The sequence below is a fragment of the Sturnira hondurensis genome, unplaced genomic scaffold (assembly GCF_014824575.4).
Source record: "Sturnira hondurensis isolate 20B ecotype Veracruz unplaced genomic scaffold, ASM1482457v3 Scaffold0013063, whole genome shotgun sequence".
In the NCBI taxonomy this organism is placed as follows: domain Eukaryota; kingdom Metazoa; phylum Chordata; class Mammalia; order Chiroptera; family Phyllostomidae; genus Sturnira; species Sturnira hondurensis.
In genome coordinates this window covers 5,527,288-5,599,376 of record NW_028085694.1, presented here as the reverse complement: position 1 = coordinate 5,599,376, position 72,089 = coordinate 5,527,288, and positions in this window count along the sequence as shown.

The following is a 72,089-nucleotide window of genomic DNA, read 5'->3' as shown; positions in this document are numbered from 1 at the left end:
GAGAGTATGGTGTCTCCAGCTTTGATCTTCTTCGAGACTGCTCGGCTACCTGGGGATTATCTGGAGTTCTATACACATTTTGGAATTGTTTGCTCTAATTCTGTGAAAAATGTTAAGGATTGCATTAAATCTGTGCTCTGAAGTTTTAAAAATATATTATTTATTTATTTTTAGAGAAAGGGGAAGTTAAGGAGAAAGAGAGTGAGAGAAACATCAGTGTGTGGTTGCTTCTCATACATCCCCAACTAGGAACCTGGCCCACAACTGAGGTGACTGGGAATTGAACTAGTGACCTTTTGGCTCACAGGTCAGTGCTCAAACAACTGAGCCACACTAGCCAGGGTGTTATGAATATTTTAACGCTATTAATTCTACCAATCAATGATCACAGAATATGATTTCATTTATTTGTATCTTCTTCGATTTCTTTTTATCAATGACTTATAGCTTTTAGTGCTTGGTTAAATTTATTTACTTGTTTAAATGATTATATGGTTTTTATCCTTTATTAATGTTGTAAATCACATTAATTTGTGGATGTTGAACCATTCTTGCATACCTTGAATAAATCTTACTTATTCATGGTGTATGGTACTTCTAATGTATTCTGGAATTCAGTTTGTTAATATTTTATTGGGAATTTTTGCTTCTATGTTTATCAGGGATATTGGTTTGATGACTTTCTTAGGTGGTATGTTTAGATTCTTTTCTCATTATCTTTTGTGTATGCACTGTAGATTTTTGTTTTGTGATTACTATGAGGCTTACATATAACAAATTATATTTCTAATAGCCTATTTCAAGTTGATAAGGACTTAAGTTTGGATGCATTCTAAAGCCTTACATTTTTATTCTCCCCCCAACCTCCCTATGTTTTATATTTTTGATGTCAAAGTTTTACATCTTAAGTATCCTTTAACTGATTATTATAGTTGTAGTTATTTGTACCAATTTTGTCTCTTAACCTTTATACTAACTTTATAAGTAATTAACCCACTATCTTGACTATAGCTTTATCTTTACCAGAGATTTATACTTTTATGTTTTTATTAATAATTAACACCCATTTTCTCAACTTAAAGAAGCCATTTTTACATTTTTTTTACAGTTCATTTCAGTGATGATGAATTCCTTTAGCTTTTGGGTTTTTTTATAGGAAACTATCTCTTCAATTCTGAATGATAACTTTGCTGGGAAAAGTATTCTTGGTTGGAAATATTTCATTTCAACATTTTGAATATATCAAGTTAATTCTTCTGACCTGTAAAATCTCTGCTGAAAAATCTTCTAATAATATTAAGGGGATTTCCTTTTACGTAACAAGTTGATTTTCTCTTGTGGGGTTTAAGATTATTTTCTTGTCTTTAATTTTTGACATTTAATTACAATGTGTCTTATTATGGGTCTCTTTGGATTTATCATTTTTGGTACTTTCTGTATCTGGTTGGTAAAGTTTACAGTTATGATTTTTTTTCAATCTGTTCTCTTTCTGGGACTCCTATAATGCGAATGTTAGTTCACTTCTTGTTATTCCACAAGTTCCTTAAGGTTTTGGTGGGGGGTTCCTCCCCTTTTTTAGCTGCTCTCTTTGATTAAGTTCCTCTGACCTGTCTTTGAATTCACTGATTCGCTTCATTTAGTCTGCTGTTCACCCCTGTCATGTCATTTTCAACTCAGTTTTTGTATTCTTAACTTCTGTGAACTCTGCTTGAAACTTTCTTGTACAGTGTGTGTAAAAGTAAGTGTACAGTTGTGAGTATGTGAAACAAACTCTCTCCTTATATTGTTATTTATTATTGTATTATATTCCATACAAACAACTGTAAACCTACTTTTGCCTGAATTTGTAACTTTCCCTTTGTTGAAGTTCCCATTGTGCTTATCCATTTTTCTTCCAAGTTTGGTGAGCATCTTTATGACTATTACTGAACCTGTTTTGAGGTAAACTATTCATCTTTGTTTTATTATCATTATTTTCTGAGGTTTTATCTTTGTTGTTGTTTGGATAATATTTCTTTGTTTCTTAATTTTGCTTTACTCTGTTGGTTTCTACACATCAGATGAAAGAGCCACCTCTACCAGTCTTGAAAGGTTTGCTTTGTGTGGGAGATGAACCTTATTGTTCAATCCTGCCCTAGCTTTTGATCGTCTTTCACAGCTTTCTGATAGTCTAAGCAGCATTTTCTATTTTTAATAGCTCCCAGGAGTTGAGGGTGTACTAAGACCAGACCATGTCTCAAAACAGCACATCTCAGTCAGTACCTAGAATCAGGCTGATTGGAAGCCAGATCCTTAGGTAGGAGATTAAAAAAATAAAAATATATATAATTCTGTGAGACCTCAAGCATAAGACCTACTGGCCCCTAGATCCAGGTGATCTGGAGGTGTTCCCTTGTCAGGAGTTAAAAAAATCAGGGCTCTAGACCCACGTTCAAGTAAGTTCCTTTTGGAAACAACTGGTGAGCTGCAAAGAGGGGCCTCGAGAGCACAAAAATGGCATTCCCCGGCCTATGTTTCCTGAGAGCACCACCAAATGTGTGCCAAACTTGAGGTCTTCACCTACAACCAAAGCTCCAAGACTAGCAAGCAGGCCTCTCTCACAGAGAGATTAAACGTGTGTTTCACTCTGCTGTCTGTGCCGTGCCTAGGGGATGGTTACCTGCCAAACTCTCTTTTCAACAATTGCCATCCTGTGGGGCCCAGGAATGAAAGCCCCCCTGGCTACCAGAGAGAGGTGATCAAGGTGTAGACCTTGAATTGCAAGTGTAAAAAATGGACACTAGACATGAAAACTGGAGTCCCACCACATCTAAGAGGCCTCCTCTGAGGGATGCTGGTGCCCTGAAGCTCGGCAGAGGGAATGTGAAGATAGCGCCATACTCCTAGGTCTCAGGAAAGGTTCACAGTCGCCCATAGATGACTATTTAATTGGAAGCCTGCCCCTTAGGCTGCCTCTACAATGATGAGCAAATAAGCCTCTTTTACAGAAAGATTGAACCCTTGCACTGGTTGCTCCTTGCTGTGCTCTTGGGATGCTAGCTGTTTAAGAACTTTTCTCCATTGCTCACAGTCCTGAAGGACCACAAGCAGAAGCCTCACTGGTCACTAGAGCCAGGAGGTATAAGGTCTGCCCTGGCAGCAGCCACAAATTCCAGGGCATCAGACAAGGTATTAGTTCCTTTCTGGAAGATACCAGCAAGCTGAAACAACACAGGAGAAGAGCACAAAGAGTGTGCCCAATGGCCTCTGTTCCCTGTGAGCATCGCCATGGGCTTGTATAAGCAAGTGTGACAAACCAGAAGCCTGTCCTTCAGGCTGAACCTCCTAGATGAGCAAATAGACCTTTTTCTCAGAAGGCTGAGAGGTGTGTTCCAGTCTGCTACTCGTGTAGTGCCTTGGGAGTGGTAGACTGCCCAAAACTGTCTCTGGTTTTTACAGTGCCATGGCACCCAGAATGCAAGTGCCCCTGCCTACTTCCCAGTGGCTTCCTGAGCCAGGAGATTAAGGGGCATCCACCTGGAAAATAGAGGCCCGGCATCCCATTTCCAGATTAGCTGATTAGTAACTTTAATCCCATCTACAATTTTGAGTTCCCCTTTGCCTGACTGAATGAATATATTCACAGAATCAAGGTATTAGGAAATGGGTATCTCTGTGGGAGGAAGGGAAGAGTTGTTATTCTGCCTCCCACACACACTATCTGTGTTAAACACATATGCCTATTAAATATATTTATTCCTTAAAACCTACCATCATTTCATTCTTTTTAACAAAATATCATCCCACCTTTTGCATGGTACGTGTATCCCCTCCCATACTCTCAACTCCATAGCCTTGTCACTCATTTCTGCACATGGAGGCTGCAGTTTCATGGCTTCGTCTTTTGCCCTTGCAAAGCCTGCCCTTACCCTTCAGGCCTCAGAGGAAGTCTGAATACTGTCCATTCCACTCTCATTCATATGTGTCCCTTTCGATCATGTGAGTGCCAACATGTGGCCACTAATTATATGACTATCTCCTCCTTACGTGGGATCTGCCAGAGGACAGGAGCCTCCTACACTTCATGTCATTTCTCTAGCACACAGCGATCCGATCTGTGTTTCTTGTGCGTGGACCAGGCCCATACTGCATAATGTGATTCACCCACGGGCCATCTTTTAAATGCATTTTATACACTTTCTCACAAAAGGGAAGCCAAACTACACAGTCAGGTGTCACATCGTCTCAGCGCTCCCCTCACTCCACTGCAGTAAAGAAGTAAATAAAGACTGAACAGTTCATGAAATGAAAACATTGATGTGAGGCTCACAGATAGCCCAGAGGCGGTGAGGGCTGGGGGAATGAGCTGATTGAGGGGAGTGGGCAGAAGCGTGAAAAGAGCATGAGTGAAGTGAAGCTCCAGAAATTACACCGTTGGAAGAAGGAAACATACTAATCCACATGTTTTGGTCCGCAGGAAGCAGGGAAATTCTGAACTAAAGCAGGATGAAAAAACTGAGGCAAATACAAGGGTATTTCATCTGTCTGCCAGATGGACGTATTAATATTAACTTTTATTCAGGAAATTCTGTTGCTTTCATGTAAAAGAGATCTTCAGCTATTTTAAGATCCTGATTTCATGCCTTTTGAGGCCTGTTTGAAAGAAAGGGAAGTGAGAGTGTAAGGAATAAACCTTTAATGTTTGGTTTAACATACTAAAAAAATTATATTTGTCCCCAAAACATTGAATCTGGACTAGCTATATAATTTGTGGAGCCCAATAAAAAAAAAGAAAATCTGGAGCACTTGTTCAAAAGTTGTTAAGAACCTCAAGATGCACAAACCAAGTGTGGGGGCCTTTTGAACCCGAGGCCCATGCAGCTGCACGGGTCAGACACCCAGGAAGCCAGTCGTGCACCACTGCTTGGTTTTTAACTAAACGTACCCAGAATGACAAAAGATTTTACTGAAGTTTAAGAATATTCCCTTACTTTTTTTTAATCATACTTAAGGACTGAAGCAAAGGGTGATATCTATCAAATATTCATATTTTTTTAGATTGAAGTAAAAAGGATACTTATTTCTTCCAGTACCTCATGACCGTGACTACATCAATTTTGGAGCCAAAATGAGTGGGTTCAAATCTTGTCTCTCATCACCTAAATCGATGTGGACTTGGGAAACTCAACTGGCTTCTATTTTGTAAAAGGGTGATAACAGGTATTGGTGAGGGTTAAAGGAAGGAATATGCATAGAGTGTTACAATGATTTCTGGCTGACAAGAACTATTCAAATGTTCATTATTATTTAGATGAACGAGATTCCCACCGTCCCTACCTAAATGTTCATTATTATTTGTAGTCTCTAGTTATGAAAGGAATAGCAGAGATTTAAGTGACTTACCCATTGTCTCACAACTAGAAGTAACAGAGATTGTCTCACCAGGACACTAATATAATCAAGTGGTTCACTTCAGGAAATTATTTTAAAAAGAAAACAGGAGAAAAAAGGAAGTCTTCCATAGGGGTCAATAACTTAAACTTAAATGTAGGGGGCATAAAACTTAGCTTTATTTCTTTGCTCATTCATTATATGTGTTTACTGAGTGTCTCCTTTCTGAACACATTGTGCTAGACTTTCTTTAACACTACGAGCTAGAAAGCTTATGGTGCAGTCAGTGTCTAATTTAGTAGGTAGAATTTGGTTACCTGCAATCCCAGACTATATGAGCGATCATATGACGGCTCTGCCGAGTTCAAGGACGAGAGGGAGAGAGTCTGACTTGATTGATTAGAAAATTCTTCTACCAGGAAATAACTTACGGGCTGGACCTCCATGAAGCATGGATAACATTTAAGTAGCAAATGCCAGGTGGAAGAGTACTCCAGAGGGGACAGCATGAATGAAAATAATGAGCTAAGAAATAAAATATTTCAAAGTTCCAGTAGTTTTAATTTTTTATTCTACTTTGTACTAGATGAGACAAAGTATCCCTTGAGGACATATAAATTACAAGAAGGTATTATGGCTAACAATTATATTTAAAAATTACTTCAGGTATTTCTTGGTTGGGTTTAGATTGCTAACAGTAAAAAGCAAAGTCAGAAAAGTGAACTGGGATCGGAGTTTAGGGGGTTTAAAATGCTGAAATAAGAAAATGTTATTTTATTCATAAGCAGTCAGGAGTCACAGAAATTTTGTGAGCAAGAGTTAAGTGGATATTAATCAGGCACTTGAAAGAGCACCCAAGACAGCAGGTGTGCTGAAATGTAGAGTGAAAATACGAAGGAGAGGAGTAATTGCAGGAAGGAAATCTAGACAGAGAGAGAAAATGTTTTTGTGATAAGATTGTAGAAGGAGAAGTGGGAAGGAAGAGAAAGATGTGAGAGAATAGTAGCATTCAGGAGAAAATGTTTTTTAATTAAAGTAGAAACAGAAAGGCAATGTATGTAGAATAAGTAAGATTCACTTCATTTTTGTTTGTTTGTTTTAAGATAGATTTAAATCATCAGGGTTCTTGGTTCTAGTTATAACTGCACCTCTCCAGCATGGATCCAGGGGACCAGGGGGAGGCAGGCAAGCAATCAGACTTCCTCTTTACGCTGCAGGAATGAAGGATTTTGGGGGGAATGCAGATGTGTACACATAATAAATCTTGGCAGAGCTCTCCCGGTGAGATTCACAATCCAGGATTTGACTAGGGAGGTGAAAATAATTCAGTTTGGCACTTTGTAGTTGTAGAGAACCTTTCAACTGAGAATGCCTAAATTCAGTCACCTTTCAACTGACTAGGCTAATCAGCCATCCGCATTGTATAAAGAGCAAATAACATAAAATAGCAGAAAACTCACCTTACTTTAATGTGTGATTTTGAAAGGTTTATGGTCACCACCACACATAGTTAAAGGTAGGGCAAGCCTGAATACATGGCAATGAGAGATTTGTGGGGATAATATATAAAGTGTGAGGCATGTGCACTAAATAATCTGGTGACTGCTTATAATATTTAGTAATTTATTTATAGACATTTACATTTAAACATTTACAACACAATGTGAATTGATAAAATGTTCTCACACTTGAATTTTAGGGAATTGTTTTAGCAGACTGCTCCCGTGACCTTCGACACCGGTGACCTCCCCATCTCCACAGTCCGGAGCATCTTCCTCAGTCTTCCAGAGTACAGCTGCTGGCGAAGTTGTTAACTCACTTTGAGTCCATATATGATGTGGTCACTACAAAAATTAACTCTAGTTGCAAGCATCTATTCACAGATCATTCTACTGTATAGTCTTTTCAATTATCCTGAAGATAAATTATCATTATTTTAAAAAAATATTTTAGAAGGCTTTTTATGGTGAGATTCACCACTTACAAATGTGAGGCAATTTGTACAAGAACAGTTAAATGAATTCATCACTTTTAATTAACTGTTTCTGTCACGTGGTGTCTATAAACATTCCAAACTAGTATTTTGAAGTTGTCCCAAAGTAATTTTCAAAATAAAATCATTGAGAGATCACTCCTTAATATAAAAGACTTTGCAAAAATTCAAAATTATGACAGTTCATCCTATTCAGGACATGGATTTTTCAGTAAGGAAAAATGTCTTGTATTTGGTGGTAGATGATAACCAAGTATGAACGTGTCTAATGTATTGCTAAGTTACACTTTAAGACATAAATGAAACTGAAACATAATGACTCTGTTTACCCTAATCTCTCTAATTGCCTTTTCTCTTGGTTCCTCTTTGCTAGCTAACCTTCTACTGTGGAGCACAGAAAGAAATCATCCTATCTACGATATGAGGATAACTCACAGTACCAGGCACTGGGCCTAGTGCGAAGTAAAAATTAAAAAAAAAATGTCATTACGAATTTCAAGACAATGAGAGCAGAGGTAAGCAAAGCGTTGAGCCCTGTTCAGCAGCAAAGCTGTTTGCTCACCTGCCCCTGAAGCGGTTGTAATAACTGGTGCTGCTTATCCTGACTGTCTTAGAGCCGTTATGGAGACTAAGTGCAGCAAGGAAGATTTAAATGCACTGACAACTTTCAATGGCTGCGTGTGTGTAAAGGACCTGTGCATCCCTAAAGGATTCAGAAAGCCTGCCTACGATATTTAGTTGGAATAGGTTGTATTTCACTATTTTTTTCTTTCATTTGGGTACACAAACTGCAGCTGGTGAGATAGAGAAAAAGAGACAGAAAGAGAATGTAAATTAAAAAATTAAGTATAGAAGGTAGTTTCATCACACATTTCAAATTTCAAAGATTATAGATAATTGCGAGTTTTCTATGAAGAAAAAAAAAACTGTTATTCTTCCTTCGTATAAAGTACAGAAGTCTAGGAAGCCAATTCTCCTAAGGATGCTAACCGAATCAATTACTCCTAGGTAAATGGTCAGTTATTTGTCAGGGTTTTAATTCCACGAAATCACATATGCTTCTTTGTAAAAAACTTTAAATTTGATATGAAATAATTCCCACTGGAAATCTAGTCATTTAGATTATAGAGCGTTTTCACAAGTGGAAAAAAGTCATTGCTGGGACTTCAGGAAAAAGTCCTCTCCAGCTGGGGGAGAATCGGATGAACATTTCCGGTTACACAGAGTAGCAGGGAGTCGTGAATTCAGATATGAAAGATCACAGTGGGAATTGTGTGTGGTGGTTGTAGCAAACTTAATTTCTCCGGTGAATTATCTTTGGGAAACTATCAGTTTACACTGCTTTAAAATTAAAAATTAAAGAAGGCATTGGAACATGTGAACCTATTTATTTCATATTATTATTTGACTGGATGTTTTTACTAAAATCTAATAGCACCCCACTATAAAAAATAAAATACATCGGAGAGAACATGTTGCCAAATGCTATACTTTTCTTATTGGCATAAGTGGGTTAGTGGTTATTTATCAGAAAAGACAGGGTGACCTTCTGGAAAAAAAGTTGGATTTAACCAACTCTAACTAAAGGAAGGGTATATCTGAGCTAATCACAAAAGCAAACATGCGAGATCTTGAGAAACTCTAAAAATTGTACGTAGTGAGGTACAATATTAATTTCAAAACAGTTCAAAAGTTCAGACAGACAATAATTTGCATTAGCACTGTGGTAAACTTCCCTTAGAGTAAATGATTTCTAAAAATCTTCTATCCCTTCGATTTGCAGGAGCAGTGTCCAAAGGTGCAAAACCATCTGGCGGAGCAGAAAACAATGACCGATGAGACGAAGGGACAGGCTCCAGGGCCACCCAAGTCCAGGCCCTGAGCCCATGGGTGCTCACCCTTTCTCTTTCAGCCTTGTCTTCCTCTTCTGAAACTCAGAGACAATCATCGTCACAGGGACTAAAGCTCATGTGCTCTGTCTCATTGATTTCATGTCATGGGTTGCTTCCACATCTTGACAAATCAAGTATCAGGATGTGTCTTGCAAATGACGGTAACCTAGACTGAATAAAATGCAGTGTGTGAAATTCCTAGCACGGGGAGGTGCGTGCACTTTGATTAACTTCGTGTTTTCCCTTTTCATCCTCAGTGTCAGTAATCTCATGCACTTCCAATGTGTCACCTGCTCAAGGAAGATTTTCAGTGTTTTTAGACCAGACTGAATTCCCAATCTGAATTTGGACACAGAGCATAAAATCTCCAGCTAGGTGACCGTGGGATACTTGCTTCATATGCCTGCATATTGGTTATCTAACATGCAATGTGAGGAGAATGCCTTCTACATAGGGTAATTGTGATGACTATATGAGAAGAATTAGATGGTAAATGTACATAGCAGAGTGATGAAAAGTGGGTGAGAAAATACAGTGAAAATGTGTGCTCTTTGGAAACTGGCAGACTTGCCATCAAAGCTAAGCAATCTGATCACTGGGTTTGTAAATTTGGATATTACTAACTTTCTCTTTCTGAATCTCTGTTATTATTTCATTGATAAAATGGGAGTACTAATAAAACTAGCAAAGTAGATTTATTTACTAAATAAATTCAATAATATATTAATAACATTAGATTTACTAATTTTTAATGTATATGTGCTTAGGTAAAATACATATTATGAATAACATTTTATTTAATTAATGTCATATAGGATATATGTCTGTGCACTTAGAAATGGGTGTATTTTATTACATGTATATTCTATTTCAATAAAATATTTTTAAAAACCTTACTGACAAAAAATGCTTTATCCAGCAGTATGTAGGCTAAAATTAAAATGATCAGGAAAAGAAGAACATGATTTTGCATCGGATCTGTAAGGCAACCACATTTTGGAGGAAGTCATTCAATATGTGTGGTTAGAAGCAGTGACTTTGAAATCTGATGGACCAGAGTATAGACAAGGATACTTATTAGGTACATGATAAAAGAATAAACATTGCTCCTAATAATAGATGAGACCAATGAAAAATGTGCCTCAGGCCTGTCATATCACTCTTCGGAATGTCTGTTTCCTCCTTGGTGAGTCAGGGGAATTGGCTCATTCCTGAGGACTTTCACTTCTAAAATTCTTTGGATCTATGACTTAGAAATACCATGGTAATTAGACAGCAATAAAACTGGAAATACTTTCTTTTCTTCTTTTTTCTAAAACTTTCTCTCTTCAGGATCAGTACTAAGTAGGGGCAATTTAAATGAAAAAAAGAATGACTGTTTTTTCTTTGAATTATCACTTGGTGAACCTATAGCATTAAAAACTTTATTTGTAAATTGCTATTTAGTTATTTCTTAAAGCTGCTATTTTCTGTGAATATGATGCCTGATTCACTAAAGTTTAATTTACTTTGGGGGTCTTAAAAATAAACCACACAGCAGTACCATTGGATTCCTCAAATTCCATTTGATGTAGCTCGTACTCATTATCAAAAGGTGAATGCCAGAAATAAAGCTAACCCCACATGCCGTTACTACATGTTTGAGTGATGGGAGATGAGCTAGTGTTTGTACTAAAGACTACTTACTTCTTCTTGAAACTGTTAAAAGAAGCACTCTGCCCAAATATTCAGAAGCTGTTTGATAATAGATTTTTTCTATCACACATTTAATTTGCATTTACACAGAAAAAAAAATAAGATGTTTTAAAAATCTGTGTATGGTGTACATAATGAACTTGATTTGTGAAATACACATATGGTTGCTTTCCTGGACTTGCACAAAAGCTTTTGTTCACCCTCATCTGCAGATGAGCTTTTCAGAATCGTGTAATACAGGTTTCCCAACAGATATTTAAGACAATTTGAAAAACGTAGTCCCTTGGCGTGTCGTGATAACTGTATCTTACCACTATGCAATATAAATGAGGAATTTTGAACTGTGTAGCCTCGTATAAGACCATAAATATATGCTAAGCACTCTCTTTTTCCTTAATAGTTCCAATTACCTCATTAATATTTGTTTAGATGCAGCAAGCTGAGAATATACTTTGTAACATCTGTTTGTTGAACAGGGTTTTCACTGAATCACAATTGGCCACTAATAGCTTCAACAAAGAAAATTATGAGAAGATTGTTTCTAAAGCACAAATGCTTTTTGGCTGTTTTTCTCCAGCAGTGAATATGCTGTTAGGAAAAAAAAAGAAGAAATAAACATTAAAGAGAGAAACACTGTAGTCTCCCCGGCTGTGTATGTCACATATTCTGTGAATGAGGGCATCATTTTGTTACTGGATAGCGAAACAACTGCTTATGTGATCGATAAAGAACATTATCTTAAATCATAGCATGAATTCCCAATATCATACATAAAATCAATAAAACACACAAAGAACAGGACTGAAATTTTCCACTAAAACACTGCCTGCTGCTTTGGAAAATAATATTTAGTAGGTTGGATTTTTTGCTGTTGTTGTTTTACTAATTATGAGCTCAGTGGCAGTTTATTCTGCAGTAAATCTGCTGGTGTGAGATTAAACCTGTTATTGAACAGAGTTTTGAATCTACTGCAAGGCACTCATCACTGCTGGAGAGTGAACATTGCTGTTATCTCATTTAAAAGTTGGCCAGCAAAGCAGCCCATTTGTTTAAAATGCAATTAAGCTGGTGTCTTGAAGAGAAATTAGCAAGGAGTACTTCATTTTGGAGGCATAAGAGGTCTGTTCGTAGACACATTAATCCTGCGATTTGGGACATGGTTGCAATGTGGGACTCTCTTCCGAAAGGCTGTTCGGGACCCACAGGCACAAAAGGGGAAAAGGTGGTTGGGGAGAAGGGTCAGCTCGGCTCTTGATCCAGAGGAATCCCATGCACGTGTTCGTAGTCTGAACCGCCAGCGCAGCCTTGCATTCCACACGCGTAGACTGCAGAAATTAAAAAGCGAGTCTAACGAACGCCGCTGCTGAACTGAGTGAAAAAGTTCAGCCATTCTTCACATAAACGTACGTAGGATACAACCTGTTTTTAGAAGAAAATATAGGGAGGGACAAAAGTAGGTTTACAGTTGTTTGTCTGGAATATAGTATAAAAACTAATAAATACTAAAGAATAAACTCTGTCTCATGTACTCACAACTGTAAACCTACGTTTGCCTCGCCCTGTGTAATAATTTCACTGCTGGATAATTGTTTTTAAAATGCGTGATATTGAGTCAGTTTTAATTTCACGATGCAATGATTAGTACAAAAACAATGGATGAAAATTTGTCATGAAATTTCTCAGAGAATCAGTTACATGAAGCAGAAAACTTTTTTTTTTAACCAGCATACTTTCAGAATTCTTTCATGAATGCTGTTTCTCCTTCTTAGAAAAAGTAATGTATTTGGTGGTATTACCAAATGTAGTTTGCAATACAAACATTTTTAATTTGCAAAAAGCAAAGGAACTTTACAATGTTCTACCTATTTCTTCAGATACAGCAATATAAACTATAACATGAAATTAAAAAATCAAGCAGAGGTTTTAGGTAATTACTTAGAGGAGTCAAGCAAAAAAACAATCCAAATTATGGTAGTCATTCACAGAAACAACGGACTTCTGTGGCATCTATAATACCAGGTGTTTATCGTTACTTCCATATGACTTTTCTAAAAGCAACTGGTGCTAGGATATTTGTGTGCAGTAGAAATTAAATGAGTACCTATTTTTTCCCAAGTGCCCTTCTTTATTTTGGGTTATACTCCCAAGGGCAGAGGAATAAGCAGGTCGTTTTACTATTTCGATCAACCCTGTGTACCGCAGGATTGCACGCAGCAAAAGCACGGCTCTGCTGAGCTCTCGTTTGACTCAGAGATAGTTGCACATTAACTCCGTCGGAGCCAGAATTGGTTTTGAAATCAGTTTTGCTGCAAATCTTTCTAAAATATACCTGTTCTCCCTATTATCATTAACAAACTCAATTTCGCCGTTTCTTCTGAGTCTGGATTCTCATTATAAATACCAGTCGTTAGGATGAACTGAAACACACACACACAGCAAAAATAGCTGGTGCTGTCAGGGGCGCTGGGTGGGAGTGCCCCAGGCGAATTTAATAAAATCCTGTTTGAGGTGGTGAAGATGCCGACCCTGTCACTGCTTCAACAATAGTTCGAATTACCGGCTAACTTGTCTAAGCGCCTTGAAGGCAGGGATGGGCTGCGTTCATCTTTGTCCACTCAGCACTAAGCACAGCACAGGGATCCTTCGGAGCCCAATAAATAACTGACGTTTTTTTGTCACGCAGTAAAAATGGGTCCCTATTATTCTTCCATTTCAATGCTGATTGATGACACCCATTTGATCTTCTGTAAACTGGTTGCTATTTTTCCTCTGTAGTTGTTATTGTTCTTGTTTTCTTTTTGTATTGTTACTGTTTATGCTATAACAGTTTTTCCAGTTTTCCCAGCCCTTGGGCCCCTGTACCCAGCCCTCCTTCTGGTGACATCCTCTCGGGGCTGCCATCCAGCCAGTGAAGGATTCTCATTTTTCCTTCACTGGCTGACACATAATCATCTCTTTTCTCTCCTCACATCTTGCTACATAGAAAATGAATATTTGTTTCTCCATGAAAGCTTTTCTTTCTTAATTCAGGCTGCATTTAGGTCTAAATCTAATCTAAATTCTCCACAATATTGAAAACACAATTTCTAAAAAGATCAACTTGTATTTCTTCGACTATGTGTGTTTAGATTTTTTCTTTCCTTTTTAAAAAATTTTTATTTTAACCAACTATTAATTTAAGAGCCAGCTGAATTTATTTCTTGTAAGTATATTGTTGTTATTTTTGTACCTTTTCTACAAAGTCTTAATTGTTCATGATCATTATATGTTAAGACTATGAGATTAAGAATAGGAACTCTGTTATTGTTTTTGAAAATATCTGGTTCCATTCGCTTTTTCTTGTTTAATTCAGTTTGACTTTAGAAATTCACATTTCAAAAGGTGATGCAGTTATATCCATTTATCTTTCTTTTTGCTGTTTCCTTTCATATTAAGAAATCAGAAAAATATTCACAAATATTATTTTCTAGTTCTTAATGCTTATAATTTTTATATTTAACCTTTTGTTCCACTCGGAAGGTATTTTCATAAATATCTCAAGTTTAGAAAATGAATGGATTTTTATCCAAATAACCAACCACTTGCTCCAGGTTTGTTTATTAAATAATGTTTTCCTCTCCCCAGATTTGTTATGCCTCCTTCATCATCCATAGTTTATCACTGGGCTACTTGCCAGTCACCTAGAGACCATATTTAAAAGAAGATGGAACAGTGATTCTCAGATACAGCAAAAAATGAGGGTGCAGTGCTTAGAGTACCCGCAGTTTGCCGTGAGACTCTGACCCGAGTGGTTTTATCAGCCTCTCCTCAGCAGTGTGAATAAGGCAGCAACGCTCTGCTACTCTGTGAACGATGTTTCATTAAGGAAGAAAGTTAGTGGACAGACCACCGTAAAATGGGAAGTGTGTTTAAAAATCTGTAAGTTACCAGGCAGGCGTTTAGTTCATCTTTACACTTTGGGAATGTTTGTTATCAAAAATATAATTGCCTTATATCCCCCAAGCTAGAAAACATATTTGCAATACATTTTCTGACAGGCTTGTATCTAAAAATCAATGAGATAAAAACAGACAACTTAATAGAAAAATGAGAAAAGATTGAATGTACACTTTAGTAAAGAATATATATAAGTGCCTAATGAGCATATGAGGAGATGCTCAATTTCACTAGTCATTAGAAAAGTGTGTATTAAAACATCAGTGAGATAGACTATCACCTATCAGAATGGCTAAAACACAAAATAATTACCAAGCATATGTTTGGTGAAGGTATTAAGAAACTGCAACTCCTGTATATAACTGGGGAATGTAAATGACCATTTAGATAACTGTTTAGTAGACACGTATTTACTATAGCTAAACAAAATCATATTCTATGAACCAAAATTATACTCCTAGATACGCACCACAATAAATGCATTTTTATGATCACCAAAAGACATGTACTAGAATATCCATAGCTCTTCATACTAACCTTACAGTAAAAATAGCCCAAATGTCCATTAGCAATAGAATGATAAATACATCACAATATATTCAGAGAATGGAATACTATGTATCAATATCCCTGAATGTTAGAGCATATCATAATTATCTGAGGGTTTGTGAAAACAGAGAGGTATGCCACACCCCCAGAAATTTTGATTCAGCAAGTCAAGGTGGAGGCTCAAGAATTTTCTCATAAATTTGCATTTCTCTTAAATTTCTACAGAGCAGAGACTAATTATCTGAGGACCCATTTTGAGAGTCGCTGTGTCAATGAGAACGAACAATCTACAGCTACCACAACAGCGTATGAGAATCTCACAAACCCGATGCACAAGGAGCCAGCCAGGCACTGATATAAGGGCAAAAGGCAGGCAAAACAAAAGTGTGGTGTTACAAGTCAGGACGGTGATCCCTCTGGGAGGGGCAGGAAGGACTGCTAGACAGAGAGACAGATAGATTTCCACACACATAGTACCCAGATACGTCATGTCTGTAGATCAGTACAAATTATAATAGAAATATAAAAAGTCCAAATAATACACACCTGTCTGCCAGATTAAGTCAAATGATTGTGACGTTGATGAATTCCAGTCCAGGGTACCTGCTCATATAATTGTTAGATTTTAAAGCTCAACCAAGGGTTTCTAGCTATTAATGAGACAGTACGGAGGGCCGCACTCACACCTCCCTGCCTGTGTGGCGGACGCGCTCAGGTGAGAGCCTCGCCAAGTGTTCCCAGAGCTGGGCAGACAGCGTGCTGTCTCCTCTTCAGCCTTCACCTAGCTCACCTCCAGGCTTTCTAGGCTGCTGCCAGGTGGCGGTCTCTTACGGCAGCTTTAAAAGGGAGTGAAGAATTGAGGGAAGGAAAGAAAGAAGCAAGAAGAGAAAGGGAAAAGAGGGAAATATCCCACGAATGAAGAAAAGGAAAAATGCCCTCCAGCTGAGGCAGGCTGACAGAAAGGCCCCTCCTACAGGGGGGAGTCAACACAGCACAATCTTGCGGAGAGAAGGGAAGCGTTTTATTGTTCTGTTGCCTTTTCCTTAGCGGGCGAGCTTTAATATCGCCTAAACTAGACTCCAAAGACAGTAAAAAGACTCCTAGGAGTTTATTACCCTTTATACTTTTGTTGCTGCTATTGTTTCCCTCTCGGGGTCATTCCTCCTCAAAGCCAAGTTAACAAGACTGAAGTAGATCTTTTACAAGGTTAAAGTGGCTTTCACAGAAGGAAAATAAAAACCCTTCCTTAAAAGACCCTAAATTCTCTCCATCCACTTTCCCCTGGTGCTGGGTATTTTTCACTGGCCCGAAGGTGAGCAGGGCCAGCTCCCCAGACGGAGAGCCATCAGCCCCGCAGGGCTCCTTTCATCTGTGTTTTCAAAGATGGCCTTGTCGGCCCTGGAAGTTATAATAGGGCTAACTTATGAAAGAAACCTGGCCTATGTGCTTGATAACATTTTATCCCAAAAACACTGGGATAAAATTTGAAGCATTTAATTAGAAAATAGAAAAGAAAGTAACACTTGTGTCTCTTTTTCCTGCTCATTTTCTTAGCTATATGTAAATTAATGGTGGCCTTCATCAGCGTTTCCTGTAGGAACCTTCGCTGTCTCACGGCCACAAGATACTGAAAGGGAAGACAGTGGAGGAAAAACATAGAAGAAACAGCAATGGCAATTGTCAAGTTTACGTGACAATGCTTGGAAATCCACAGACCAGACTTACCATTAACATAAGTACACTGTGAAAAAGAATAAATGCTTTTGAATGCATAGGTATAAATTAGTTTGTAAACAAATGAATAGTATTGTACTGGATGTTATGGAGAGGTGGGGGGCAAGGAGTCAGAGTTAAAGAAAAATAAATAAATGAAAGACAAGGTCTCTTTCCTCCATAAATTTACTGCCTAATAGCAAGCAATTAGGAAAGTAAAAGAACCGGAGTCCCAAGATTAGGGAAAACAAAGAGAAAGATAAGAGAGATAAAACCTATCTATGTTGAAATAAACACTCAGCAGGGTTTGCTTGAGATACCAAAGATACTATTTCAAATCTATCTTGTTTAAAAATGGCATTCTCTTATCAGTAAAATAATCCATGAGCCTATTCTCTTATCTGTCTTTTGCATTGTTCAGAGCTATTTCCTTCGCAATTTCTCTAATTATTAAAACATGTTGTAAACATTTTCAGAACTAGGACATATTTTCTTTCACTTATTTATTGTTAGTATCTTACTTCATCATTTCTCCTTCCCACAAAACAAACAAAGAAACAACCATAGCAGTCATATAGATTTCAAAGACATGTGCAGAAAAAATGAAATAAAAACTGCTAAGCAAGAAAATTAAGGCAGAGAAAATTAAAAGAAGGAAGAGTAATAGAGATTAAGGATAGAGTTAGTGACTGAAATCAGGGCCATCAGATGTTACAGAGTTGGGGGGAAGAGGGCTAAAAATTCCTTTGGAGCTTCCTAGTGTTCCCTTTGGCATTTAGCTAGAAAAGGGGAGCAAAAGGGAACTGGACATTGAGCTTCATAAAATGGGGGAAATAAACCTGCCTCTAGCCAGGGTCCTACAGCTTCACACCCCATGGGACTACAGGATTGTTCTCTGTCAAGCGGATTAACACTCCTCCCTTGCCCCTTTTGGTACCGGTTTGCCCAGTGGGACTAGGGGAAGGCAGGGACATCCACAGTAGAAGTCAAATTGGTGCAGGGTGAGGTGCTGGACTGAAGAGACCTGTCAGTCTAGCCTGGGGAAAGAAGGGATTGTTTGGGAAGTGGGCTCATCCAAAGCCTGCAGACGTTTGGGCCGTTGTTTGGTCATTTTGAGAAAGCACCTAGTCCGAGCAAACCTGAGTAGTATAATACCAGGTGAACAATGAAACTATCTCTTGTTAACCTGGTGATGCACTTGCCCTTTAGTTCATACACTCTCTCATCCAGGAGGAGCATGCAGTGGTGTGGGTCTAACAGCTTCTGGGCCCGCAGCAGATGGCATGGGCTCCAAAAGCACTAAGCTCTCTCTCACCCACTCAGGAATGTGCATGCTCCATGCATTTACACATTCTCTGTCCACAGCCATGTGGCTGTGGCAGCTGCATAGCTGGCAGCCATGGAACTGCTAAGCTACCTGGATGGGTACTGAGACCACTTAGCAGCTGCCTGAAGGGTCCAAAGGACTAAGCTTTAATATGAAGTGGAAACTCTGGATGCTGGCTTTTGTCTTGGCCTTGTGGAGGACAAGGTTGGGCTTTTTCTTTGGCAGGATGGAGAGAGATGGGACATTGAAAACCCAGGCGTTCAGCTTCTATTTTCACAGGAGCCACCCCACCATACCTCATGCACGGGTCCTTAGAATGTTTTCCCTGATCATGTAGGACAGCCTAATTTCCACCTACAGCACTAGGAGACTGTTCGAAAAGGGAAACACTGTCTGCCTTTACACAACATCCATGTGTTCTTTTCATAGCCCAGGTTCAATCATATTGCCCCACATGCTTACAACCTTCAGTGATTTCCCATCTACGCCGACACTTCTTCTCTGACCTCACAGATGGTTCATGTCCTTACTTGGACCTTAATGGTGCAATGGAGCTCTTCTGCACAGCACATACTATAGGTTCTTCTCAACATCTTTATATTTTCTTTTATTCCTTTCTATCTTATTTCACTCTATGTTCCAGAAGGTTTGGGACCATGACTCCTTCTGTGTATCTGTATATGCCTTATGCTTGTCACAGTGACTAACGTGCAGGGAAATCCTGCTTTACAACACTTTCAGGATGCTTAAGCACCCTCAGTATGCACTAACAACATCATCAAGACTCAACTGGCAACATCTGTAGAAACCCTCTCAACACCTTGGACGAAGTATTGCCACTGGTCCTTTCAAATCTTAGATCTACCTCCTTGGAAATCCATAGGAGATCCTCATCTTTGAAATGGTCCCACGGCCTCCGGTGCACCTGGGCCCTGTCTCTTTTGAGTTCCATCTGATCAAAGGAGGTATGCAGCACATTGGAAAGCCCTAATTACTTTTATCAAAATAAACCATGTTCTGGGAAGAGCAATCTTTCCACAGTGCTCCAGTTTCACCGCTAAGCAACACCTCACCCTGCACCAATCTGACAGCTTTTGATGTGCAGATGCCATCTGTCAGACATGATATTTCCAGAAACACCCTCTGTGACCTTGTTGGAAAGGCCCCTTTCAGGTCCTGCTAACCAAGTCTGTTGCTGCCGAGCTCCAGGGAACAGACTCCTGGATTCACAGGACACATCTAAAGAGAGCACCTCGTGCTGATGGACTTGCACACCTAGGGTGCCCTACAGGTAGAGATTTTCCAAAATTGAAGCAGATGGCAGCTAATAAGACAGATCTCCCAAGATCTTCAGGCCAGGCCACTTAGGTTTGTACTCCACCAAAGTCTGTCTTTCACCTAGGCTAATAACCGATTATGGATTCTCATCCAAATTTATGGTCACTGATTTTGCAACCTTCAGACATCACTCATAATACATTTCATTACAGTTCCTTTTGAGCTAATGATCCTTTGTGATTTCTTTATTTTATTCCTGCATTGTGTCTTCCCAAAATGCATGTTAAATTCTTTAGTTTTGAGTGTGCCTTTGCACTCACTCAAATACAGCCTCAAACTTGCTACACTCAGATACAGCCTTTGTATTTATACAGGAAATGCCTGAGAGGTGTTCCTTCTATTGCTACTTGTGACTCAGATGGAACTGCAGTAGATTTCCACTTTCCTTTTTCTTAAAAGATTTTATTTACTTATTTATCTTTAGAGGGGAAGGAGAGAGGGAGAGAAACATCAATGTATGGTTGCCTTTCCTGAGTCCCCTGCTGGGAGTTGGCCTGCAGGGAACCAGCCTGCAACTCAGGCATGTGCCCTGACTGGGAATCAAACCACAATCCTCTGGTTCTCAGGCCCGTGCTCAATCCACTGAGCTACATCAGCCAGGGCTCCACTTTCCTTTTGACACAAGAAAGGTGCTTCTGGCATCAAGGGACACAAAACCACTGAATCCAGGAAAACCTGACTCTCGACCAGCAATGCTTTTGGAGAAATCTTTTGAACTAAAGGGGGAAATATGAACATTAATAAACAGAAACATTATTTACAATGGAATCCAGAAGCTAGAAGAGTGGAGTCTCGTGCATCTTTCACTCAATGCACTGTCTCAACCCCAACAGGAAGAGATGCACCTTGCCTGCCCAATGGGAAACAATACTAGTTTACCGCTTCAGCAGGAGAAAAAAATGCTCCCCTTGCTCAGGATCAACTCAGCCAGTGGAATATGCCAGAACTCCACCCATGAAAAGTCATCATAGTTCATACTTTCAGTTTTTTCCAATGAAAACTAAAACTGTTTACAACAGCTCCTCCCAAGCTCATAAAAGAGTGGTCCTCTACTTTTTTAAAATCTGGACCTGTGCATGGTTCACTGTTAGAGTGCACATCCCACCTTGCAATTCTTTGTTGTCCCCGAATAAGCTCGGTTTGCTGGAGAAATATTTGTGTCTCTTTGATTAAGGTCAACATAGGCAAGCCACTGTGAGTGATATGGATATTGTATATGGAAGGGGTTGGGGGCGTCCACTACTACTTATCCATATATTTTACACAGCTTATTATGTGGTTTAGTAGAAACCTGAAATAAAAAAATATTTTTATGCAAATTCAGAGTCATTATTACATTTGTCTTTGAAACCAGACCAGGTGCCTTGAGCTGACTAGTTCAGGGGCATCTAAAGCAAGAAGTAGTCACACAACTTTCTGGATCTGTTGCTACCGGGAATCTGCATCTGACATCTACAAGACTGTTTATTCTCTAGAAAAGAAGACTACTGTTTTCTACTTTCTGAGACTGTCCATGGCTAGAAGTTCTCTTGAACATAAAACAGTGAACTAGCAGGAAGGATATCAGATACCAGCATTGCAGCATGGACACTAAGGACCAAAGCTTCAGTTGGTGGTTTCCTGTCTGGGCTTGACACTGAGAACGTGCATGCCACTGCTGATGTCATCTTCTCTCAAACTGTCCCTGGGAGCTCAGGAAAGATGGCATATAACACTTGGCCAGGACAGAACAGAAATATCTTTGTTCTATGGAAACACCAAATTCTGGAATTTTTTGTAAAACCCATGGGAGGGAACAGAAGTCCAAGAATGAGTGATACTAGAATTCTTGACAATAGTGATGAGCCAAGTTTTTCTTGTGCTGCAGTGTTGTAACATTTTACACAAAGAAAGCTCAAGGATCCAGGGCATTTCCGGAAACTGGAAAAACACTGCCCACATGCTTTCTCAGTAGGATAATTGGAGCCAGGATTAATATAGTTCATTCCAACACTGGAAGAGAGTTAGTTGGAACAGGCATCCAAATAAATGACTGCAAGTTAGAAGAAACAAAGAAGAACAGTCAAAGTGAAACTTAGCTGTAATTGATTGATACAGTTGTTTGAGATAGGAAAATACTTGATTTTAAAAGTGTCTGTATTTTTAACTAATTGTTAAACTGAGGTTCATAAGTAGAATATATATTTTGGTATTTTAATGAAGTATAACTTCCCAACTTAAAGTCTTTCATTGTTTTTGCATTCTGAATAAACGTAATAGCTTGCTAAGTGGTCCCCTTGCCACATGTTCCTTCTCCCACCTCCCACCACTATCTTGCTCAGTACAATAGTCAGAGTGAGCTACTTAAATGGGAATACAATCACGAAGCTCCTCTGCTCAAAACCTGCTAACAATTCCTTGTGCATTCAGAGAGGAAGGCATTCAGTGGCCTAGGAGGCTTTACCATGGACCCCACATACACACGATTTCTCTGATTTCATCTTCTACGATTTCCTGCTTAATTACTTGGGTCCCATTGGCCACCTTGCTGTTCTTTACACACTTCAGTTATGATTTCACCTTAGGGCCCTCATATTTCCTTTTCCTCTGGACTGCTATTCCCACAGATGTCCCCTTGGCTTGCTCTCAAATTTAATTGGGGTCTCTGCTCAAACACCACCTTAACGGTAAAGCCATACTTCAGTAACTAATGTAAATAGTAACCAAACTTTGACCTCCACGCTTCCTTGTTTCCTTGTCTGTTTTATCAGTCTGCACAGTATTAACCACCTCTGACACCTAGAACTGTGTTTATTTGTTGTTTGCCTCCGTCACGGCTGTATTGTGCAGGATCAGATTACTGTCTAAGCCTCCCTTCTCACCTCAGAGTTCTCAGTTTCAGCTATTCTGCCATTCTTCAAATTATTGCAAAGTACCAGTCTGTTTTTGAGCTCAGGATTTCTGTCCATATTTCCATCCGTATTTCTCCCTAAGCTTGGATGTTCTTCCTCAGGCTCTTTTCCTGATTAGCCCCAACTTATCCTTTATAGCTAAGCCTAAATGCTTCTGTATCAGAGAAGCTTTTCCTGATCAGCCCCACTGTGTACAATATAGCATCTTGTTTGTGTTTTTCATGGAACTTAACACTCTTATAATTTCCATCAATGGGTTATCTTAGGAATTTTTGCCTTACCGCTTACCTTTACTACTAGATTTTATAAGGATTTGCTTGGTTTACCAATGTGAACAAATTCTATAAGGATTTGCCTTGTTCGCCAATGTGTCTCTAAAGACTAACAAATTCTGGCACATAGTGAGCATTTGAAAAAACATATTAAACTCAGTAATTGAAGGAAGTGTATTTTGATGAAAAAATTATAGTAAATGAGTCCCCTTCTTATGTTCTCACCACTCTTGCTTGCTTAAAGTAAACTAGGTGGTTTCTCATGTCTTTTAACTGTGGGAATGTCTATCATTCCCTGCATGGCTGGAAACCAGATTCCTAAAAGAAAATATGCCTTGGTTGGTGTGGCTCAATGGACTGAGCACAGGCCTGTGAACCAAAGGGTCGCCAGTTTGATTCCCAGTCATGCCTCCTGCTGGCCAGCTCCCCAGTAGAAGGCATGTAAGAGGCAACCACACACTGATGTTTCTCTCCCTTTCTTCCCCGTTCTCTAAAAATAAATAAATAAGTTCTTTTAAAAAATCACACATTCCATAGGAAAAAACTCAACTTCATAAACAACAACAAATATCAGCTTCATATGTTAGGGGAACATGAGGATCACTTTAATTTCTAGAGATTATCATCATCCCTATAAAAACTAGAAGGTATTGAAGTTAAACTAGAAGAAAACATTAAGGTGGTTGGAATAGCTAGGAGCGATCTCCAGAGTTCTGGTAGCTCATCCCTAAAATCCCTCCTTGGGAGGCATTACCTTAATGAATTTTCTGCAGCCATCTGTCTTAAAGGTATAGAAGGAGGATTTATGAGTAAGCACAGAAATAAGGACAGACTTATCATAACTACCTTCACTAGAAACAAGTAGGTGAACTAGAAAGCCAAATGATTACTTTATAAATGTGGACTGTTACTTTTTGGTGACAAAGGTGTTTACATCTCCTTTCAAGGTGTCAGTTTTTCTTATACGTACATTTCTAGTAAGATGAATTATTAAATCCAAGGACTGCTCAGTAATTGCAGAATCAGAACAGAGAGGGGTGAAAAATCTTGAAGACAGTTCATTCAGTCCCTAAGAGTCCTGGTGACCAGGGTGCTCACGACCTCCCAGTCCGTTTTGTTGTCTTTCGGATTGCACAGGCAGTTGGACCTCTGAAGCCAATTTGCTACATGGCTGGCTGCTCTCTTTAGATGATGTATGCTGACTGCAGATGTCACAATTTCACTAATTAAGTGATATCCTAATATGTTCCCATGGAACCAGAGAACATTTGCTAACTGTTGTTTTCAAGTCATTTCATTCTCCCAGGGAAACGTTATCTCCTTTTTCTCTAAGTACTTACAGAGATCTCATTGCTTAACTTTAATGGCTTTGGATTACATGGAAATAAATTACTCTTACCCACTCCTAAGATAGTGGAAATATATATATATATATAACTTACTAGATATTACAGGGTTATTTCTAAAAATTATTGTTCTATATCAACATTTTCCTACTCTAATGGGCAAAATTGCTCAGAAGCCTCCTTATTCATTCTGAATGAGGCCTGGCAGAGAATCCAAGCTATAGTCCGGTGGGCAGAGGTATGGACTAGAGCCAGAAGCACACATTGACCCTCTGTAGGTATATTCAGCTTCTTCCATAGAAACGAGATTTTTCTCATTGTTCCCTTGAAATGAGAAAAGATGAGCTGGCAAAGCATGAGTGTGTGTGTATGTGACTATGTGTGTAAGTATTGTGTGATCCCTGCTGACATTTGGGTCATAAAACACCTCCTCTTCTCCATGGTCAGGCAGCCATCCTGGGTGAAAATAAACCTGTGAGTTAGTATTATATGCTTATACGTTCCTAGCTGAGTCTGACTAGTACTAAATGTTAAGACCTTTTTTAGTGGGTGAAAAAGGAAGGGGGTGTCCCTGATCTGAGAGCAGAGTTGGCCCAGGAAAGAGCCTCCCAATTCCCCCCAGGTTAGCTCTGGGCTACGCCTCTTTCAGATGAACGCTATCACGAATGGGCCCAGAGACACCGTACGGAGCCTCTGTCTCTGCCCATTATGTGGGGCCTCCTGAGTCAGAATGAATAGCTCTCAGCAGAAATTGCCAATGGATAAAAGCTCTCTTTATAAATGGTCCATCGATGAAAAGTTTTGGAATTCTTAGAATTATGACCCTTCAGCCAAATCCCATTATGTTCTATTCCTGCCTTTGAAATACAGGAAACTACAGAAGTAAAGCCATTCTAGAGAGAAGAGAGGAGAAGTTTGCTCTGGATGGGAGAAAAATGACTTAGTGTTCTATCTTTGCAAAAAGAAAAGTCTAATTTTTTCAACAGAAGCGTGTAGGAAACAAAAGCAACTCTCAGGGCGAGAGTTCAGACGCTGGTGTGACTGGGGACTTGGCTATGACAGAAGCCTCTCCATGAAGCAGGTGAGGAAGACCCCGCTGTCAAGCTGCCTAAAAGCTGAGGCCAAGCTCTGAGTTATCAGATCAGACAGTCAGCAATTAGACAGTGTTAGGAGCTCTCTCTCCCTGTTCTTCTCAAAGTGACCTTAATAATTTTTCCAATTGTAGCTACAGGCAGTTTACTGTCCACTTTGTTCTTTGTTTACCATTTTCTGAAGCATTGCCTTACAATCTATCTTCAGACAGTTTAATAGACATTAATCCGGCAGGAAATTCACTGCCAGCACCAGGTGCCGGCAGAAGAAAGCGGGGCCATGGAAGGGTTCAGTGAATTGCCCAGATTCCCTCAAGTCGGCCACCAGAGCAGAAGGGTAAACACTTTATGCATGTGGTTCCCTGTCTGCAGTGAATCCTGGGAATGAGTGGCCGCTTTCATTTAATTTTTTTTCTCTGAGTGACTTTTTTGGTCACTTTTGTTATCTTGTTTTTCTCCATTTTCCAGATAAGTAAGGGGTTTTTTTTTTTTTTTGAGCCTTATATATGACCTCCAGAACAGGTGCATTCCCAGCCATCACATTCAGAACATGGTACATTTTAGAAATTACTGCTGGAGAGTAAAAGCATTGCAGAAAAAACAATGCTAATACACCCCTCAGCATACTCCTCTGCATTGCCCCAAATGGGTACATATCTGAAACCCGCTATCACAAGAAAAATTCACACAGGAAACATTTGTGCACACACACTTGAAAAGCACATGCACACTTTCTTTATCCTAGGCCACTGCTGTCTTAACTCTAGTTGCACTGGGTTAGAAGCTAAAGGGAAGATTCTGATATTAAGTCAAAATGTAAAACTAAAGCTCTTAGTCCCCAACCCCAACAGTTTGTAATATTTTCCATAAACACACTACAAAGCAAATCCATCCTCCAGATTTTTTCTCAACCTCCTTTTCTTCCTTTGTAAAAAAAATAATGAGTTCATGGAGTTGGAGGTAGCTAGTAAATGACAATTTCACAAGAACTATAAACATGACTAGTCAACAAAATCCTCTAAAGGAGTAGTAAGTTAAGCTTTCTCAGATGTTTTGCCTATTATGCATTTAATGCTTATTTTTAATTTGGACAGAAGTAGTGAACATGGAATTGTCATAGACGATACGCCAAGGTTTGTAGCATCTTCAGGTCCCTTTAACTCCCTAACTCTCCTGACTTGCTGGCTCTCAAAATAGCTCCTATAAAGAATAAAATGGATTTAACATGAAATTTGGAATTAAATCTATTTGAGCAAGGAAAAATTAAAATTGAAATGTTTATTATCTTTTATCTAAAAATAATCATGAACAGAGCACATGAGCCTGATATAGAATAATGGTTAAGACCTAAAGTAATCTAATCTAGCTTGTAGACATGCCTTTGAATTTGATAACTAAAGACTAGTACTGGGCAAGCAGCAAGTAGAAAGGAGAAGTACTATTCCAAAAGGAGGAAACAGCATGTCTGATGATCAAGAGAAAAAAGAAAGAAAGACACAACGATAGATGTTGCTTGTATGCTGCTTGTACACTGAGTGTGAGTAGATGGGCAAATACTCAGTAGATGCAAGATCGGAAAAAGAGCTGAGAGTCAGAGCGAGAAGCTATTTGCTGCCATGAGTCCTAGATGTGGCTCAAGTGAGTGGGGAGAGAGAAAGGGTGACATCACCTCTTTACATTAATGTGTGAAACTAAATAAGATATCAAGAAGAAATTCATTTCCACCTAATGTTTAAGCAATATAAGGGATCAATTACAAAGTTTGTGAAACAATGGTGAGTCAAAAGTGGTTTTCTTCAAGCATTTAAAACAAAATGTAAATTGATCTTGGCATGTGTCAGAAGTCTCGATCTACAAATACAAGCAGCAGATTCCTTGGCCCATCACAACCATATTCTAGCATTTTACCAACCTCACTCACTGCCAGGGTTCTAAGTCCAACCTAATATGTCTCCAAATTAGTTAATAGTCACGTGCAGCTTGGATTAAGGTTCTCAAGTTTTTGCTTTAGGGGACCCAGCCTCTCCTGCAATTGAGTATTCTTGGTCTGAGAACTGGCTCAATGTGGGTGAGACATTATGATTTTTTTTCAATACATGGGTTAACGTAAGTATTTTTCTTATCTATTCTTGTTATAGTTCTGGTTATACAAGTCAAACCACACCTTTGTTGACTGCCTACGTAATCCACACGGTCTATTATCATCGCCTCGATCCCTGCACCCGAGCGGGTGTGCAATGGAAGAGGGCTCCGCGCTCAGAAGGCTTCCGTGCTGATGCAGTGCTCTGCTGTTGTCATCCTGGATTTCTCATAATTTTGAGCAAGAGCCTTACATTCTTGTTTTGTACTGGGCCCCGCAAAGTATGCCTGTAGGCTTCGATTAGTCAATTTTTCCTTTACCTTAACCTATTGTGGCCCCAGAATCCTGTGACCTCTGTGGACTCCAGGGAGTGCACAGCAGCATGGCCGACAGCCCACACTGGCCTATGGCAGACAGCTACCACTGAGCTTCCCAGCCACGTGAATGCCTCCTTGCTTGTGCATTTCTTCTTTCTTCGGTGCAGAGAGTGTATGCTAAACCTTCCCAGAACATATAGTTATCTAATAGGTTTTCAAGTCGAATACAGTAAATCCATGCTTGCATGTGGCATCACTCAGCCTTTAAGTTCTTCCTCAATACTCTGACAAGGAAGCTCAGGCATATCCACCCCCGTTGCCGTAGTTCGCCATTTCTATCCAAGCTGCATATTGGGCCTGCTCCCAGATGTCCTTGCCAGGACGCAAAATCCTGAGTCACAGGTCAGTGTCCTCATATTCATTAACATCTCCTATCCAGCCTTAGATCTACCCCCATCCTCAGTCCAGAGCCCTCAAGATCCGTTATTCAGGCATATTCCTGTGCTCTTGGTAAAATATTAGCCAAATCTTTTAGCTCTATTATTGAATGATCCTCTTCTTCCCGTAACACAGATAGTACTTCCCTAGTGGAATTCTGTTGACATGTGTCTTGAGTTATTATTCTATAGGCAAAGAAGACGGCAGACCCATATTTGGAGAAAGCCAGGCACCATCATGCGAAGAAATCACCTCAACGGCAGCCTATACGTGTCCTCCAGTCAAGGGAAAGCTGCTCCTTCCCAGTAAATGGGTCGTGCATGTCAACCCAAGGGGTTCCTAAAAATCCGGGGATTCAAGATCTTCAAGTGTCCCTTGTCTTCAAGATTGTCAAGTGATGCGGATGTCTTCATCTGAGGTTTGAGAGTCCCTGTGAGCACTATAAGCAAGTATAGGAAACTTACTGGGGCTATGTTTATTTGTTTGGGGTTTTTTGTAAACCTACTATTCTCCTAATCAAACCCTGGTCATGATTTTTAAAACAACATCTCCTCCAAGAATAGGAATTTGGATCTCTTTAAATGCAGCCATGTATTTTGGGCTTTCACATCGTTATTTAGACTAATAGCTGGCTTATTCAAATCTGCTATTTTCTTCCTTCAGAGCTTTGATGGCAGTTGGAAAAATTAAATCCTCCAGATATTTTATAAGAATCATTTCCACCACAGCTCTGAAACATGAAACAGGGCATTTTCCTTTATCTGTATCTCATCTCACTACAGGTGGGTGTCTTAATATTTTGTGCTGTAAGATGCCAGGCATTATCATAAGCCCACTCATCAATGGCACTGATATCCTTATTGCATGCAGCCAACCAAAAATCTAATTCCAGAAATCACATTCTAAGAATTTCTTTCCCTAGGACTAGTGTGGCTCCCAGGCTAGTGCATTATTTCCTGGGCATTTGTGTCCTGTTTCCTTTCTGCCTCTCCACCCCGCCACCACAGACACATATACCACCAATGGTTCAAGAAAGCCCTCAGACAAAGAACAGCAAGTTCTCATAATTGGAAATGGGACCCACCAGACAGAAATGGTAGCTTCCAGAGTATATGGGGAGGGCATTGAACCTTTATACTTCAGTTTTATTTTACCTGTAATATTAAGTCTTAAGACTTTATATTCTTTCAAGGTCTTTCAAGCTTGATTGCTCTACTGCTTTTAATTCTACATCCGGAGTTCAGGCCACACACCACTCTCTTCTCACCGGGTACCTCTCCATTTCCGGTCCTGTGTACTGTTTCAGCCACCTGTAGTAAACATGTTTTCTTCTCTTGGCATATGTGTAAGTAGTCTCTGTTATTTAAATACAGATCATATCCCTAATTCTCCAGACTCCAAATTTATAACTCAGTTCAAGAAGCAGCTCTGGAGAACTTCCAGTGTGATGAATGCCTTTCTACGTGCAAGTGGGTGTAACTACTGAGCCACGAACCAGGAAGGGAAAAGTTATACGTAGCAAAGACCTAAAGGAATCACCTTTTAAATGCATCTTAAAAGCTGGGTAAGTGTATAAAGTAGGAAGAGTGAGACACTGCGGGCCACGGAGATGACACAGAATAACGAAGCTCATGGCTTCCTGGAAAGGCTGAGGTTCCAGTGAGTCTAAATTGTAGAGCTCGTAAGAGGGTCAGAATCCTGGAGGATCCAGCTACATGGGTTATGAGGCCTGATTTTATAGCACCTCACAGTAATATGAAACGCTGGCTTTAGTATATGAAGAAAAAGAAATGTTTTAATTAGTTGAAGAATAATCACATTTATATTTTAGGAATTATTTTAAATGAATGAACGCTGGGCAGAAAGGTTAACTGAGATGCTATTGCAATACTTGTTAACATAAAGATGGGGTAAGAAGCAGGAGACGGGAATTAGGGATGATGTGTGAAAAGCCACTTTTAGAAGGAATGTGTAAATACCATGCGGGTAGGCAGACATCTAATTTTGGACACAGCTGTATCCTTAGCATGCATGATAATTTTAGGTGCATAGCACTCACATGAATAAATGAAATTGTCACTCTCTCCTCCAAACTTTCAGAGTAGCCATTATGCCACCTATTGATACTGAGTTTATATTATAATAATTTTCTAAATTCTATACCCCTTACTATAGTGTTTGCCAACATATTGGCAAACAGAAAACAATCACATTTATTCGGCACACTGGGGAAACTAGAGGGGACGGGGACCATCTCGCAGGGCTTGGTGGAAAGATTATTACATATTTTTCTTTGTGATATATATACACACCAAGTTGGAGAAATATAAAGTTGGTATATAATTTCCAAATGAAATATTCTTTAAAAAATTAACTTTATAATAATATCAGCATATGTCTATCTCTTAGTCTTCAAAACAGAGTGTGGTGAGCTCTGTCCTAATGAAGAAAAAATGCAGGAGCTCAACGTGCGTGGCAACCCCAACAGTACTCCACACAAGAAACTGTAATACAGCAGAAAAAGAAAAGGGGTCAGAGGAGGAAGGGACAGACTTGTCTCCTGAAATGATTCCTTCTTACTCACTACTCTATTTTAGTTTAAATACTTAACTTGCTTTGTCTGTAACTTTTCTTTCAGAACAGAGAGACTACTACCTTACTATAGAATTAAGAAAATATATGCATAAATTCTCTGTGAGTTGCAGAATTTGATATCATGAGAGTGTCTTCAGGTGTATGCCAAATGCACATGTAAATGGGGTTTTGTAACTAGAGAGGGAGTTTACCTTGAAGCTACTGTGAACTTTGAGACAATGATTGAATTGAAAGGCGAAAAATGCTCTAGTCATTAAAAACTAGTTGACAAGGATTGTATCATGCCTTGTTTTAAATCATCAAACTGATTGTAAACATTTATTTTTTGAAATATAAAAAATGTAAATATTTAATACATAAGTGATACTACACATGAATCAGTGAGTTTGTAATTTTACTTGTTCAACAAATATTTGTTGGCTGTGTGCTGTGTGTTTGACACTGATTTAGGCCCAAGATACAACGCAATAAATAAGACCCTAAAGATCTTTGTCTCATGAAGTGTGCGTGCTCGTTGCACATGTCTGCATCTGTGTGGTGTTGATCCAGGCCATGGAGATGAAATGTTACACTGCTATAATTACTTGGAACCCAGCATTTAAATGAAATTACAAAAATATAGTATTTACCCACCTCAATTATACTATTTTTCAAAGGAAAAAACAAAAATAGCAAAACACTATAGTGATAATTATGTTCTATCAGCAAGTGATTAGGAGGAAAATGAACAAGATAGACAAAGGAGACGAAGCAAGCTGAGTGATGAATGACATGATATTAAAATTCCTGGCAGAGAACATAGGTCACACTAAACACAAAGGCGAGATTCATTTCTGTACATAAAAATGTGGCATCTCCATTTGTAAGAACTACTCCTCGCATTTGCTATAGTACAAAGCTACTAACTTCTATTAAAAGAAAAATTAAATTCTCAAGCTGGAAGAAGCTTATGAAATTAATTATAATTATATATGCAGAGGGGAAAAAAGAGGTGTTTCTACTGGGCTGCAAATGTATGAAGAAATCAATAGAATGGAAGAAACATCTCTATTTGGGGTTTGTAAAAGAATTTCCAGGAGGAGTCAGATAGTTTATAGACGGGGTAAGTTTGGTTTTTGCACATAAAATTAACTTCCTCCGGTAATTTCTTATATATTTTTAAAATAGCTGCATATTTTTCTATCCTTCCCACCACTGTGGGGTGTTTCCAACAGGACAACCTCCCCGTGGGGATTTGTGAGTGGGGTGGGGAAATTTTTCCGATGGAATGATCCCAGAGGATCATGCTTCACAGTGAAATGAAAATGAACCCTCTAAGTGGCTTTCAATCAAACGAGAAAAAATGAAGCAAAAGTGTATGACACAAAGTATTATAGATAGCACTCAGAGATCTCTAAAATAAACTCTAAAATCATCTGAATGCTGATTATGAAAATGTGTCTCCTTTATCCATATTAACACATGCACGGGCTTCTCCTTCACTCCTCTTCTTGTTTATTTGTTTCCCAGAAAGATCAACTGATCATAAACAATAGAAGGAATGACAGTTTAAAAGCAATAAAGAAAAAAAAATCATCAAAAGAGGAACTGAAGTCAAAAGATGAATGTTTATAATATAGTGCAGGGCAGGGGGTAATCCAGGCAGACTCTGTCAGACATAGGGCAATGAGAGTGACTTTATTAAAGTCTTCAAAAAGTCTTTGGGGCTTTAGACACAAAGAAGTCACCAGAGGCCTAAATGTGTTATATGTCATTACTCTAGAATTGAGTCTCACACCAATAGGCCGTGGCTTATTAAAAACACAGACAGTGGCCCAATTGTTATGCCATTTTGCTGAAAGGTGCATAAAACTCTTACATGACACACACTAGATGAAAACAGGACTACTGTGATGCTCAAATCATACCACATACATGATAATCTTAATTCCAGATAATGTTAATTCTAAAGGTGAATTTAATTTCCCTAACTTAACAAGGTGCACAAAACCTTAATAATGTGTAAGAAGGTTCAAGCTTCTCATAGTGCAGACTTCAAGTATGAGTGAAAATTACTCAAGGTTTGAGGAAGGTCTCCAAACCTTAGAACAAACACCCCATGAGATCTTTAATGTCATTACAAAGCAAAGGAGTTTCAGTTTATAAGTTCCCATCTGAAACGCCCTAACACAGTGAAGTGCGTGCTGATTGATTTATCCCTTCTGGAAGAATGAAAGGTTGCATTGGACCCAGGGAGATTTTAACCTGTGGTCCTAGAGAATCTTCCAGAGCTTCAAACCTGAAGTTTGATGTGTAACCTACTGGTTTAAAAGGACCTACGTATTAGTACTGGAGAGTTTGACATAGTGGGTGGGTACATCAGACATCAGAAAGAGCAATGTAGTCAGCAAGACACCTATGTTCCCTGTTCTAATCATAAAAAAAGATCATCTTTCCAAGAGCTACCATGAGGAGAATTTCGATATGCACTGAGTGAGAGCAAATCATGTTACTGGAATTTTTCTTTATGGAGCTTCCACTTGCATTTAGAAAAGTGTCTCCATTTTTTCTAAGAATGCAATGCCTTATTTTATTAGTGAAATATCTGAGATGGATGTTATGCCGGGACCTGTATTATGTTATTGTTAAATATACAGCACTCTTGAGTTCAAAGTCCAATGATCTTATCTATGTTGGATTAATATTCCTCACTATCATAGTTCATTATCACGTGGACACAGGCAGGTAAATTGCATTTCCTGAAACACAACCCAGCATACTAAATGATGCCCGGTGAACGGCTGTGGCCTTGGTTCTTATTAAGGAGAGCATTTATAAAGGATATTTCCATCCGTCATCACTGCCCACTACTTGTTCCACCAAGAGGCCAGAGTCCTACACAGTAGAGTAGAATTCCTTATTTATTTTTCCTTTCCTGGCTGCTGTTTTGAGCCAAGCCTTTCTGGGTACCATATGTTTCATACTTCATGCTGTGTTATTTTCTTTTGTGGAAGGGAAAAGTGAGAGAAAGAAAACATTTTCAGAGGGCAAAAGATATGATCAATGGAATCTGATATAAATCTCTGCATAATCATCACTTTTTCTAATCAGAAGCAGTATCAATTTTTGTGACTAAATAGTAGTTAAATTCTTTTTTTCCCAGTCAAGTCACTATTACCAATTTCTGCCCAAATGATTAAATTTGCTTTGGACTTAATTAAATTTGGACTTGCCAAAGCAATAATACAGCACCCCTACCGCCCCTCCCCAAATAGCTTAAAAACTCTAAATAATAAATAAATTAAATCTGAATATTTTTCCTTTCCAAAATCACCTTATCTTGTCTGTACGTTTTTTTTACCTTTTTCCTTGCTATATTTGTTCTTCTCTTTTACCGCCCTACTCCTTTTCTCAAGAAAATGAGTCTACTTTTAAAATATTGGTTTTTATATTGTTAACACCAGAATTTTTTTAAAGTATTAAAATTTGACAAGTATAATGTCCTTTACTTCCCCAATGCTCCCTACAAAAGGAATGGAGTGAGCCTCAGAAAACACCAATCACATATCTGTAGTTAACACATCTACATGATTCATTCAAAGGACACTTTGATAGAAGTTTTCATTTTGCATCTTGGCTGATTCAATTGCCAAGTGACAAGTCTTACCACTACAAATGCATGCTGGAAAACAAAATTCTTCTAGTTATGTCTGCATTGAATGTCATTTACTGTACTTAGAGTTGTCAGATTAAATGTAGGTGTCCAGTTAAATTTGAATTTTAGATGAAGAACAGATAACTTTTTAGTATATACATGTCTCAATATCACCAGGATGTGTGTACACTAAAAATTAATGTTTGCAACATGAAATTCAAGTTTAATTGAGTGGCACGTTTTTATTTACTAAATCTGACAACCTTCACTGTGCTCAAAGAGAAATCAAAGAATTTGGATGACCTGAAAGGTGAGTGTTATTTTTGATAGTGTAAGCTTTTTGTAGAGTTTTCATCTATAACTTGAATGAACTGTTTCTTGAGATTTTAATTATACAAATTAATATTTAATTATTGAAACTTATGTTGATGACTACCTATGCATGGGTATTAGTTTTTCAAATCTTAAATAATGTTGGTATTAAGGATTGCTATTTCTATTCCATATCCATGTCTATTGGCCCTTATGATAAAACTCAAGTATGCATTCTATAGTATCAGGCCAGACATAACCATAGTCATAGAAAATCTTTTAAAAATACACTTAGCTGACGTTCTCAAAATTACTCCTTGGCTTTTTCATCACTAGTAAAATTAACAATTTTTTTAAAAGAAGGGCTGTATCCCAAATCCCAAATTCATGAATAGACACAAACCTGAGACAAGCTGAGTGGAACTGGCAGTTAGAAGCCTATTATTGCACTCTATGGTTTACATTGTGTACCCTCACATGAAGGGCCTACCAAGAAGAGCCTCTGGTTACTACCAAGAAGGGCCTCTGGTTACTACCAAGAAGGGCCTCTGGTTACTAACATTGCTCAAATTTAAAAAAAAAAACAACAAAGCCTAGCAGCCATGTCTACATTTTTCCATGAGGGACATCTCATGCAAATTTCAATTCATGGAGAAACCTGTACTAAACTGTCTACCTCCTTCCTGGAACTGCCTGCTTGCACTGTTTTTGCTTTCTGAGCCAACTATATAGAGGTTTTCCTGGAATTGTGTTTCAACCAATAAGAGTAAGACTTGCCCTGTCCAACTGGAGCTATGCAGCTATATCCCCATCAGCATCTTCATTGACCAATCAGAGCAGGTCCATTCTGACCAGTCAGGATTGCCTTTTTGACCAATTAAATTGCAAGGATTTGGAGTCCTTATTTGCATAAGAATGACCCAATCAGAGACTGGGGCAGGGACATCTGTTTATATAAGTCAGCTCCATTCTGGCTCAGAGAGCATACTTTCCCTTTACACCAAGGTCTGAAGATTGCATTTCCCCATTTGGAGCTGCAACACTGAAGACATCTGACTGGAGAAGAGCACAGCAGAGCAAGGGGGAGCAGAGCTGGGCAAAACCAACCAGCCAGACCTGGCACTCCCTAGTCAGAGAGGCACCAAGCCCCAGACCACCTCACAGACTTGATGTTCCACAGCCACACACACTGTCTCATAATTGAGCTGCAACACTACTGAGGGCTGTTCCACAGTCATGCTGTTCTTACAGCCATGCTGTATCACAATTGAGCTGTTTAAACTGAATAAAGTTTCCTTCTTCACTGCACCCTAAATTGGGGGCTGCTGTTGGGGTTGAATTGTAGCCAACCACCATCAGCTGACAACAATATTACTCTTCCCATACTGTTGGCTTCAGTCTTTTCCTTAGGCAGTTCCCAGCAATTCACTCCACACGGTGAAACAGTGGGACCCCAAAATTCTAACTCCCAACATAAGGTGCATTCACAGTCAAAGGGCTATTTCAGTTCCAATTCCTTGAGAATTAAAAAAATCACTGTTCCAATGTGAAACAGATGGATATCACTATGCTAGTAAGTTGTTAAGGGGGTGGTGTCATTGACTGGCGGCTCACTCTTAGATGGAGAGTAGCACCTGTGGAAAAGTCTAGCCATGAGTATGTGGCTGGAAAGATCACCCAACAGGTACCCATTACAGTACCGAGGACTGATAAGTTTATAAGTAAAGGGAGATTCAAGATAAATTCTATGGCATTGCATGAGGTCAGGCTTGGGCAGGTTATTGAGCGTCTGGGAATAAAGGTACAGCAGGCAAGGTGAAGACAAAACCAAGGAAAACCTGGCCTTAAACCCAAAATCTTAGAGACACTGAATATTTCACCCATTGGGAAAGGTGATATTTTAAATACTTGTTTTCCAGTGCTTTATTTTAATGTCAAACCAGAATTTCAACTTAACTAACGTTCTATGATTTTGTGCAAACAAAAAATCCCCAAGTAATATGGGGAAGAAACTATGCTGAGTGTTCTGAAGTTTCTTTTGAAAAGGGAGATTCATATTGTATGGATTTATATTTTTAGATTCAGGTATTCACTCCTGGTAGTATTAGTTGGGGAAGTTTTATTTGTCCAACACATTAGCCTAAAGTTTTCTTTAATAATACTTTAGGAGAAAAACTAGTTATTACCTCATTAGTTTGTTTAGAAGTAGTACATGGTATTTTTATTTTATTAAGCTTTCATATAAAGATTTTAGTACTTTTAGATTCACCATTCATGTGAAATGGCAACTTAAAAACTTAAATAGTCTATTGTCTCCGATGTCTTACTGACTCTTAGAGGAACTTTAATTCATAATAGCCAAAGGCACAATGGCAGTCAAAGGAAAGAGACTGAATTGAAATTTTTAGGGTGAGACAAACTACTCTTGAAATAAAATTTCGGTTTGTGGAGGCAAACAAAATGTGTGTAATAATAACCGATGCCAGGTGGTGTTCTAGGGACTTCATGTCTAGAACAGGTAAGTGGTACATGTTAATTCACTTAAACCTCAATATAATGCTTTGTGGATGCAACTATCCTTTTAATTGTTCAGATGAAGAAAATGGGGCACAGAGAAGTTAGGAGATTTTCCAGGGATCCATGTCCTGTGAGTGGTGAAGTCGGGGTTTAATTCAAACAGTCTAGCTGTGGTCCATGCTCCTTATCACTATTGCAGGCTCTGTCTTAACTAACATGTTTGCACATTGATTAAATCATAAACACAGACATTGTTATTTTTTATTTTATTTTTTAAATATTTTATTTATTTATTTATTTATTTATTTATTTATTTATTTATAGAAAGAAGGGAAGGGAAGGAGAAAGAGTGAGAGAGAAACATCAATGTGTGGCTGCCTCTCATGTGTCCCCTGCTGGGGACCTGGCCTACAACCCAGGCATGTGCCCTGACTGGGAATCGAATGGGCGACCCTTTGCTTCTCAGGCTCGTGCTCAATCCACTGAGCTACACCAGCCAGGGCTATTTTTAATTTTTTTAGAAAGGTATTTTATTTTATTTTTTAATATTTTATTTATTTATTCATTTATTTATTTTTAGAGAGAGGGGAAGGGAAAGAGAAAGAGTGGAAGAGAAACATCACTGTGTGGTTGCCTCTCATGTAGAGGTACTGGGGACCTGGCCTGCAACCTAAGCATGTGCCCTGAGTGGGAATTGAACTGGTGACCCTTTGCTTCACAGGCCTGTGCTCAATCCACTGAGCTACACCAGCCAGGCAACACAGGCGTTTTCAAAAGCAAAAATTAAGTATAATAAGTGTACATACTCCAAAATAGGCTCATTTGTTTTAAATGTTGATGTACTCATGTTTTTTCACATACTTCCCTTTTCACATTCTTTTACCTTTAAATAAGTATTTATTATATCAAAATATAGCACAAAAATTCTGTAAATGTACAATAATTCTGACTGAATGTATCCAAAATTTACTTTTAAGAAATCATGCAAGGAAAGAGGGAGAAACAATTTTAAGAGTCCTTTCACTAGTTTACTTAAAATAAAAGTCAGAGAAATATGATATTATAGCAAGCTAATAGCACTCTTATAAAAGCTGTTTCCCTGATTTCATTTCTCCTTAATTAAGGGCTTGTGATATTTATGTTAATAAAAGTATCTGGTATATGACTGGGAGGTTCTTTTTAACATGAAAATTATATGGCCTGACACTGTTCCAAGAAATAATCACTTTAATAATGGTAATAAGAAATTCTACTAATTAAAAATAATGTAAAATAAAACTGTTCTTTATTTTGGCGGCAGCCTCAAAATCATCAATTGTATTTTAAATTCACTCTAAGTTATAAAATTGTCTTGGAATAAGTTTGTTTGTATTATTACATAATTTCTATAAACTTAAAACTCCCTTCGATCTCCCCCAAGCTTTAATATAACAGGCAAATATACATCTCAATGGCAGATTAAGGCTCTTTGGTAGCTAAGCCTAATTAAAATGGCAACATTCCAGTGGTTTCTTTACCAGGGAGCAAGGACATCTGTAAGGGATAAAAAGATACCAAGCATTTTGATGCATTTGCTTCCAGTGTTTAAATGTGGCAACAGAAAATATGGATTGATATTGGCTAAGCTACAAGCAACATTTGAGTTAGATGTTTAAAAAGAGCACAGGAAATCAAAGCAGTTAAATGAATTTTTATGTTAGGTTGCTATTTTGCCTGCTAATTCTGCCTATTTTCAGCAACATAGTTTCCCAAAATGTGCCTCAGCATATTATAATCTCTCTTGAAAATTTCTTATGTAGGAAAGAAATTGGTTTAACTTTAATTAATCTGACATTTTCCAAACTTACTGACCATGAAATGTTCTTCTCGGTTTCTCCTTCCCAGGATCCACTACTTTCATCTTCGAGCACCTTTCGGGAAGAGCTGCCCTAGCACATTGTCCCACGGCGTTTTATTTAGCATGTGGCTCCCAAGTCTCAAATGTCTCAAGTGCTTCTTGTGCCCTGGAATTATTTCACAGCTGCCATATATATTCTGTGTATTAAGATGCCAATCCAAGTTCCAAGATAGAGATGCAATACAAGGGAAAATACAACTTTCCATTCTACTGACAAGAAATGAATTTATAAAAGCTGCTAGTTTGAGTTATGAAGATCTGTGTAAACTCCCTGCTTCCACCTCTCCAATTATTGACTGAAAACATTTGAGGCCCCAGATCATACTAATTTTACATTTATGCCATAGCTATCTTAATACCTAGCAAGGTACCAAGAATGTCAGAATCTGCCAATGAATATTTACTGAATCAAAATAAATGACTCAGGTTTCTTCATGCTATTTAATATACTGGCTCAAAATTGGCCTTAATATATTTTTCTTTTCTTTATTTTTATATGTGCTCATGATAGGATTTAGCAACAGGCAAACTAACAATGAATTCAAGTATACAAACCATATACTTATATACTTAAAAAAGTCAAACTTTTTTTTTAATTCCTAATTTGATTTATGTAGACATGTTGATGAAGCAAGTACCTGAGATTCGTTGGTGGTACATTAAGGAGGCAGGAAAAAGCAAAGCAATCTCTAAGGTTAGATAGAAAGCAAAATGGAGGATATAATTCTTTTACCCTGGTCGGTAGAAGAGTTAATAGCTAACACTTACAGTGCACAGAGATGGCAGGCAGGGAACGAGATAACAATGCGGGGTTCTGTGGCCTCTTCTCCTGGTCTTGTGCTCTCGTGCTGGCAGTTGTGCCTTCAAGGGGTCTAGAAAGGAAAATTTATCTGATATTTTAAAGGTGTGTTATCTGAGATACATAAAAACATGAACAAGCCTCACTTAAGGTAGACTGACCTTTGCTAGGGAAGCTGTAGACCTGGGACATAACTATCTGCTATGACCTGCCCAGTTAGGAATTGGTGATCAGACCATCCTGTGTGATTACTTTCTGTCCCTGAGCTTGCCAGGCCTGCAGTGGCCCTGTGTGGCCGTGTGTGGCCCCCTGAGCTTGTCCAGTTTATTAGAGAACCCACTTTTCATGCAAACATGGTAGGTCCAGAAAACTAACAGTAGTTTTTCTGATGCTTTTACTTAATTTTATATTTTATTTTACAAAGAATGAGAAGTATTTTTCAAGGGACTCTTCAACGGGATACGTAGGTTTTCTTTTACTTTTATCATTTTTAAACCTCAAGGATTAATGCAGTGCAATGTTCCAGCTTGGAGAATTTGTGGAGATAACATTTTGAATGTAGAAGGGTAGTGGACAGAATTGATCTGAATGTGGGAGAAACTAAGGAGGGTGCAGACTCTTGGAGCAGGCCTTGCACCCAACTCCCCCAGCCTTAGGCTTTTCGCTGACTTAAACAGACCCACACGTGCCAGGCATCTTTGCGTTTGGACCACACTGGCTCTAAACAACCTCTGCCCCATGGTAGCAGCCTGGGATGAGCTATGTGCAGGATCTGATTTCACCTTGATATGACGTGGATATGGCCCCTGAAGGTCACCATGAAAGTTCCATATACTGTAAACCCCTTGAAAGCAGAGACCATTGCTTCTCAACTTTGTACGCCCAGCATTTCGCCACCATAGATGGGACACAATTTACACTCCGTTGCTGTTTCCTTTTTTTAAAAAGAGTAAAAAAATTGAAAAATAAAACCCCAAGGATGTCAGACCCATGAGCGAAAGACATGGAGGTACTGCTGGGGGCCTTATTCCTTAGGAGGAAATATTCCAGGCGAACAAACTTTGCTTAGCAGAAATATTTCAAAACAGAAGTTTGTTTTTTCTCAGGTTACATTTTTCCACCTGCCATGTGACACAAGATCAACAGATAGAAGGTTACAAGTGCAGGACTGGGAAAAGGCCTTCTTTCACACAATGTAAGGCTTGTGCCTCCAGCTACTTATATTCTGACACGTAGATAATGAATATGTTCTTTAATGTAGTCACATTTTTTTTCCTGGCAGAAACGTTTATTCTAAACACCAGTCCCTGAAAATAAAATAACACTCAGCATTCATTCAATGCTAAAAGAAAAAGTTGTTCAGTAAAACAATCTTCTGAAATTTGTCAGCTGATATTTCTTAGGTCTTGATGTTTTTAATATGTCTTAACAGTTAAAATAGTCTGACATCCTCTGTATAACTCTGACCCTAAATCAACTTAGCAAGACAAAATTCTACGCTCCAATCATGTGCTATAAGTGAAAAACACATAAAATGTTTGAGCATTTGCCAGGTTAGTAATAGCAACACTTATTTATAATCAGAGTTCTTCAAATATTTTAACTTTAAAATTCCAAAATTTCTAAAGTTTTCCATTGTCCAATGAAAAATTTAGTCAAGATTTTTCTTTTTATTTAGGCATGTATTTTTCCTTATGTGAGCAGTGTTACCTATTTGGTAAGCAATATCACACAGCATCATTTTTATATATATGTTTGTAAAGTTTAATGATTGGATTTGGTAAAGAAAATAAAAACCATTCTATATCAAGCAGAAAGGTATTTAACACAGGGGATTAAGTTTTAAAACGTGCACTAAACCACTCAGGCGTCTTTCTCTCTCTTCTAAATGGTAGTAGGCCAGGGTTACCTATGGGAGGGTGATATGTTGGGACAGGGAATCAGGGTAAAATTTTTATTTATTTATTTTTAGAGAGGGGGGAAGGGAGGCAGGGAGAAGAGGGGGAGGCAGGGAGAAGAGGGAGAGACAGGACAAGGGCCAACTCACTGAGGCACTGGTTAGGGCAGTCTGGGGGCAGCCACTCGTAACAGTTTGCACAAGGTTTACACTAAAGCACCATGCTGAAGCAGGATGTCAGGAATGTCCCCATGATGGGAGCCTATGACGAGTTGATGACTTGGAGAAAGGCAGTCTCACATGCCCAGTGATGAGCTACGTGGAGAGAATTAAGCAACTAAGCATATGTATTGAGAATAATGGGAGCAGGTTTCTCACTGAAGGAGAAGGAAAGTGCAAAGGTGGAAATGAGGAAAGCTAAAGTAAATTCTGTGGTGGTTGATTCAAATTGAAGCTATTGTTGTAAACTAATGGTTTTCTAACATAGCTGCAATAGGTAGATGATAGATGGATGATCAGTAAATAGATGGTAAATAGATGTAAAAATAAAGACAAATGAGTGAGTGTGGGTGTTTGTGGTTCATGTGTACGTGGATTAGTATACATGTATACTTAAATAGACTTTCTAGTGTTGTCCAATAAGAATTTCTGGATATAACACCTTAGTAACAATGAACATTCCTAGCACACAGATCTTGATTATTACTAAATAATTACTTCACTAAATATTACTTCACTAAAATGAATGAGGGCTCCTGGAAAAATAGAAGATTCTAGGAATCGATTTGGACAACTACAACATGAGCCTGATAATAATGAAGTATGTAAATAAAGAATGAAACACTCAAAGAATAAAAGAGTTTTGAAGGCAAATCAAAAGGATAAAGAAACTAGATGGAAGGGGCTTCCGCTAGCCAAATCTGCAAAGTATAAGCCTCAAAATAAATAATGATAGTAGTTTGAATTCATTTGGTAAATAATTGGGTAAGCAAAAAGTTGTTCCTTAGAGTAATGCCAACCGATAAATCTAGAAGAAATGATTAAATTAGGAACTCTCATTCTGTAATGTCTGCAGTACTAATTTAGACATGAAATGTCAATGGATTCTATAACAATTGGGTGGAAGTGGAATGAGGAAAGAGATATTTGTTTAATTTCTAGTATATGCACAGGAAACCATTTATTATTTACAAAGGAAAAAGGCAATAAACAATTTTACAATACAGAATCCTGGTATTCACATTCATGATATAGTGATCAAAATTTAAGCCACTCACTCATAATGGAACAAATCAACATTGTATGCAATCAGATAAGATGTTATGCAAAGAACACTGCATAAGTTCTGTGCTATTCCTGACAAAAATCGCACAACCTGGGTCTAATCATGAAGAGACATCAGACAAATCTAATTGAGGAACATTCTACAAAACTGCCACCCTATAATCTTCAAAAACACCAAGGTCAAGAAAATGAAAGACTAAAGCCCTGTTCCCGAAGGAAAAGGCTAGAAAGACAACCAGGTGCAGTGCACAGCCATAAAATACATTGTCATAAAATACGTCATTAAGAAAATTGTTGAAGCTTGAATAGTAGGTTTAGATGAAGAGTATGTAGGGGTTTGCAATACTATTTTTTATGGTTTCCTGAAAGTTTGAAACTTTCAAAATAGAAATTTAAAACAAAAAGCACTAGAATCACTAAAGAGTACATGTCAAGTGAAGATGCTAATCTCAGCTTGCAACTAATCTTTCGGAGTTCAGAAGCTGAAGCAGTTTCATGAAATTGCCAGTGATGATCACAGTTGCTTCCAGAAGTGAGACAGATTTAAAACTAAACACATAGAAGCTGTTGCAAAATTCCACATGTGAAGATTCACACATGTCAACCACTTCCAAAGAAGCAATAATATGGTGCCTGACTTTGCTTTGCTTTCCAAATCTCCTATGAGTGATCCTTTTTAGACTAACTATTGGAAATGGCTATTGGAAAAGGTAGTTCCCAGGCCTCCTCTGGTATACATAAAAAGTAAATAATGTCAACAATCTGGCCTGCCAAGCCTAACAGGTCAATTCAGTTAACACAAGATTGATTGCTTTTTGTTATTTGTTAATAAGCACAGGTTTAAAATTTGAAAGTAAACTCTTATTTTTAACTGAATTTGCACATTCATTTATTGTTCAATAAATTGACTTTTTTTGTTTTGTTTTGCTTTTGATGTATCTAGTAAATATCTAGTAAGTTTAATTATAGGGAATGCGGAAGTAATGGTCAAGAAGCCAGATAATGTTTTAGGCATCTTCCAGTTTTCAGTTTTTATGGGGCTAAACATCACTGAGCAAGTTAGTTAAAAAGAAAACATCAAATACAGACATGTACAGTAGTCTCCCCTTATCTGTGGTTGTAACCACAGAGAAACTGCTTTTCTTTAAAGTGACACTTTTTCCCTTCTGTCTGTCCAGTAACTTCCTTAATTATTAAGCCCTTAGGACATCAGATTCTGGTCAGCATCAAACTGTCTTAAGAACAAAGCCTGGAGAGCGTTGATCACAGAAACAAGTTAAAGATAACATTTTTGCTTCAGTTGTGTTTCAGCCCCACGCCCAGGAAAGCAAGATGGCCCAACCAACCACACCCTCATGAACCCGGACAGAATAATGCCCAGGCTGACATCCAGACCTGATGCAGTGATTGACTAACCACTCCCTACCCTGGACCCGTCAATCAGTAGGGCCACGGCCCCAACACCTTTAGCCCCCGTGATTAATGATTTCCCCCTGTATAAACCCATCCGTTGGAAGCCATCTGGAGCCAGGTCTTTGAGCAAGAGCTTACTTGTCACTGCATGCTGGTCTCCATTCCTTAATTCATAAACCTGTACTTCCTTGCTGCCAAACTTCTGTTTGCCTTTGACTGGGCTTTGACGCATGCAGGCAAACAAACCCCTTTGCCCTGGTAATGCAGTCTTGTTTTCTGCAGTTTCAGTTACCCAAGATCAACTGTGGTCTGTACATTTTAAATAAAAAATTCCAGAAATAATCGATTAATAAATTGAGGTGCAGGGATTAGTTGAAAAACATACATGTATAAGGCATGGACACGGACAACAGTGTGGTGATGGCCAGAGGGAAGGGGAAGTGGGGCTGAGAGGAGGGGGGCAAAGGGGAGGAAATGGGCTCATCTGCAATAGTGTCAGCAGTAAAAATAAAGAAAAAAGCCAAGTTTCAAATGGCTTGCCCTTTTGTACAGCATCATGATGTGTATGCACTTTTACATATTTAAGATCAGTATGTTTACATTTAATTCAGTAACTTTATGGTCGTCAAATTGTGCTCATTAATTGAATGTTGAAAGCCAATATTATTTTCATTATCGTGGCGCTTGCCTTCTCCTATTCCTCTCCTTCTTCCCCTCCCTCTCTGCCTCCTTCCTTCCTATCTTCCTTCCCTAAGTTCTTAAATAATGTTTTTCCTTTGTGCCAAAGCTCTCTAGTAGGTGTTGAGAAATGGTGCTGTATTATTTTTCATTATGTTGATAGGTGATATGCATTATTTCTTATCTAATATTTTGATTTTCCTGTAGTTTCTGATTCTTTTACTCACCCACACCAACACATATATTTTTATTTTTTTAAATTCTCTGTTTCTTATGTCCTGAACTATGCATGCTCTAATCTCCCCTTTTGCTCCTGCCCTACTTTGTTCCTCCATGCAGAGTTTTCCCGAGGCCCTCTGCCTGGTTCTGCTCATCTAGGACTGTTAGCTATCTCCAGTCCCGGGAAATCCCTTCATGAATCTGATGATTTACATTTGCCTCTTATTGGGTCCCTGACTTCATTATTTATTTCATCCCGGTATGGGGTTTAAAGGTTTTTTGTCTTTACACATGATTTGATTCACTATAGAATTTCTAGGTTTAAAGTTATTTTTCTTCATGATTTTAAAGACATTTCTCCATTAGTTTCTGCCATGTGGTGCTATTTATATCTAATATGAGTCTGAGTTTTAACCATTTTTTAACAAAATATCTTCCTTCCTTCCCTCCTTCCTCCCTTCCTTCCTTCTTGCTTTCCCTTCTGGGTAATTTCAGAAGTCTCTATTTTTAGTGTCCTAAAATTTTACAATATATTTAGATTTAAAATTTAAAATTTTATTTATTATTATTTATTATTATAATTTTTCTCACGATCAATGGGCCCAAGTATTCCTTTTGGAGATAGTTTCAGTCAATATTTATGCAACAACTGAACTTTTTTTTCCTTGCTTAATTTCTAGAACTCTTAATACTTGGATACTAAGCCTTTTGGAAAGGCTTAGTATAAGCCTTATAAAGGCTTATACTGTTTGCATCCGTATATTTCCACTGTCTTGTCATTTTATTCTAAATTTTAACTTATTTTCTTGACTTCATATTTTTACAACTTTATGAATTTATTTTGGAAGTCACGATTTTAATTTTTAAGATGTCATTTTTTCATCTCGTATATCCTTTTATACAGTTTTATTTTTCTTTTATGGATATGATTATGTAATTACCTTCACTTTCTCAGAGCATTTATTTTTTTATGTTTCATTTCTGAGGGAGAGATTCTTAGCAGAAGAAAATTATGTTTTCTTTGGGGTATGTATTCCCATTTCTATCTTGGCTCTCTCGATGCTACCAGTTTTCTTCCAATGGCTGGTAGTTCTGGTTAAACAAACACTTATTTAAGAAGGAAGCAAGTGTGAGACAGTTTGGAAACACCGTGCACATGGCTGGGCTTTTCCACCGGCACAACAAAGGCTGTGATGCGACCATGAGACTGCAGTGCCCGACGTGCTTTCCTTCCTGGATGATCAGCTATGGTAAGTGATTCATCTTCTCCTTCATACAAACTGTGTGATTGTATGTGTATGTGTGTGTGAAAGAGAGTAGGAGACAGAGAGACAGACTGAGCTGTGGGGTAAAGAAGTAAATACTCGCTTGTTCTATAAATTGATTTTTAATTAAACCCCATCTCAGTCCCAACTCCTACTGCCGCTCTCTCTCCTTGGGTCTGAAGCCTGACAGGAGATCAGGGGTTCTGCTGGGGGCAGGGCTGTATGCCCCCCACAGCCTCTCTGAGCATCCAGACACAATAAAGCTTCCACTGCCCCTCTGTGCCTCACCAGCCACTCACTTCCATCAGCCTCCGGCCCTCCTGAATGATACTGGAAATTTCCCTCGGTTGTTGGCTGCCTCTGTGTTCTTTGGGTGTGGTGGAATAGTATCTTTTAAAATTATTTTCCTAGCATTCTAACAGACACTAGGGTAAAAACAAAAACTAGGGTTATGTTACATTCACCTTCCTGAACTGAAAGGTAAGTTCTGGTATTTTTTAATTGTGCTGAAAAAGTATAATTTTCTCGAGTTCTGTAGGAAGAAGGGCAATTTATTAATATTAATTATGTCAATAGTTTATATTTGACTTTCTATATGTAATTTGGGAAATTCTTTAATAATTTACTATTCAAAAATTATATAAAATGATGTAAAAATCTTTAAAAATAGCACCTAATATTTATTATTCTGCATTGTAGAATGTTCCATGCTAACTTTGAGCCATTTTGTAAACAAAGATACTAATCAGAGTCAGAAGTGCTAGGAACACCAGAAAATCAGCCACTTTGAGAACACTTGAAAATATGTACAGAAAAGGAATTCCCCCAACAAATCTCTCCTCCTATTTCATCAGCTCACCAAATCTCGTCGTATTTCAGGTCCAGGCCTACACTGGGAGGGGTGGCACTGCTCTAGTTTGCATAGAGCGCCTGCCTCTGCAAGCAAGTATGAACTTCCATGGCAGTGTAAAAACTGCATGGGAGAGAGGAAGTGCTTGAACAAATTTGGAAGTCTTTCATAAAGGGAAAATTGAATCATGAATATCAACACGGCAATGGAAACACCTGTTATAACTGCAATCTATTTACATCGAACAAACAGTTAATAACAGTATATTCTAGTCATCATATGTTACAAGGCATTTGACAGACTTTCGTCAATAAACTAGGATAATGGAGATATTTATGTTGAGATGATGAACACAGAGAGACAGGCCTGAGCAAGATAAAGACGATTCTTATATGCTACTGTAAGAAATGTGGATGTTAGTTTTACACACCAGAGATTGTGGGAGCATTTTAGATAGGGCCGTGGCCTAATACCTCTTGCCTTTACCTCTTACCTCTGATATTCCATCATTCAGAGATACCTGTTTGGTGTCTAGATTTGTGGAGAAGGCTAGACACTTTGTGCCTTCAAAGTCTTGGAACTATAAATCCTTTTCATTTTTTGTCCTATTTGGAATGTTGATTGCCAAAATATAAGCCTAGGTAATGTGAATTATGTGAAGCCTGCTGTTAACAGCAATCATCCTATTTACAACTTAAGTTTCTTCAGACCAAAAATAGTATCACTGCACCCTGGCTGGTGTAGCTCAGTGAATTGAGTGCGGGCCTGCGAACCACATGATCGTGGTTTGATTCCCAGTCAGGGCACATGCCTGGGTTGCAGGCCAGTTCCCAGCAGGAGACACATGAGAGGCAACCATACATTGGTATTTCTCTCCCTCTCTCCTTCCCTTCCCCGCTAAAGATAAATAAATAAAATCTTAAGACAAAAAAACAAAAAGCAAAAATAGTGTCACTGCCATTTAATTTACTTCCAGGAATGTATTAGAAATTATATCCCATTTCTCTTTGTTTCATTTTCTTGAGCATTGGCTGTTATTTAAATATTTAAATCTATAATTTAATTAATTCACACAATGTAAGATACACATACATTGTTTTCTATTAATTTTTGTCAAACTTATTCACAAATTTATTTACGCTTTTAAATTTAGGCATTTTTAAAAATTTGTGTCAAGTTTCTAGGCAATGTGTAGTTAAATATAATTCTGAACTAATAAAACATTTATAAGCAAATGTAAACTATATCTGCCTAACATTATAAAAGATCTTTGTTAACTTCCATGAGAACTTCATCTATTTTTAACTAATCCTAATTATTTTTCAAAGTACATCTGCTTAAACTTCTATAGTATTGCTATAAGCTGACATTTTGATTTCTGAAAGCATTATTTAAAATTTAGATTTGGCATCTGTCAAAAAAAAAACAAAAACAAAACAAACACGCGTATTCTATTGGATATTGTAATACAGCATCTAATGACTGCTGAAACTTAACCAATCACACAGGATGACAGGGTAAAAACACATAGACAGAAATTTTATGTCAAAACCATTGAGGAAAAAAATAAGTAGTGCAAATTAATGTCTTCTTTGTATAAATTTTATTCTGATTAGCCCATGTAAAATGTATGCAGCCATATAACCAGCAAACAGAAACAATATGAGAGCTATTTTTTTTGTTTTTTTGAAAATTACTGTCAGAAGCTTTTGCAATAGGTCCAATAATACAATCCTGGGCCTGCCTGACAGTCTGGGACACAGAAGCTGTCAGCCCAGGAGCGGGCCGAGGATGATTGTTAAGAAGCTTTGGCGCTCCTTTCTATTTGCCTAATAGAGAGCCCTGTGCTCAGCATTTCCTAAAGCAAAAGAAGACAGATGAAATCTCTGGGCACATCACTGCCGCTGCCTCTCAAAGATTTCCTGTCAAAATGGGCCTATAAGGGGAGAAAGGTTTTCAATAACATTTTTTTTTCACCTGGCAGGATTTCCAGCCTTGCTATGAAAAGAGTTTGAAGGTGCTGTCTTTGTTAAAGGGGGGGAAAAAAGAAGAAGAAAAGGCTGCCAAACTACCAGATGTAGTTGCGTTTAAAAATAAAAAAAAGCAACAGAGAATATGGTTCATATTACCACAGCATATACTAAAAAATAGTTTTGATTGACATTGTATTCATATTTTTGGTTTTTTCCCCTCCCATCAAATAAAGGAAGTGACCTTCATGTTCTTACTTCTCAACTCTGATACGGAAAGCATGTTTGTTGCCAACCACTCTTATGACTCTTTTAGTAGCTTGGGTAGCAATTGAGGAACTAACGTCTCATTTTTGCCCAAGGGATGTTTGCTAATCTGCCTGTCTCCTTGTTAATATTTACTCCTTCCCTTCTGCCATCTTGTCAGTCAGCCAGCCAATCAGCCCACCCATTCCTAATAGCCTGTGAAAAGATAGAGCTGCTATCTTCAGAGGCCTTATATTTCATAGGGAGAGACCATTACAATAAGGGTAGTTTTCTAAGTTTCTAGGAAAATATGTTTGCACTCACGTCTGTTCCAGTAGCATCAGAGAAGTCAGGAAAACCCCCTTTAGCTAGCCTCTCTTTGCCCCCCCCGCCCAAAGCTGTTTTGTCATTGTTAAGGACAGTTTGGTTAAAAATCACAATTTTTCTGTTTCTTCCCTCATACTGTATTGCTCTGAATGGATCAAAGGCAAGAGAATCTGAATAAAATAAACGAAAAAGCTGATGAAATAGGGGTAAGAAATGTTCTCAAAGTGTTTCTCAGATTGGAATTCCCAGCATGGGTTTTGGTGCTAATGTGTGCAGACATCTTTGGTGTTTTGTTAATTGACATGATGTTTGCAAAGTGCGAACAGATAGCTAATATAGAAGAACAATGCAAAACCAAAACGAAGTAACAATAAAACCTCAGTTGTCTGTAGGCGTCTAATACAAGAGCACAAAGGACAGGAACCCCAAGGATAATATAGAACAGAACAATTGATTTTTATAACAAAGACCTTCAAGACATTTCAAAAGCATATTGAATCATGTTGATCATATTTAATTTTCTAAGATACAAAAACATGCCGTATATTTAGTGGCACCAAATTTATATATTAAAAATGTGTACACAAATCGTGCCTTTTTATCTGGAAAATGTATTTATAAGAAACACTTTATTCCACCAAATATATTGGGTGAGTGAGGTGTTACCATGTGTTGTAATAAACCATATTCCATTTAAACAGATTTATTGGATAATGATATATTTCTTTTTCTTTAGTGAAGTGTTAGAAATTTTTTTGTGTCAGAGCCCAGTAACTTTAAAGGTCAGTTAACCCAACAGATAACAACAACAAAAGTTTCTCTAAAAAAGCAACCACAGTTACGGAAGGAGACTAATTGGCAGCCTGTAGGCAACACAAAGGCTTTTTAAATGGGGAGTTCCCAGGTGGAGGGAGCTGACTCTTAGAACAGTAGCAGCTTTCAACAAAATATTCCTTTTTTTTTGTTGAGAATGAGATGAGGATGTGAAGCAAGGAAGGTCATAAAGTACATGGTCATGAGTTAAGGAAAAAAGAATATCATGTGTAGGGACATGAGCAAAATTATGAGATGACTCAACTGTGTACAGATGTGTGAGTAAACATACATGATTTTTTTTTGTTCAGAAAAGACTAGGGTCAAGACGAAATAATTTACATCATCTCAAAACCAATTCCTTTTTTAACAAAATCACTGTAGTAATGTCTGTAGATAACAAAATTTTGTCAAACACTGTCAGTGAAATGTCTTTTATTATTATTTATTAAAGCCAAATAAAATTAAAACAAAAGTAACAAAAACAGTCAGTCTCAAGACAGTCTCTGGAAGTTGGAACAGTGTCTGAGACCTGAGCAAAAGAGACGCCATGAAAGAGTGAACAGTTAATGAAATTCAGTAAGCCGAGTTTACAGATAATTGCACACTCAGACAATGTTCTAAGGACTGACCTTAAATTCTCTTCGGAGGTAGAACGGTGAGGAAATAGGTTAGAGTATTAGGAATTAAGAGACATAAAGCCACTGAAGATAATCACAGAAGAGATTTTTAATGAACTGAGATGATGATGAGTATCTTCTTGGTCTTTGATTTTCCTTTTTTATAAGAAAGGTAGTTGAATAAATACACATTTGCTTCAATTCTGATCATTGTCATGAGCTACCTTTGACATTCTTCATGAAACATTGTCAAACCAGTCAGATTCAAGAGGCTAAAATGCATACATGAAACAACACAAAATTTAGTGCGGTATCCATGTTAAATCAAAAGATCAGAAAGGCAAAACGTCAATTTTTCGATCCATTTGGATCCCTTAATTCTGAGTATGAAAATAATTGTTGGAAGTTTGTGATGCATCTAACCTTTGTCCATTTGTCTGTTGGAACTATAATCTGCTGCAGTGAATCAATAAAGACTTTGTAAATGGGACGGGATAAATAGAGAGGTGAAAAAAATCTCCTGTTTCATTTAGTGGAGATTTTTCTTTCCACAGCTAATGGCTCAAGTGTTGAGAACAAAAGCGGGAGACATATTTTGGCGCTGTTTCCTGCACTTCAGTGCCACATTCTGCTACCCGCTGCCATTCCTAGAATTAATGAAATATCAAAACCACACTAGTGGAAGTGCTGCAAATTTGGCGTGTAATGAAAAAAAAGACTAAAACCCATATGCTTCTACTCTCATACAATGAGCAGACAATAAAAAATAAAAGAACAAATTACACTTTGTGTCATGGGATATGAAACAATTACATGAGGATGAAGGTGGAGAATGTAAGATTCAGTGGACCCTTTAATGAATAGTAGCAAAATATCCACCCAAACAAATGATATTCTTCACACCTTAATGATAGAAAATAGCCTGCTTCCATTCAAACTTTTGTAAAAGGATCTTTATAGATTTTTCCCCTACTGACTTAATGTCAACTTTTGGAATTAATCGGTGTTTATCGGGGGGCAAGTACATGCATCACAACAGGTTTTATATTTTTCCAGTCGGCACTTCATCGGGGACTGAGTTCATCTTAGGGGGTTTCCACATTCATCTGACATCAATTATCCCAGCTCCTGCTGGTACCCAATTCATGTCATAATAATTAACTTGTGCTATTACAACCAAGTTTTATAATTAACATTTCATTCATCAAAATTTTTTCTCATGGACACATTTTCAAATATAGTGGTCTTATTACCTTTCAAGAGACACATACTTACTACTAAGTAGACATGTAAAGAAATGCTTGGAGGCAAAACTTGAGCAAAATGGAATCTGTATAAGATCCCACCACCTACGGGAGAAGATATATATATAAACACATGTTAAAACAAGACCAGTGTCATTCATATAATTCTCTCATTGATCTCCTAAGATATGCAATAACATTTTAAAGCAAGATATTAAGAAAGATAATGATCCTTCTGAGCTGAATCAGGTGGACAGTTGATAATAAATTTGACAGTAGCCTATGAGCTCACTACTGAAAGAATTTCCCATTACATACTGATGACTTTATTTGATCTAAGGATAACTGAAAAATGTTATTTTACCTGTTTAACAATGTAACTTTGAGAGAACAATATCCTTTGAATCCTAAATATATCCGTTAATGTCCACTGATGTCAGACACGAGCTGAAACGGTTATTGTCCGTGAAAGATGGGGGAAGGTTTCTCCTCTTATCTTTTAAAAGATACAATTAAGCTGATATGTTTTTATTAGCCAAATAATTTATTTAAGTTCTCTAACTCTAAAATCCCTCAATTATATTGTTCATGTGCCAAGAAGTTGTCTAATTGATTATTAATATCTTGTAGTTTTTATAGTTGATATTTCCAATAAACACATGTAGAAAATTATAGAAGCAATTAAAATGTATTAGAAAATAAAAAATAATAAACCTCTAGTCTATCTTCCCAGACTGGGCAATGACATATAAATTCTGATCATTTATATTTATGTAGCATTTTATCATTTAGAATAGTATTATTGTATATCATAGAATAACAGGGTGTATTACACACAAAAATAAGAAAGAATGGGATTAAAATAAGGAAAGTGACTTGTCAGAGATTTTCTCGCTCCAAATAGGGCATCAGGGAATCAAATACAGACCTCACTCTAAACTTGCTCATCACAGTGCTTTAGAAAATACAGAATGTACAAACACTGCCCAGTGATGAGTGGTATAGAGACAGAAACCTTGATATTCTTGAGTACATTTGCTTATCATTTTCAGTTTCTGGTAGTAAATTATTCTGATGAGCCCTTTGAATACCTGAATAAAGTCTTAGAGTCTATGTCATGATTTTTTTTTTGTTTTAGCCTTCTTGCTGCATTGCTGATTCTACTGATTCTTCACTCCCAGCCACAAGGGATTCTTGGAAGTACCATCCTGGGGGGGGGGGGGGGNGGTGGGGGGGGGGGAGGGAAACACACACATAAAAAACCTTTAGTATCCTATTTTCTCCACTTAGATGAGAATACTGGGGAAGTTCTTAGAACAGAACCACTCACTTAGGCCATATCAAACCATGAAGCCCGCAGTGAGATCTGACACTGGTATGTATGAGTCTGCTCCAGCTGCAGATCAGGCCTCCAAACCGTAACTTGAGACTCTAGGCACATAATGACACCCATTGGTATTCACACAGGAGCTCAGACTGTTACATATGCTCACTGCAAATTTTGCTTCAGGGGAAAATGGAGGATCATTTAAGTCACTCCTTCTGTGCATTGAACTGTCAACTTACAGAAATACCATATTAATCTTAGGGAAACACTCTGCGAAGCTCACTTGAGTGGTGAATGAATGTAAATGTCCCAGATTATTAAATATTTATTTCATCAAACCTAGCAACAAGGATGTGATCCACTTTGCACTCAGCTCATCCACACACTCTTATTTATTATATACGATTTCTGATGGTCTTAATCTCCTCTTCTAGAAGTGAAATATTTTATTCTTGAACAGATAATGAAATATACTATTTTTGGACATATATAAGATTTGTCATAAGTAGTAAAATTTCTGCTGCACAAATCATTTTTTAGAACATCTGAATTTTCACACTTAAATTTATGTCATATATTAGATAGATTCACATTTAGCTAATATTTTCAAGCACTGTCTCCAGTAAACATATGCAGCTGAACCCCAGCACAGAGAGAAGTGGAGCAGCAATCAGAAGACAGCCTTGGAAGTTATAAACACTGCCCTGAACACTGTGACTGTCTTCAACGCTGTAAGTAGGACACATGACAGAAGGTCAACGGTGTTCATGGAAAATGCAAGACCAAACAAAGCTAAAGAACAACAGAGGCAACATTTAAACCTGACCGTGATAATAGATTTGTAAAATCTAACTTTAACACACTGTTTTTAAAGAAAGTCTATATTTTAAGTTTGAGAAACTTATTTTCCTCTACCTTAAAAATAAGTGGGGCGAAAATGATAGAAAGCATCTGCCAGGTAGGTTTTCCAAATCCTGATAATTAAACAGTAATTTTCATCAGATTTTAAATGCACCCATCAATATGAAGATTGTAGGTGGATGATATGGCTAAATCACTGCTGATAGACAATCAGTTGAGCCTGCTGTCTCAAGCCAACGTTGGCAGAATCCACTATGCTTGCAATCAAATTCCTCAGTATTCAGTGTAGCAGGCCTGAGTTTTCTAGTTAATGCTGTACAGCAGCATTGAATAAATACAAATGGCATAATCTTCTTTTGCAGTCATATCCTCCCACACCAGTCTGTGTAAGTAGGAAAACACCACACCTCATGTACTGAATAGTGAATATAGCAGATTGTTAATCATTATACCATGGAGTTTATGTAAAAATATTTTAAATCAAAAGTACTATAAGATTCCTCTCAAAGGATATTAATACATAAGCAATACCTGAATACATGTCATCATATCTGAAGTTTTTTCAGGTGCTTATAGGGTTTCCTTAGAGGGTTGTTATGAAACAAAAATTCAGGTGTAACAAATGTAAGAAAAAATGTTGGAAAGCAGTACATATATTTCATATCCATATGTACACAAATATATGTACATAAAACAAACAAGTTTAATGGAGTTTTCACATTCCGAGGCAAAGACACATTCACCTATAGATGAAAATATAATCCTACATTCAAATAATAATGGCATATCAAAACATATACGAAAAGTAATTCTAATAAAGCCTATTTTATAAAATGTATTGTGAACTATATTTTATCTGTATTTTACACCAATGTGATATTGATTTCCTACAAAAACACATTAAATAAAAGACTTATGGAGAATGTAGCAAATCTCATTTGGCCAACAAACCGTAACTCTTTTTGTGTCTGCTTTATGAACAGGAGCAAAAATGGTAATGCTCCACGTATTGCAATAATTTATCAAAAATTTACAAATGCTCGTCATTTAAAAATAATTAAGAGAATAAAAATAATAGTGAGTGCTCAATCACAAAATAGTAAAGATTTATTTAACCCCCTAACACTCTCACAGGCAACAAAAATTTATGTGTATATATTTATTTACACACCTCTCTACATATATAAAAGGATGTGTGTTTGCACTTTCAAAAATGAGTTTACAGATAATAATGGAAGAAATTAATAGGCAAAGAATATGGCTTTTGAAATAAAATAGGTTTTTGAGGCATATCAAGCAACAGCAACTACTTAAAAAACACAAAACAGAGCAGCTTGAATCTGATTGAAGTGGTTACACACTGTGCAGGCAAAGGGTACACGAGTCTGGAATAAGTGCAGGCAGCACGCAGGGAAAGCATGGCTGCAAAACACAGAGGGACCGCCCTCCTTTTATCTCTATGACCTCCACCCTTCCTCTTTCACCTTCCCAAATTGTAACCCTGAACTTGGGTCCACAATCAGGAGAGTTCTGTTGAAACTGTTCTTCCTTCCCCTGCTCTATTCTTTCACATAATTAACTGCGTGACTTATTTGTCCTCTGATTTTTATCTGAGGGCTGGCAAATTTCACTGATTCCTTGCAGCCCCCCCATATCAGCGTTAAAGAAGTATTTAATTCCCCGGATGAAATGCCAACATTCAGAGTACGCATAAGTAAGACCGAAATACTGGGAAGTTAATAATACTTGTCACTCTTGTAGCTCCTTTTAGCCAATGATTTTCATGCCCTTAAAAAGCAAATGCTTACTTATCACTCTCATTTCGCTGTAACTGAAACACAGAAAAGTTAAGTGATTTGTTTGTCTATTTATTTATTTAGGATTTGTTTATCCATGATTTATTTATTCTGCTCTAGCAAGACAGTCATGGAGCTGGAAATAAGAAACAAAACTTTTGATTTTTTTATCCTCTTTTAGGCCACTCACCTTGCTCAAATGTTCACAATGGAGGCTGGTGACATTGATTTTATAAGCCAGACATCATCAGTATTGAACTGACATGACTGCTCCATGCTTAGAAATAGTCAGAAAAGTGAAGGGCCATTGCTTCAGACCTTAGAGTTCAGAGGGAAGTGACTTTAAACAATTATAACTTCAAAAATTACGGAGTTAAGTGAGACACCTATTCAATGAGTCCCCAGTATGATACTGCAAAGCCTGCTAACATTTTTGTACACCATGTGACAGGCACAGCGCTGAGTGCATGGAGTTCGTTAAATCAATTAAGCCACAATAATAGCCTTGTCCACGGGGACTACTATTACTCATATCTCCAGAAAGAAAAAAACCCCTGAGAACTAGAAAAGTAATTTGTCCAAAACACAAGTTGAGTAGGTGTCGGATCCAGGGGCATATGATACATCGTTTCTGACTTTGGAGCCTATGACCTTTACGGCTCGACAATGCTGCCTCTCTTTTTTTCATCCTTGAGTCACATCAAAATGTTAATAGTAAAAAATGTGTTTAGTAACTAAAATAACACCACTAAACTGAATGTGGGTCTGCCTGTTACGTTGCTTACAACATTCTTTATTTCTAAGTATAAATGTAATATGACCACATAACACCAATTAAAAAATGCAAAATCCAGTATTTCTAATGCTCATTGGAAGAAGTAAAAAAAAAAAAATTAAAAAGGAATGAAAACCGAAAGTCTGGTTTTAACTTCTAATTCACTACAACATGACTCTATCCCTTCTTTTTGGGAAAGGATGGTATAGGGGACATTTTGACAGAGTATTTCAAATAATGTGTATTTTTTACTAAAAAGGTTAGTTAACTGCTGAAGAGTCCATGTTAAATCAATCTTGTTAGATATTATCCAAATGCTAGATATATACAAGGAGTGTCTACAAGGTGTAAGTTTAAAATAATATATTTATTCAAATGTAAAGAAGAAAATAAAATTTCAAATGAAGTATTATGCAGTATGTTACAAAGAACCCTGACCTATTCAGTTAGGATGTGGTTTTAAATTCTAGCCCAACCAGACATTGCCATGACCTGGGGTAAGTTACTTAATTTTGCTGATTGCCAATTTTCTCAGTTCTAAAGTAGTGATATTCCTGTTTTGCAGCCATACTGTGGGAATTAAATGGACCATCAATTCCATAAAGAAAAGCCTCATATTTGTTTTGTTCACCACTTTTTAACATCCAATCTAGCATAATTCTTGGCTTATAGACACTAAATAAATAATAACTGAATGAATTGGAATGGAGTTTCGACACAGTATCTAGCATACACAGTACATGCTCTCAAATTTTTAAGCTTCAGCTTTAATATTTTTAGCATTGATAATGTATATGTAAAAACTAGAAATGGTCTGAGAGGTACCTTGTTAGGGAACTAACAAGTTAGTCTACCACACTTCATGAGTTTGAGTGGAAGAAATGAAACCCCCATATTAGAGACAAAGGGAAGCTTATTAATTATAGCAACAGTCATAGTCTCATAGTCCCAGTATCACTGAGACCCACTTCCCTCAGGGCAACATCTAGAGAGCTAAATAACAACTGTGCTGCCAATGGTGGGCACCAGAGGAGAATAATCAGGAAGTGCAATTGCTCTTTCCTCCAGCAGGAGACACTATTTCTACCTTCCAAGGCTTAAAGCTTTGAGTTGTAGAGGAATATTATCTCTGTTATCTAAGGCTGCTCTACAAACATTGAGTGCCTTATTCACAAGATACTCAGAAAAATGAAAGACCCATGGAGAATTGACACCCAACAGTATAAAAACATGCAACACATTGAAATGCCGTTAGAATGTGATTTTCAGTTACAAAACAATAGTCTAGAAAATTACATAAAGTTATCATTCTCTTCAGAGAGTTTGATAATAGATTCAATTTGCAGATGCCACACTATCAAGACTAATCTATTTTTTGAATTTTAACATTTTGTGAGTACATAAAAATTGGTTACAGAGTCAGAACTATGGTTTCTTTGAACACTATTTTATTCTGAACAAGGACAACAGAGAGTTTATGAGAGTTTTTATCTATCAAAAACAGAAATCACAAACTTGAGGTTATTATTATAGGCTTCTATGGAGTCAGACAAAGCAGCCATATGTTTCTATATTGGAAATAGATAAACACAATTGCAGAACGTTGCAGGCAGCAACACCAACAGTGATATACTTGTAGTAGTCTCTTCCAACTGCCTTTTCAAAGGATTTTTTTTTTACACTTGTCACGGCTAACCATTGAAAGAAGTGCTTTACAATCTTTGCATTCACCTCTCCAGTACTCATTCTTTCACTTAATTACTTACTGTCAGATGTCAGTACCAACGGCTCAGAAGAAAGCCTTAATATCAACCAATGAACTTCCAAATCCAGTGACTTTTTTTAAGTCTTCATATCTATGCTTTGGGTAGCAGCCTCTTTTCTCAAAGTTGTGGCCTTTCGAATTCTATGCCTAGTTCTGCTCCTGAATCTCTCCAGGAGATTTCAGTTTTCTCTTCTTACCTAGTTTTTAAATGTCAGTTTTCCTTTGGTTCCTTGTCCTTTTCTCTTGCCATGTTCTCTCTCTTAATGACCCCATGATTTTTAAGCCTTGGCTTCACACATTTGGTTTTGCAAATTATACCTCTATTTCGAAAGTTTCTGGTGATTTAGTCTCCCATTTTCAGACATCTGCCAGACACTCCCACTTGAATGCCCTAACGACATCTCATACTCACCATACTTACAACTGCAGCTCTCCGACCAAATCAGTTCCTGCCCACAGATACTTACTTGTTTCCAAGTGCCCCGTTAAGGGCTGTGACGCCACTGCTTCTCCCTTGGTCCTACCTCTTTTCCATCATGTGACCTCACCCTGGTTTCGAGTCGTGACCCGTCCTTTGACAAATACAAAAACCTCCTGACAGGTGTTCTTACCTCGAGGCTCCACCTGCTCACTACATCCCGTTTCTGTTCTTTCTTTCCCGGAGGAGGCACTGCCAGTCACTTTATACTGCTCACTGGACAAATCCAGACCCCTTCGTCGGGCATCAGGTCGCTTTATATCCTGGCCCTCGCCTGCTTTTATTCAACAATGGTTAATGAACTAGCAATAATGCAGTAAACGGTACCTCTTTGGAGTGGGCACAAGGGACGGGGAAACGAAGTGAGATCAGTCATTAATAAATTGATGCAGTATTGCAAACCATGGAATAGGAACAAGTGCGGTATGAGAAGTGATACTACAGAATATAAGTGCCCTTATCTCCGTCTGCTCTCCGCTGTGTGCTTGACGCTGGCTGTCACCAAGCTGGATTGCTTGAGAGCTATTGAGCTATCGTTCTTTTCTTCTCAAAATACAGTAATTACATATTTCTTACATGACCTGATGCTTTCTTCCGTCTCCTATCTTTTGAAATTCTTCTTATTCCATGAGGTCCAGCAGAAATATCATTGCCTCTGGAATCCATACCTTTGAATACCTTCACCATTCTCAAAACAATTAGAGGCCTTTGTACAGTGTTCATGGTACTCACACTTACCACGTTGTACCGTAGTCACGTGTACAGGTCCTAACTGCCCCTGCTGGACTGAGAAAGAGCTGAGGGACAGTACCACAATTTAGTACACTGCAGTTCTGACATGCCTAAAATATTAGCTAGTTCATAGCAGACTTTCGATATTTGTGTAATGAGTGACTAAATTACAAAACACCCATAAGGTCCAGGGTGTTTCCTTTGGCAGTGTCTAGAAAACTCATGCAAGCTGCTACTTTATAGAAAAACAGTCATGGCTGATGTGATGGGAGACGGACCCTCTGCTGGCAAAGAAGTTGACGAGGTATTATGGTAGGCAGCCGCTCCACATGGAACCTCTCCATCAGGCAGGACCCACACATTCCACAGAGCAGTTAGAAAGGAGGTCAATTTCCCAATGAATTTAGGAGAATAATCTACAAACACATTTCCTCAAGAACAGAGGTGGCCAGAGCACGATATTATCACCCCCTCAGGAATTCAGTAGTTTTAGTAAGGATATCATCAAAACCCAATCGCTCGAGAATTCTGGTATCCCTCTATCATTCTGGTAAGTGCTATTTGCAGAAACAACAAAATAGTTTTGTTAAGGCTCCTGATATTCTTCTCGTAAATCAGGGGCTTCCTATTTCCTAAGCCCATTAAACTACTCTCTCATTTTATGCCTGTAACACACTGCTCCGTATGTGCTTTAAAACAACCACAAATTGTAACGTGTTATATTCAAAGCTCTTTGCACACATCAAGTAATTATCCACATAACATTGTGATGCAGGTGTTATTATTCCCATTTTACAGATAAGAACATTGAGACACTAGAGATCTAATAATTTGCCTAAAGCAGTATAGTAGGCCAGCTGCAGAAATATAAACAGAAGATAATTTTTTGACTCTGTGTTGATTGCAGGCTGTAAAATTGTACTTGGTATCAAGCTTTTCTCTATATGAACGCTTTATAATATCTAAGTGAGTATGTATTGAATTATGTAAGGATCTTACAAAATAAGCATCACTATTATTCAATAGTAATCTAGATACTTCCATATTATGTTGCTTTTTGCATGTGAAATAAGAGAGATAAACAGCATTCCAGTATGCTTGGAAAATATGTATCAACTATATAATTCTATTAATAATCTGTTCCTCTTAAAGATACAAATAACATTCCATACCGTTAGCAATTTTAGTGTTCCCACAATGAGATGATTAGAAACAAAATGGCTGGTTTGAAAAAATATTCTGAGTGCATTTCGTTTTGTGCTATAATACCTCACGGAAATGGGGAGGACATGATAATCCTGTACCTCATGCAAAATCAATTACATTTTAGTTCGAGATTCTCAGTGGCTGAAACAGGATATTATTTTATGTCCCGAACAATATGTTGTTCCAGTTACTAAGGAAACCAGTAGCGAAAAATAACTTTACAATGATGCATTCTCAAGAAATTGACTAGAATGTCAGTCTCTGGAGTATCATTACAAAGTGCTATTTGCATTTAAATTTCTTATTACCCTTAAGCAACTGATTTGTTTGTTTATAATCATGAGTATGCATTTTTAGCTCCTGAAAAATATTTAAACATCCAACTAGTATATTAGTATTTAACCATTTAGAAAGCTACTTTTTAAGCACACGATGTCTGTTGCTGAATTATTTTGTGTGGATTGCGCTTCCATGGGTTTCTAATGAGACCTCCATTAAAGCTTCCGCACTTAATATGCCCCTCACTAATGAAAGCTGCACATTCCGTTTCACACATGGCAACAAACAGGCTAAGTCATGTTGACTTATGCTGTTGCATGTCACAAATAACAAGGTTCTACAGGAATCAATGCACCTATTTTGCACACGAGGTTTCTGGAGGCTACAGCTCTTCAAGGCGAGCCCCAAGTTCCTCAGGGAAGGCATGGGAAACCCCGGATTTTTCTTGACAGGCATTTTCCTCTTTTGTCAAAAAGAAACACAAATATTCTGATGAGTTACTGATGCTTTTATAGTTGCAAGCTCTCCTGACAAACTGCTCTACTGACCAGAGATGACAACCTTGACATGCTGCTTTTGTCTTTGAGTATATAGAACTGCTGATCAGACCAAGTGTGGCCAGAGAGAGAGGGAGCAGCGGAGACAACAGCATCAGTCAGGGACACCGACTCTGACTGTTTTCCCTTAGTGAAATCAGCATCCACTCATTGTCTCTCCAGAGGTCTTCTCCAGCAGTATCCTTTGTCTTAAGGTTTTTCGCTTGGAACATCATAATTGTTTTTTGATAAAAAAGCATTTCTTGAGCTCCAAATTTATTCTATAGTTAGAGAAATAAAACACACAAAAGGTAAAAATATAAGCCTTTGCCACACAAGTCACTTTTACAACTAAGCAATCATACACACTTACCCCCAGAAAGACAAAAAACTAAATAGGAGGAGCAAGATTTCTATACGAAACTGCAGGCAATTGCAAACAGAGCACTCAACAATAACATAAATTTAACAAAGTAACATTTTAATTTTCGAAAGGATGGCCACTGATTTAGATCAGGTTTTTGTTGTTGTTCTTGTTTGTTTGTTTGTTTGTTTGGCAAAAAATTATTTTACCATAGTATTGTACACCACTCTTTTGCGTCACTCATTTTTTCCCTTATCTTGTACTTAGCATCAGTGTGAATGGTAAATATATTCATCCTGAATACTAAGAAATTGTGAAAGGTAGGAACAGAGATCAAGCTTTCCTGGGTGTCAGGGTAACCAGCACACTGGAGGCTAATTTTGTGTAAGATTTCATTTGCTTCCCATCAATATGCCATAAGCCTGACCTGGAGGATCCCCTCCAATTGATGCAAGAAAGTAATTAAGTCTCCAGGCTCATCACAACCTGTGCAATTTCATGTGCAAAGATTGTGCTTTGAGTTAAACAGCTTTTGGTTTTATGACAAAGTCTCCTGTAATGTAGGGTTAACAATTAAAGGCAGGCAGTATGTTTCTCTCGTGGGGCTTGACGCTCACTCAAGTGCTACAATCACCGATCTCCTTTGAAAAGAGAAGGGTTTAAAGCCAGATCTATTTTTTCTTTCTATTTTTTCTTGTCTTATCTTTTTTTCCTTTTCTTTCTTTTTTTTTCTAGGTGTCCCTCTCTTTGCTTCATTTATTAGTCATCTCTCATTCCTTGTGCCCTTTTTTCTTCTTGTTATACTTGGTCTACACCCTTAGTATATGTTAGGAATGTTTCCTTCCTGGTGTTAGTCATATAACAAAACTCAAATCCTTAAGCAAGTGTGTGAATTGATTAGTGGTTAAGCTTCAAAATCTTGAAAACAAAGTGTATCATTGGCAGGTTTAAGGACACCTCCTTGAGTATATGTAGGGTACAAGTCCAGCTGAGCTCCCCACCAGAGGAAATAATACACACTAGTTTGCGTACACCCTGGGTCTCCTCAGTGAATTTTCTCACTGGCTTGCTCCCATGAGCTGGCGACGCAAATAGGCACCCTTCCTAATGAACACAGACCAGAAAGAAAAGCTTACCTTACTTTCTTCTTTCTAATACAGGTTGCCTTTTTCTTCCATTTCCATGTTAGACACCTGCTTGCTCTCTTTGCTGAACCCACATCATAATAGGTCAGTGAATTTTTAAAATTAGATTTTAAAGTGCGTGTCATTTGTTGTTGGGTAATATAAAAGTAACTTAATCAGCTGAAAAAATATGTAAACCATTTCATGGGGTGGGAGCAGAGGCAAGCAGTAGATTCAGGCCGAGTTCTTCCAGGAGCCCACACAGCAGCCTTCTGGCAAATCCCATAAAGAAGACTAAAAAGAGCATCACAGAATCTACAATAGCCAATTTTTAAAAACTGATGTTGGGACAATTGTTTCATTTCAATTTTTAAAGAAAGACTTTTGGACTCTGAAAGAATATATAAATCTTCTCACGGATTTTGATGATTAAACCTTCCTTTTAGTAAACTTGAAAACATGTGTTGCTGTTATATTTTTACTGTCAGAAGAACAGGTTTAAACAGCTGAGAAGGGGCACAGAGGTGACCAGTACGGTTCAGAATCTGATTGGGGATGTGCCCTTTCACTGGTACTTTGTTGTTGAATGTAACACCCTGACTGAAGAGGAGGTGTGTCCGTACCTTCGGTGGTGCACAGGCAGCCTCACGGCAGATGTGACCAAGTAGTCTTTAGCTTCGACTGGAAATTAGCTGCAATGTTTTTGTTCGCCACAAATCTCTGCTACATTTTCCTGGCATTTACTTTGGACAAGGGCAGAGGACAGAGCTGCTTTGAAAAAGAGATGGCTGTAAAAGAAACATGAGCAGCTCCACACAGTGCCTGCTCTCACATTTCCCCCCTCCCATCGCAGTCTGAATTCACCGATTTGCATACATAATTGCAGGAGCCAAAGGTGCTGGTACAATCAACACAACACACACTCAAGATGCGGATGGGAGAACACTGGGGTGGCGGCAGTTGGCCTCTTGACTCAGATGCTTCCCCTGAGTAATGGGAAGGGTCCTCGCTTCTCATCTGTTTTCATCAAATTCTTTCACCTTAACTCATTTTCAAAGTCATAAAAAAATCTTCTAGCTTAACCTTGGCATGAGGTCAGGAGAAAAGACCGTAGAGGGTGCATTTATGGGCTTTTATCCTCAGTCTCAGGGGACGGGTACATTCTCCAGCCAGCTGTACCTTTTGAAGTTTCACAAAAGTTCTATATTCATTCTAATTACAATTTCCTTTTTTTCAAAGAATCCAAGCTGATTAGTTAGTTAGCAACTTTTTTTAAACTATTTCATCTGGTGGAAGTAGCTTAGGCCATATTATTGCTCTGCACAGTAACAGCATCACCTTTCCTACAAATCCACCTCTGCCATCCTTAGTATTGGTATATTTTGTATTTGGAGTGAATTTACATATAGTGGAGGAGAGCCAGAGAAAATGTGTATAGGTAAGTCAGTTCAGTCTTATTTATAAGATATGTGTCAGAGAGGAGACACAGTGTGTTCATTTTCAGATATAAAAGGACATTTAATTCTGTCTGAAGCCAGATATTATTTAAAGAAACATATTACTACCCTAAAAGAGATATGGCCATATTTCAAAAGTGACTATTTTTCATGAGATCTAGTATTTATATCACATATTTTCATTTGGGCATTCTTTTTGTTTCATCGTGCTTGAAGTGTGAGAAAATAGGAAATGACACTCCTAATAACCAATCCTGAACACCACTGCCCCACATTCAAGACAGCATAGGTCTCTCAACAACAGCCCGTGTAATTCTTTGATGAAGAGACTGAAGTTAGGGTGTTGCCTCTCTGTACAATCTGCCACTGCTCACAGTCCCACCCAGCCTCACTCTGACACACATGAGACGACAACTTGCTCTACGGCGATAAATTATGACCAAGAGCCAAGCTTCTAAATGACTTCACAAAATAATTGAATGGGAGAAAAATAGAAAATTAACTTTTAATGGCCATGAAAACATTAATAGCCTAAAAATCCATTTGTAACAGTCCTAAATGTGGACTACAACCAAACAAAAATAAGTACAAATCAATGTTAATTTTCTTTCCTTAATCTGAATATCATAAAGCAACAAAGTGAAAGAATCATGTGTTGCCTCAAAATAACAGAAAAGAAGGTTCCCATAGCAATTATGGCTTCACAGTTAATTCTGAGGAATTGTCCAAAAAGAACAAGAAAGCTCCACAGGAATTGTGCCGACAAGTAACATAAAGAAGAAAATAGTTTTAGAGGCTTTTTGGTTTATGAAATAAAATGGTGTGGTCCTTCACTGAGGGAAAGAGAGAAAGGAAGAGCATTTTAATCTTGTCAGCTAACCCCACTGTGGGATATTGATTATTCCTCCTGACACAAATTCTGGGCAAACTTTAAGTTTACCGTCTTAGCCAAGAACTCGTAAATGCTGCCAAGTAGAAAGAGACAAATAGCCACACCCTTGTCGCTGGCCTGATTAGGCATCAGGCAATTTCACTGGAGTCCACGCTAGTCTACATCTGTCCCCCTGTCCAGGGTCTGTCAGCACACTCGGAAATGCAGGGTTTTTGTGGGACTCTCTTTCAACTAAAACAATGGGATTTTCTCAAGGAAGTGGGTATTTATTTTGAGCTTTAAAAAGTCTTCCCTCTCCTGTGGCTAAAAGAAAACAAAACCCACAAAAATATCTCTTTCCAATAACTTCCTATAATTTATCGAGATCTCCATTACAGAACTGAATCATTTTATATTAGATAGCTGGGAGTGTCCTATCTACTTTAGCAAATGCAGACTCTATAAAAATGTATGGGGTTGTGATAGACGCAAGTGATTCAGAGCACAAGCCATGAATGGCATTCTGGGTACCCCACTTATTTGTGTGAGCCTGGATAGGTAATTTAATATTTTTACACTTCAGGTAACTCATTGGCATAATAGAATATTAGTAATACTTCATGAGGTTGTTTTGTGAATTCAATAAAATAATGCATGTAAATGGTTTGAGATATAATAAATTTGAACTATTTATACTACCAGTTTCTAACAGAGCGCCTAATAGTAATTCTTCAATAATAAATATTGTTCCATCGAGAGTGATTTTTTTTATTACTCTGGTTTGTTTTGACTTATTTCTCTTCTTTTTCATGTTACACCAGCTACATATAAAGTAAAATATATAGCTAGATAATAAATAATAATTTCAAATATATAACAAAAATTCTTACTAGGGAAATAAGAAAGACTTGAGTGAGAATTTACAATAACTTTTAATTAAAATATACAACTTAAGTGTCACAAAGCCTTACTTGATTAACGATTTAGCATATTTTGAAGTGGATACGATGGTATAAAATTAAATTAATGGGAATCCTTAAAACATACACAAAAGATATCAACGTTTCTTTTTTCTGGTACTGAAAGTAATCAGTATAAAACTTTTCTCTTTAGATCAATTTGAGATGATCTGGCAACACTGTGATGCTTTTTTTATTAGATGAGTAAGTAAGAGACTAAAAATACCAGCAATATTTGCAGAATCTCTTATAGTAGGATTTAAAGTGACATTACCCTGGCCTAAAGATCGCCTGGAATTGACAAAAAAAAAAATTAGAGAATAAAGTCATAGACAATAGGAACGGAAAACAGGTTAGAAAATCTAATTTAATCTTAATGCTGAAGAGGAGAAACCAGGGTCCAGAGAGGTTGGTAATCAGCCTCAGCACTCAGCAAACAGGAACAAAGCAAGAGGAGACCTGCTCTCACATTTCAGACCATCAGTTTCAGAAAAAGAAAAAATTTTTTCAATGAGTCTCTCTTAATTAAGAGAGACCACCGAAACTCAAATAAATTTAAGAATAAAAAGGTGATAGAACATACTGAAATTTATCAGAAAATGTTTGTATAATAATAAGCCTTAAATTGACCTTTATTCCAATAGGTATTTTTATTTATTAGTAGAACATTTCTACTAGAATGTTCATGGGCTTATCACCAATATTTTGATATAGTTTTATTGCAAAATAAAAAGTTCCATTGTTTTATGTAAGTTTATAGTTTTCTATTTAATTTTTCATTTAATATTGATCTGCTTTTTATGTGAATTGAGTTTAAATTGGAATTCTTCCTCTTCAGGAAATAATCGCTATATGTTAACTTTGTATTTAAAAAAAAACTTTGCTTCCATAAAATATATACAATACAAACAATATATCCATAGCACTTATCAATACTGGCTGTTAGAATTGTAAGAATTTGAAATTATAATAAGATTCAAATCATGTTTATGAAGAAAAACAAACTTATTTACAAGAAAGAAAGAAATAATAAACCACAACTTTCTAAACATGTCTAGAAGATGAATTACATTACTTAACAGATTCTCCTTCTATAAACTTATAAGCATAAAATTAAATAAAGCAGATACTAAATACTACTTTCTATGAGTAAGATGTAAATGCTTTTATTATAATTTCATTTTGTTGCTGTATTTTAGTATTTAACACATTCTGCACAGCAACTACATTTCATTTGGACTTTAGAAATCTAAAACTGAGGCTTACATATATTGCAATCTTACTTAAAAAAATTTAAAAAGTCACACAGAAATATCATCTCTCTCCTTCCTACAAAGCCCTTATGGTTGCTGATGTGTTAACCATAATATTAAATAGAATGAAATAATTATTAGATAGAAGACAGCGAGAAACTTAACCTTCATGTCATTCCTCTGTCTAGCTTCCTATAAGTTGGCATCCACCTTATTTCTCTATCTTGCCAAGATCAGAACAGTGTCTATTAGCTGACATTAAGATAAGGCCTGGATACCATATGTACCTATTATATGATCATATAGCATCTCCACTCTAGGAACACATAACATAGAATCACTTGAGTAAACAGCAACAAGCCAGCAAGTACCTTACTTCCCATGTCTGAACATTTGACCGAACTTAAGAAACAACACCCCAGCAACCTTGTCATTTCAATTTTTCACACTTTTGTCTGTATGTGTTTTATGTCCCAACAAAGACTTATCTCCCCAACCCACTGCCACAGGATAATTCCCTATAACAAAGCTCAGTCTCAGTCTCCAACCAAATGAAAAAAGGGCAAATCCGCAAAGAGAAAAGTGACGGTCACAGCCATTTCTACGGGGCCCAATCTCACAGACCAAGGAGGAACCGAAGACTGTTCACCGCTCCCATAAATCCAGCAGACTCTGCCCCACAGGGATCGGAGGTTCGGTAAGGGGATTATGAAGAGTATCTCTCTGAGCCCTCCAACAGAGAGAAGGATTTTTTACAAGGAAGGAAGCTGTGTTGGCACAACGGACAACATTTTCAAGCTGGGCAGAGATGCAAATAGCCACCAGTGTGAGAATGTGGGTGTCTGTCACACATAGGGCTTCCTAACCATTCTTCTTCCCTCTGTCTTTTGTATAACAATGCCTGTAAGGAGAAAGAATACAGCATTGTAGAAACAGGTTTGCTATAAATCACTAAAGCACCCCAAACAACCAAGGACCCAGGAAAAACATGGTTGTCGGCCATAATGCAGAGCTGTATTTCAAGCTGCACCTGGAACATCATGACCCATTTCTCCCATGTGATTCTCTTCATAAAATAAAACTTTATTTTATGTAGTATTGTTATGGCAAAATGCATCCCCAAATACTTTACAGACTTAAATAATGTATTTAATACAACTGCTGCATGGTGTTATGGTGCCCCAGATCACTAGGAGTCTTGAATTAATACATTGTAATGATCTCTCCCCAGAGGTAGATGGAAGTGTCTGGTTGCTGGGCAGATTATGATAAGGGGTTTGGGGTAGCATAATTAAGGGGAGGTGCTTGGTATTGGGCATTCCTCGGAGATTCCAATGTTCTTTTCTCTATTTTAAAAATCTGTAAGAGTATATTCTGTGGGCACAAACCAGAGAAAAATTTCAAATGTGCACAAACATCCAGATATTTTTCTTTAAGAGGTGGAGAGACACTAGATGACAAATGACGACGACGACGACGACCATGACGATGGCGATGGTGATACGAATACAAACATTGTTTTAGTTAACTCCTTCTAACATCTTACAGTAAAAAGACAAAGGTTTGACTCATTCACCTAAACATCTTCAACGTAAATGAACACAACTCTGATCCCAGTATGGAACTATTCCAGGCAGTCTCTATTACACCTAGCATGTGACCTTCTAAACCTGCCGGTCCCCCGTGTATGGCACATTCCAACTAGTACATGGGCTTTCGTCTCTTCCCGTATGCTTCACTCCTTTTCTAAGAGAAAAGCCAACTTTTGAAGTGCAAAATAAATGTGTGAAAGGGCTTTTAAACTAAACTCACAATGATATAATCATTTAACGGAGTTGATGTAATCATTACGAGCAATTTGTCCTTGCCAAAGATTGAAAAATGAGTCCTCAAAGGGAAGAGGTAGCTCAAAAGCCTGCATGTTGCTTCACATAGAAGGACAGGAAATTTGTCTTACATTATTTTTGTTTAAGTTGTTCTACTGCCTAATTGGGCATGAGAGCAGGACAGAATTTATGGCTGAGATTTCTCCTTGGCCACAGGTGTAGAGTGGGATTGGGACTGTTAACAAGTTAAATTTGGTCTGGAACCCAGTTTAAACCTTTCATTTCTAGCAGTTGGAGAGACGTCACACGTTCCCGGGCAGCAGAATGTGCTCTTCTCCCGGCCACAGAGATTAGCCACAGCCTGTGATGCTGGTACTTTGCTGGAAGGAATACGACAGAAGCTCCACTGCTGTGTTATTATCCGGGATCTATTATGTTTTTACATTTTTCAAAAATCTTTAAGCTAGATCTTTGACATTCAACTGCCTATAAAGACATGTGCCACCCGATGAGAAGCTTTGATGTGCATTTTGAGGATTAAATAATCTAGATAGAAGGCAATGTGTTTCCAGCCAAGAAGAAAACTATGGAGAAAATTTTGCCTCCTGCAGCTAAGCTCTGTTGGCGGTCAATACCTTTTAGCTTACCCTCTATATTTGATTTCATACATATTTACAGACTATTTTTCCTCTTACTGCTAATTCTTTTGAGACCAAATTAAGAACAAAGATAGCAGGAGCAGGCTTCATCAAATAAAAATGTAAATATGCTGCATCTCATTTGTGCTTGAAGAAACTTAAATATTTTTCTGTGAAGTGGAATCGTCTGACTACACCATTATTATCAGCCACTGGGAAAGTAATAGCCTAACAAGTCAATGTAACCCATAGAGGGGAACTAAGCTTATACATTCTGGAAATATGGCCTACTTTAGAATGAGATTTTTCTGCAACATCCAAAAAAGAAAGTGATAGAAGTGTGGATATACAAAGTCGATGACAATTATCAGGGCTGACTTTATTTTGCCATATATCAAATGAAGAATTATTGACTTAGACTAATAGGATTTTAGAAAGTAGTGTTCACATATTATTTTAAATTGAATGAATGGAATTTCTGATGTTTTACCAATTTATTCATTTATTATACTTTAGTTTTGTTGAATAGTAAGAGAAAGGTCCAGATAGTCACAAACTAAGTAGAATCTTCAACATTTTATTTCTAATTTCTACTGATTTGGGCAAAAGTATTATATTGCATCAGCACAGTAGCCAGAATTAAAGCAAAGAATCAGGCTAGCTGCATTAAACATGCTATTAATTATGCAATTCAGTAAGAGAGAAATATTTTGTAAGACTTTCAAAGAAAACAATTATAAATCTCAGTCAGAAATTAGTTTGTATTGCTTTAGGTGTCAAAAATATTATTTATACTTTTCTTAATGGATATTATTAGTCTTTCTTCAAAAAGAAACACAGTGAATTTCAAAATGGGAATTTTTTTTTCTGGTTGTAGGCTGAAATTTTGTATCTAAATGAAAGGGTTTTTTCAAAGCAACATTTGGAGGAGGTCAGTATAATGTGTCCACTGCCAATATTATAAACACAACCTTGTCTTCTCACCCCACAGCTTATTTATTTGCCAAGGTTGTT